Source organism: Gopherus evgoodei, chromosome 6 (assembly GCF_007399415.2).
Source record: "Gopherus evgoodei ecotype Sinaloan lineage chromosome 6, rGopEvg1_v1.p, whole genome shotgun sequence".
NCBI classification, from domain to species: Eukaryota; Metazoa; Chordata; order Testudines; family Testudinidae; genus Gopherus; species Gopherus evgoodei.
Genome location: NC_044327.1, coordinates 19,618,726 through 19,690,814, shown reverse-complemented (window position 1 = coordinate 19,690,814; position 72,089 = coordinate 19,618,726).

Here is a 72,089-nt window from a genome sequence, read left to right as displayed (position 1 = left end):
TTTTTAGAATTAGTTTTATTTTACCCACTTGGTTATTTGTAAACCTTGTATTAGCTGCAATCTGGTGACATCACACAAAAACCCAAAACAGGGACACTGGGAGTAAAACTATAACAAAATACCATGCAGGCTGAGGATCTCAAAGGACTTAACTTTAGTTAAGTGCCACATTACTATGAGATGAGGAAATATCCCCATTTTGCTGATGAGGAAACTAAGGCACAGAGGGGGTTAGCAGACTCGTTTTCAGAGGTGTTGAGTGCTTGTGGCTCTCACGGTCAGTGAGAGGAACAGGTGCTTGTCCCCTCTGAAAAGAAAAATCAGACCATAAGTTACTCAACCAAAGTAAACATAAAGCAAGTCAGTGGGAATAGCTGGGAACAGACCACAGCATGCCCAGTCAGCTCCTTAGTCCCTACATTAGGCTCCACTCCCATTTAAGAACATGGGGATTGTCCTGTTTCACCCCCACCCCCCATGAATTTTTTTTCCCCTTCAGGCAAGGAGGGAAGGATAAAGTTAAAAGAGGGAAGCAGCAATATATTTTCACAGCAACGCTGTCAGCAACCAGAGTTTAGTTGGCAGTTTTATCTAGCCCTCATTTCCAATTCAGCAAAAAATGCAAGGATGTTGACTAATGACCTGAAACACAGTGGGTGACTGCATAAATCAAAAACCTTTTCAATTCTAATTTTAAAAGTTCTGAAGTATCTTTAGGTCAGGAATATCAAAACCTTGTTTTAACATTAAATAATACATGTCTCATAGCAAAATATAATCTTTGCAGGAATAAAAATATCAAAGGATAGCATGATTTTTATCTAAGTTAAGCCCTTTTTGAAAAGCACACGACTAAGTACTGCAACTTAAAACCTAGCTAAAGGAAAAAATCTTCATTCTGAGATAAGATGATATCGTAGTTTGATTTGCTCAAACACATTTAAGATGATTGTTGTTACATTAAGAGTAAATATTTACCTTTCCAGTCCCATTTTGTTTCAGTGCTTGCCAGTGTTCTCCCCTCCCTCCCCTCCCACCAAAAAAAAATTACAAGAGTCATTCCAAGAATGCAGAGAGAAGATACATTCAATTCATATGTGTCTGCAAAATCATCACTGTCCTCAATGGCAACTAGCTGCATAAAATGAAGACTATACCCAACTAGGACAAGGTATAGTGGAAACTTTGCCATTCCTTTCAATGGGAGCACATCTGTGGAGTGTAAGAGTGAAATTCACTTCTGTGCAGAGGGCCAGCACTAGCAGTGATTGGGAAATGTATTTTGTTTCCTGAGAGAAAACCTTGAATTGGGGGTGGGGGGACAACAAAAACCCCCACACTTAAAATTTTATAGGATTTTTTGCTGAACTTTTGGAGTTGTCACTGAAAAACTCCAAACCCTGACATTTTTCACTGGCAGTATTTTGGTTTTTCAATTTAAAAAAAAATCCACAAAAAATGTAGACTAAAATGAACATTTTTTATTTTCTCAGCTCATTTGTCAACAACCCCATGTGCTCCCCAATTTTTTTTTTTTGGGGGGGGGGGGGTGTGTGAAAAGCAAACATTTCCATTTTGACCTGGGGCGGGGAAGCAAAATGCTCAGTGAAAATTTCTCAACCAGCTCTAGCTAGCACAAGGCCTGGGTATAGTTTAAGGCCCACTTAAGTCTTATGGCCCAGATTCTCAAAGATATTTAAGTAGGTAACTGCCATTTATTTCAGTAGGAAACACCAACATACCTTTAAGGATCTGGGTCTATGCACTGACTCTCTGCAGAGCACTGAATTTTAGTCTAGGTGAAATAGAACCCTTCTGCCTCTTATCACTCATATGTTCAAGATGCAAGGCTATACATCATGAAGCTAGTGTATTTTGACCCTTCAAATCTGTCAAATGCTCGTGAAGTTATGAGTTGTATGTTTGCACTCTTCATAAACCAGCCTCACAAGGAAATCTCACAGGAAAAAATGGCCTGGTTAATCATTACTATTAAGTATTCGCATTGCGGTAGCATTAGAAGCCTCTGTCATGGACCACGACTCCATTGTACCAGCCCTGTACGCAAAGAGAACAAAATGTGGTCTCTGCCCCCAAGAGCTTACAGTCTAAATAGCCAGTTTGAAATTCTCTCATCACCATCGGGGATATTCTCCAACCAAACTCTTCACTGGAATGCAAGTGGAAGAAAAGACCTCCCAACAACACCTGAACCTGTTTTTTCCCTAAATGCATTTTTTTTGTAAGTCGAAGCTTCAAAATTAGACACTGAGCTTGTGCTTTCATAATATGAGTATTTGTGCTAAAACAGCTAATTCTGTGCAAATATATATATATTTATATTTCTCTCTACTGTTATGGTATGTTGTATTACACCCAAAACGTGTTTTTTACCCTCAATTATAGATTATGCAACATTAGCAAAAGTACGTGTGTCTAATGTCCATAACCATTTTGCATACAAAAAATGTACACTTTACATGCACAAAAAACCTATTTGTGCATGCATCTACCTTATTGAAAGAATTCAGGCATCTAGTTTTGATAATTTATCCCTATGGGGCAAGGAAACAAAAAAAATACCAGATGTGCAAGATGGCACATTTTTAGCTCCTCATAATCCCAATGACCATGACAGCCATTTCTGACAGCAGATTGTGTTCTTACCAAGAAACAAAAGCAAATAGTTGTCCTATTATATTTTACATAAATGCATTTCGATGTTTTATTTTGTCACTATTTGCTCTACTTTTTTTATGATGGAAAACCAAGCCACTTGTATGTAGATGCCTAAATATGAATGTAGCTGACTATCTTTAGGTACCAAAAATTGCAAATATTGGCATCAGATTTTAAGGTCATATCTGAAAGCTCTGTATTCTAACAGAAGGAGAAATGGTGTCGGAAGAAGGAAAGAAAGTTACCATGCTTTAGAGAGAGTGGATACTTTTCCAAGGATACTGCTAAACCATACATTAAGGATGAATTTAATCTTTGACTTGTAAAATCACTTCAAAGAATTTTTCTCATGATTTTTTGCATCTTTGCAACACACTAGATTATATTTCAAAATACCCACACAAAAGTATGACAGGTCTCTGCATAATGACTTGAGCCCCTCGCCACATTATTATTTATATTTCAGTAGCATCTAGATGCCCCTCTCATGCTTTGTTATCTTTGGAAAAATGTCTCCATTCAGACACTGCAAAAGATCCCCACATAATGAACTGGAACTGAAACCAGTGACTCCAAATAATATAGTCTTGCTGTTTAGATCACAGTTTAGGGATAAAGGGGTGAAATCCTTGCCCCACGGAAGTAAAGGCCAAACACCTTTACTTCAATGGAACGAGACTTTCACCCCAGAAGTCCTTTAGTAGTGACATACATACCAATAATATTTTAAAGCATTTTAGAATAGCTAGATGCTAGACTAAACCAGTTCATTATTTTGGTTAGTGCTTAATATATATTTTAAAATTTGTGGTTACAGAAAGGCATGTTCAGCAAAATGTGGAAACATTCACAGCACATTAATGGAAGCCCTTTTTAAACCTCTATCTTGTGAGTTTTAAAGACATCAGACATGATTACAAAAGGCTAGTCATCACAGGTCATCTCCCCCGCAGAAAAAAAAAATCCTTTTAGCTTTATGAGCAAGAAATGGCTCTATCCCACTTGCATGAGCAGAGACTACAGAAATGAGTAATGGATGCAGGATCAGGTCAAAGGAAGACAGCAAGTTTCTCAGTGTTGTTGCCTGATGTTTGTGTAAAATGATTGTCAGCATAAGACTTTCCATGTTATAACTGAGTTGAGATTTTTATATATAATTTTTAAATTCCTGAAACTTACTTAATAAAATCAGCTTCTAAACAAATTCAATATCATAAGATTTTTTTTAATGAGTTGGCACAAATTCAAGTAGTAAATCATTTTCGGATACTCTTACTATTCTACAATAGGAGTCTGAATGCCATTAAAAATGGTAATGGATTTTTAAAAGGCTTGGCACAGAGCCTTCCATCATATTACAGAATATTTACAGTCGTATCCCGAAGAATAATTATGAGTTAGAGAAAATTTGCAATTACCAAAAGTCATGGGGAACTCTTGTACAGACCTGTTTTCTTCATAACTATGATTAGCAAGGCGTTTGTGGTACCAAGGTGGGCCCTTCAAAAGTGCTTCAGTGACTTAGGAGCCCAGGTCCCATTAAACATCATTGAGATTTGTGCTTTTGAATTACTTAGTCTTTAGAATTTTCCAGAGTACCTATTACAGATTTTTGTTGGGAGTAACTCTTGGAGATTGGTTGATGAAGCTCAGAAATAGTGTATTATTCTGAGTAGGTCTGTGGATGTTGCATAGATCCATTGTTTCATCTGTTGGGCCAGATTCAGGGGTATACCGCTTTGTGTGGCTCTGGTGATACAAAGCAGCCACAAACCTGGCCTCAAGGACCAGATAAACTGGCGATATGGCTACTTGGCTTTCCCAAAGTGGTTCAAAACTGCCAGGGGGTCCTAGAGAAACTAGCCCATCTTTTCTAAAGTCAAGAAATGACAATCCTATTTTCTCAGAATTAAAATGTGGTCTTATGAACAATGCATCAGGCTCTTTTAAAGTTTGCTCATGGTAATAAAAATAGCTATGTAAGACCACCACCCTCTTATTCAACAGATCCGTTCCCAGTTTGCATTCCATATCCAGTCTCCTTACTTTACTGACAAAATTAATATTTAATTATTTTTCAAACATTTTTGTTTACCCCTATTAGCACTGAAAAGCTAATACAGCTGGGTTTGGGAGACAAACACAGTAGAAAATCACCTCTCTAGGATATCTGGCTACAGTTTGGCACCTGGTGCAAGCTAAAACAGCTTCAGAACCATTCCAACTTGGCCAAAGGGGCCGATACACTGGATGAGACTGTCAGAACACATTGCTCTTTTGCCATACCCCCACCCATTCCCTATAGCTTCTTTTTACAGGTTTTCTGGCCCCTTTGTGCTGTAGGACTGGCACAAAGAGGCCGGATTAGTAGCATGGTTCCCTGTATTTAGGCAGGTCAATTTACAGTATTTTATTGTGATGCAGTCCTATATTTGGCTTGCAAGAAGGCACAATCTGTAAAACTAGCTAGGTGTATAGTTAGTTCTAGAAGTTCCAGTATCTGTACCAAACATCTTGGGGTCCAGGGATGTAGGTTTTATACATATACACTCACACCCTTTTATTTCTTATTTCTTCAATACTTTGCCAGCTTTTATACATTGGGACATGCTTGGTAGTAATTCCCAGCAGCATATGAGTAATAAACCTTTGAAAATTATACTTTCCATTACATTTTGCAGAGAGAAACACATTGTCTAACCTATTAATATTAGATCTGGTCAAATTTTTTTTAGTTTTCAAAATTTCAACCAATATTTTGATGAAAACTTTTCACCATTTTTGACCACTGATTTCTGTGCTCAATATAAGTCTCGCTCATGTTAGTCCATAATTAAATTTAATTTAATTTCCTTCTAGATAATAGTGAAATCTCTAAAACACATTTATCTTCTAATTTAGGTATTGGTTTGAGGGGGAAGTGTTGATTGACAGCTATCGGTCTCTTTCTTGGAGCAGGTGGAGGATGAGGTGGGGAGGAGAACAGTTCAGAAGACATTCATATTTTTAATTGCTCCCCCCCGAAAATCTCTTATATACTATCACATAGCTGGATGTATCGGTAACAGGTATTTGATTATTGCCATTTATAATCAGCTTACTCGAAAGTAAAGAATTTCCTCTGTTTTCAAAATACACCAGTAATTAAAAACAGACATGTCTAGGTATGATTCCCCAATCTTCTCCGCTAATTTGTTGTCTCTTTGAGAATCTCCATGTTAACATGCTGCAATCCAGATGGATGACTAGTCAGCAATCCCTTTGAACGCAAGGACTTCATTTCAAGTATTCCAATTTTTTTTTTTAAGATTAATTTTAAGTGTTGGTGCTTATAGAAGTGAGAGAGTAGCTAGAACTCCAAAGTGAGTGAACAAGTTGTAAGACCCTTTGTTTCTTCCCCACTAGGTTTGGCAGCTTGCTACTGGGGAGGTTCCAGTGGGATACAGCCTTAAAAAAAAACCAACCCAAGTCTACCATCATTACTTAGCTCTTACTCAGACACAAATACCACAGCTATTCAAAAAATGTTTTGTTTATATCTTGAAAACACCTCTTTAATAATGTAGTAGGAAGAGAACCTGAGACATAAGCCCTTGTATTAGAGGCCTGTTATGAGGCAGGACCTGCTTACAGAACTTGGCAAGAACAGGGCTGATATTGCAGATAAAACAGATTTTTAAGAAGTGCTAGTCACAGAGTACTTATGCAAACACATTCCAATATTAAGGATGGTACAAAAACTTTTCCCCAGGGATAACAGGAACACATTGACGCCTCCTAAAAGGTAAGGTCATGTTGAAGATGGTGTTGTGGGGGAAGAGAGTGTATGACATAATGGAGCATACGAACCTGTGAAAAGCCTAGTGGGCAACTGACCTCTTGACTGATATTTAGTTTTAAATCAGGAGCGTCACTTGCTAAAACAGAGGCAGAATAATGTAACACAAATGGTGCAGCAAGAAGAGCCAACGTATGAAGCAAGGTAAAAGGAGAAGTTATTCTGAAACAGCTGAATAAGAACAGTTTACATACTAAAACTTCTGTGCACAAAGGAGGTTGGGGAACCAAACTAAAGAACTAGAAGTGAAATATGATCTAGTGACACTCTCCAAGTTTGCAGTTCCAAGATTCTTACAATGTCAAGTCAACATGGATGACTAATAAAATCAATAGGCCCAGTTCTGCTCAGATGTACCCACTTACAAAGCTTAATTTCATTCATAATTCAAAAGCATTAAAAAGAGTATAGGAACTACTCCAAAACATGCTTTAATAAGTGTTTCAGGTTGTAAGTTGGTTTAATTGAAGGACTTCAAGTAAACACCTAATTCCCCCTCAACATGCACACAATATGTATAGAATTAAAAAAAAACAAAAACAAAAAAAAACAGGAAAGCAGCTTTTTTAATCTTCTGCATCCACCACAGAAGCTTTCATGGCAACAGGAGAAATATATTGTATGTAGTAATAATAGTACTTCATACTCTTAGTCCTGGGAAATAATGCTAAGCAGCTACAAATGCTCATTTCAAGCTGTCTTTTCTCTGTTGCTGTAGTTGTACACTGTCCTCATGTCTGGTGAAATGTATTTATGTGCAAGAGAAAAGAGAACAGAAACAAAAAAGTGCATATCTACATTTGGAGAGGGGTGCATGTGTGCATTTTGGAATGAAAATAGCTGTACAATATTGCTATATTATAGTGCCTTTTCCAATTCAAAATTGCTTTACAAAACTATACTGCACGTCATGTCATCTGTCATTGATTTCACCTGTCAATACATCCATAGGGAAGCTACGGGGAATATTGCAGTGGGCATAATAAGGACAATGAGGATGGTTACCACCCTTGACTTTTCAGAATCTCAAAAACGTATGCATAATTTTTTGTGAAAAAATGTTTTTTAAACTGATGTATAGGTTTGGTTGAAATTTTTCAAAAATTTGGAATTTCAATTTTTTTTTCCATGAAAAGAATCTCAAATGTCATGAACATTTCTCTACATGTTTTGATCAGCTCTAATGCAGAACAATTTTAGAGACAGGAAATGTAATAGAATCTTATAGAAAGATGACAATGATCAGTAATTCTCTATATTCACTGAGGGCAAGACAAAAAGTAATGAGCTTAATCAGCAGCAAAGGAGATCCAGGTTAGATGTTAGGGCAGTTCTAATTATAAAGGATAGTTAAGTAGTGGAGCTGTTATCACAGGAGGTTATAGAATCCCCATCACTGGAGATTTTTAAGTACAGGTTAGAAGCACACCTGCCAGGGATGATCTACAAATTTACCCCTGTTGGGAGTTCAGATATAAGTAGTAGTGAAAGTTAATGAAATGTCACAAATAATTTATAACTACAAAAGTTGATGGGAAAAGCTGGAAAGGGGAGACAGACAGACACACTGATATAATCCAAACAAAAAAGGTTTAAAATGATATAACTCAAGAATGGTGTTAAAATCATGCCTGGCAAAAAAGAAGAAAAAAAAAAAGTGTGGAACCAGAAATCAATGAACCAAAATTGGTATGTCAGAAATTAGGCCTAATTGGTCAACAAAACAACAAGGGGGATGAACACTTCTGCCCAGCAATCCCATTTGGGCACCTTAGCAAATAAAAGATGTTGGCTGTCTGACAACTGCTGCCTGGAAGGACTAAGGTTCACTACCATGGCTGCCACATTCACCATCTCCTGTGACCCTGGGATCCACCATGACGTTGTTGGGCCTACATTGTCCTGAGCCTGAAAGGTGTCTTGACCACATCAGGCCAAACAAGGACCCAGATGAGACTGCCACCTGCACTGGCTTAGGCTAAATACTGAACACCATCTGGGATATAACTCTTGGGGCTGGTCTACTACGGGGGAAAATCGATCTTAGATACACAACTTCAGCTACGTGAATAACGTAGCTGAAGTCGAAATATCTAAGACTGAATTACTCACAGTCCTCATGTCGCGGGATCGATGTCCGCGGTTCCCCCTGTCGATTCCGCAACTCCGTTCGGGTTGGTGGAGTTCCGGAATCGATATAAGCGTGTTCGGGGATCGATATATCGCGTCCAGATGAGACGCAATATATCGATCCCCGAGCAATCGATTGCTACCCGCCGATACGGTGGGTAGTGAAGACGTACCCTTGGTCTCCCTCCCTGCTCTGTTAGTCTCTTTTTCTACTTTCTCTCCTTCTTTCTTATCTTTCTCCTTTTTTTCTTTCTGTTTAAAGAAGATCAGGCTTAGCTAACCAAGACTATATATTTTGCAACACTGTTGTGAGTCTGTGAGCAGAGAGGCAGCAAAAACAGTGTTCTAAGCAGTCCGATGTGGGTATAGGTTTGCCCGATCTCAGAGTGACTGATAAGACCGTGAGCCATGTCTGTGTTTCTACAGCAGTGAAGTTGCAAGTAGGAGTCAACACCAACTCAAGAAGAGCAGGTGCAGGGACTAGAACAGTGGGGAATTTTTTCCTCTTCCTCTCCTTGAAGACTGAGGATGGAGAGGGCCTTCAGTGGTCATGGACGAAACAGCTCAAGAATATTGGTAAGAACCCTTAGCTCTTATCTGTTGTCAGATATTTGGGATGAGTGACTATTTAAAAAAAAAATCTATGGGCGATAGCTCAATGTTAATCATATTATAATTAAAAAGACCATGGGACATGTGCTCCTAAAATCCCTTAGGCTTTTTTGAAGAGCTCCCCCTCAGTCTTTATGATGTTGATACTTCATCCGGGGGGCTCCAAAATCCTAAAACCGATACACATGACTGTATATTGTTACAGAGTGGCATTGGAGTATCGGTGTTCTGTGCTCAGGGAAGAAATAACTTGCATTTTGTGTGTATTGGAAAATGGAGGCAATATGAATCTTTTTATGCCTGTGTATTTTAGAAAAGCACGCCAGCATCTGAAGCACCATCGTTTTGGTACGTGACATTCTTTGATTATGTTAACTTACATAAATTGGCCACTTGCAAGTTATACTTGTTAGAATTTCAAATAAGTACCATGCAAATGCTTACTTAGTTTCAGCATTTTTTTCTCCACGACGCATCATCTGAAGTCCAAGAAACTGCAACTGACCTCAGCATTCCCCCTCATTCCAGTTATTTTAATAGATTCCCCAACAGAATACTACAACTTCCCCATTTTTCATGGCTCGCTGCAGGCATAAGTGTAGTCAGCTATCCATTTGAAGATTTCTGACTCCAAGCCAGGACTTACGAAGTGTGTTAGACTTTCGGGTATCACAAACTGTATTCCTCAGTCTTCAACCTAAAGAGCAGCAGAGCTATAGAGTTTGTGTCTCCAGCATCCTAAATAAATAATCCTGTGTGTTTATTACAACTGATTCCTGTCTCTTTTCTATCTTGAAGAACAGAAACATGGCTTTTGCCACAAATTCTTCTTGGGCAGCAGCCCAGGCGCTAACTGGACTCTCTATATGCAAGTGCTAGGACTTGTTGGCATGGTTAGTACAGCTTGTCAGTTATAGGAGGCAAACAGCATATGTTAAACCAAACATCAGCAAGAACTGATAGGTTCTGGATATCACTACCACTCTGAATGGGAGGAATCAGCTGATGGGGCAACTGATGGTGATAGAAATTTTAACCAGTTCATTATTTTAAAACAGGGAGAATGTTACAGGCCAGGTCCCCAGTTGATGAAATCAGCATGGCTCCATATAGGTCACAGGAACTATGCTAATTTACACCCACTGACCCTAGTTTTGTAAGCAACTCACAAGCTGCTAAAATAGTTGTTCCAAATCAGTATGGTTACTCCCCATCCATAAAAATAACTTTATGACTGTCTGCATTTGACAGTCCAAGAGTGTCAAACAAATAGCCAGCAAAATTATGATTTAAACTTCATACTATCCTCATACTGTCAGCACTATTCTTCTTTAAGAGGGAATAACCACCTCTGACCTCCCCCACACACAATAAAGTGCCAACTGAATTTAAATAAATACTGCCAAGTGTATTTAAATAAATACTGCATGAAGACAGAATTTCTGAGCAGTCTAATTTCTGCAATACATTTCCAAGTCAATCTCAACATCTACTTGCACACAGCACAATACTACTGAAAGCAAACACAGATTATAAGTGAACAGGTCCATTTTAGCCTCTACACAACAGAAAACACTGTTTGATATCCAAACAGTAATGCATTTTTGTAATGTGAATTTTTGTGTAATTATTAGTTTTCATTCTGTTCATCTTGTATTAGGAAATTTTCAAAAGCAAAAACTAAGTGTCCAATTTTGTCCTTTTTTGTTTCATTGGCGTAAGTTTGGTCTTCTTTTAGAGATGTGATCTGCTGTTTACTTTGCGGTAGTTCTGAGGAAAGTGGACAAAAAGTCCAACTATGTTCCAAACAAGCACTAATCACTGAAATTTCAATGGAAAGATATTCTGTCAGAATATACGCTTCTGACTAAATCAAAACCCTTTGCAAAAATGGGTTTATTTGATTGGAATTTTGTTTTGGAAGGAAACCAGACAGTCTAAAAAGTGAACATTTCTGGAAAGAAAAGTTCTGATTTTTCATTTTGAAATGACTGTTCCAATTTATTATGAGTTATATCTCATTTCAATTTTGACTTAATTTGTGATGTAACATTTCGATTCAGCTGCAACAATTTCTTCAGAATTTTCTTGCATAGAGTTTTGAAATGTTTGTTTTTTGTTCCAATTCAGAACAAAAGCCAAAATTTCAAAATACTTTGCACAATGGAACTTCTATTCTCCACATTCTCCCAGTACAGGGTGTCTTTGACTCCCTCTGGTGGCTGATCCAAAGGGGACATTGACACGTCTGCTACAACTACAGTCATTAAATTCAAGACAAAAGAGGCTTATACTTTTAAACACTGAAGGTCCCAATTTCAAACTCCACACTCAGCTCAAGCAAGAGTAGTTTCATGTGCATTTCCCCCTGGAACAGGCTTTGATCCCCATTCATTTACCAAATCAGCCACATAGTGATTGGAAAGCTGTTTCTATCATAGGTGGCCATAAAAAGACCTGAGATTTCCCCCTCCCCTGCCCCACAGCAATTATCTTACTGGAAATCACATGTCAGAAATTGGCCTCCATTTTAAACACTCAAATCAGCTACTTGGATATCCAACTAGCCTAAATTGTAGGTTCAAATGATTGTAGGCCTTATCTCCAGATAATATAAATTGGAACAATGCCACTGACTTGTAGGGAGTTGAACCAGTTTACTCCCGCTGAGTATCTGGCCCAGTGCCTATAATTATGTTATTTCAGTTCATGTGTATAGTTGGAGACTCAGTGCTGGCAGGGATGGATGATCATTTATCCCTACATCCACATTTTGTATTCTTTTAAAAAACAAAGCCTTTCTACAGACCTTAACTGTTCAATATTTTCTATCACTGGGGGGAGAAGAGAGGATGTGGTTAAGCTTTACTTTCATAATGTATTTGGGTTTTGCCATTTAAATCTTCCAGTTGAAATGCTTGGGATGAAACAAACAGCAAAACCAAAGCAATTATACAAATTGTCAAATACATATAGTCAATTCTCTTTCTAATTTTATATTGTGAGAACTGAAAAAATGAAAAGCTCCAGACTTTGCTTTGGCTGTCTACTGAATTAAAACCTGTGGAATTTGTTGCCACAGGATGTTGTGAAGGCCAAATTTATAACTGGGCTCAAAAAAGAATTAGGTAAGTTCATGGAGGATAGGTCCATCAATGGCTATTAGCTAAGATGGTCAGGGATACAACCCCATATTGCAGATGTCCCCAAACCTCCAACTGTCCAGTTCTAGCTTCTGACAACAGGGAATAATTTCCCTATTCTGTTCATTCCCTCTGAAGTATCTGGCATTAGCCACTGTCAGACAGGATACTGGGCTAGATAGACCAAGTATAGCCATTTTTGTGTATGTTCTTAAAAAGGTATATTTGATACAGACCAGGACACAGGCTTCCAAGGGAGCCTATGACTGATAGTCAATTTATTACAGGCTTGTTGTGGATCTTCTTGCATAGTGGTGTTCAGCATATAGCTGTTGAAGCTCTAAATTGTTGCTATTTAATTTTTTTTAAGATACTCTAGGTTACTACTCCCAACCCCCTGAAAGTTTAAGCAAACTAATCTAGTAAAGACCCATGTGTGTTTGAAATAGATTTGGAATCAAGCTGCTACATACATACAGATCAGAATAAAATAACTTGACCTTTTAGTTTATTTCTTGTATTTAGGTCATATCCTGTACATTAAGAAAGTACCACTGAAGAGTGCCATTATTAGGAATCAGTACTGGAATCTGTTTATTGTGTAACTGTGTGTTCCCCTGCACCTGGTAGGTGAGAGCGCATTTCTAGTACAAACAGTCAATAGTCAGGCAAAAAAACACCCAAAAAACAGATAAAAAACCCAACCCTTCAACACTAAGTGGGCAAAGGAAGGTGGGACAGTTCAGTAATGTTTGTCTTTATAGTGCTTAGAGTCTCCACCCAAGATCTGTGTCTCACTGCACTACGTCGCTGAAAAAGTATACTGTATATTGCATAAAAACATCGTAAGCACCTTTGGGTTGAGACTCTTACCTCCTGAATAGCCGAGACAAACAAAGGAGAAGAAAGGCGTATTATCCCAGTTTTACATATGGAGAAATAAGGCACAGGCTGGATTCAGTGAGTAGCTCAAGGTACCAGAAGAGCAGAGAATAAGATTCCAAATCCCCTTCCGGGGCCTTAAAATCAAAGCCATTCTTAGACTGTTGACAGTGGCAGTAAATGACAATGTCATTTACTTTACATTACTAGAAATCCCACCTGAATGAGTTATTTCAGGTGCCTCTTGTCATACATATCTTGAGCTACTGAACAATATTGACAAATATATATCCTGGTTCTGACAGTTTCCTTCACCACTTCACACCCAGTTCTAAATTTTTCTATTCGGAAGTACAATAAAACTGTCTTCTCTCAGTTTCAGAAGGCAGTGCAGAAGTATAGAATCTCTAGGGACATGTCTGCTTAATAGTTAGTGTCTTGTTTGACAGAAGGAGAAGGTCCTTGAAATGCTGTGGGATAAGTATGTCATTGGTGCTAATTCCCTTGTTGCACAGGTACCAGCTCCTTGTTAGAGAGGTTTAATAAGTGTGTGATACCAGTTTCTTTTACAATGTTCTGGAATAAGGAATTTCATTTCTGTAACTGCAGATTATATGATTTAAATTATAGGGATAGAGCACGTTGCTGAGCTGAGTAATGGGTTGGACATGCAGAGAATTGGCAGTAATCACAACTTGGCCTTTAAAAAAAAAAAAAAAGACACCTCCCCAACACACACACACTTTCATCTCAATAAACAAGGGGCAATTGGCTAAATATCTGAGGTACTTATTACACACACAGAACTATGTTAAAATAACTTTATTAAGAGTGTGAAATCAAACACTGAAAAGTTAAGAATCATTAGGAAATGCATACTATTCAAATCATGCTCTGAAGATGAATAATTTCCTCATGGTGCCCATCACTATAATATCTGAGTGCTCCATAAATACAAGTGAATTTATTTTCACAACACCCCTGTGAGGTGAGGGGTATTTCTACTTCCATTTTACACATGGTAAACTGAGACAGAGACAGATTAAGACCAAAACTAATATCCACTAGTTTTGGTGCCCAATTTGACATACCTAGAAGCTGATATTTCAGAGTAGTGAACATTATATAGAACTTTATATGTTCAAAACACAGCTCCCATTGATTTCAGTTGCAGCTGTTAGTGCTTAAAGACTTCTGCAGATTAGATCACTGGATCTCAAGGTCAAGCAACCAGAAGAAGAGGAAAACACAATTAGCAACCACCAATGAAACATCTGGTGATTTGCCCAGCATCGCATAGGAACTTTGTGACAGCAGCAGTCTCCATCCCTGCCCCAGCTCCCTCCTGACTTCACCAGTTCCTAGTTTCAGTCTTCTTCCCCAGGCTTCTAGCCCCAGTATACTCCTTCAGCCCCTCCCCTCCAGGTCCAGCTGTTGTCCATTCTGCATTTGAATCAGCTCGCTTCCTCCTCCCTCCCTGGGTGCCAGCAGTAGGAGCAATGTGAATACAAGAAAGATTCCCTGTTCTCAGTTCCAGTGCCCAGCTCTGGCCCCAGGCCAGCTAGCAGCATCAATTGCAATTCCAGGGAAATACTGATTCTATCAGGGGGCAGAACAATCAGGGAATTTAGCTGCTAAAAACTAGAGTTTCTACTGAGCCCATGGGAACTGTGATTTTTCAAACACTTAGGAGTTGGCCAAATTTGGGTGGATTTTCACAGGTACAGCAAAAGGCCTGACGCAGATGCCATCCGCTCCCCACACGCGCACAAATTTCAAATCCCTGCTCCAAAGCATAGATCTTCTGGGGCTTTTTAAATACAGTGAAGAAAAACTCTATTTTCCCCTGGCTTCATTCATGAAAAACAGCTAAACCATTTTGGCGGAAATTTTCCACCAACATTCAGTCAGAGGCAGATATTCAGAACAGAAAATTTTGACCCAAACGCTTACAGTTTGGCAAAGTTATGAACAACTTGAAGACAGTTTTATAATGTTAAGTGTCAGTAATAGTAGGTGGTACTAGCAATCTCACCTATAAATTATATTTCCAATTAAATGATTTGCTTTCTGGAAGTGATGAAGGTCAACGAAATCTGTAGGCACCCAGCTGCTATGAAAATAAAACCAGTACAGATCACACACTTTATGGGCAGAGAAATAAGAACAATAGTCAAGAAAATATACTTCTATTTCATACATCTAAGGCCTCCTTAAAGCAACATTGACAAAAAGTGATCTACAGTCTTATTTCTCTGTAAAACTAAAAAGTGTTTATGCAGGGAATTCCCTTCAGTTTTAATTTTTGTTTGTTCATATTTGAAGCTAACCTGAAAGTGCCAGTTCAGAGTACTACAGGTCAGATTCTTAGCTAGTGTAAATTAGCATTTCTTCACTGACATCAACGGAGCTAAATGGATCTATGTCACTTCAGAACAAATGATGGATCTAGCCGATTTATTTTTTGTCTCCTTTGGACACAAATGGCAGACACCTTTGCCAGCCAGCATGCTTCATGCTGAATCAAAAACTCTGTTGAACAAAAGAGTAAAATTCTACTGGCACAAGAGTTTTCCGAACCAACACCTTTTGCAGAGATCTGTGGCATAGACAGAAGAGATTTCCAAGATCAGCATTTTGTAGTAAGCACTACATTTGACATTTCTATTTGATGAGTATTGGAAAATAAAAATGGAAGCACATGAAGGAAACAAATGCCTAAAATAAGAGGCTGAATGTGTGTGTTTTCACAATGTTAATGGCAAAACATTAGGAATCCTACAATACTGATCAGTGAAGTTTAATTTTTATTAGAGAAGATTATTATATAATAGTGTATACTTCCCTTGAAAATAATGCCATAAGTAGGTCAAAAAGCACTCAAGAGGTTTGCAACAATTAGATAGTCTAAGCAGAGAAAGGAATAACCTGCAGCCAGAGAAGTCTGTAGAGATCAGGGAGTGGAGTCTAACCAGATCTAGAAATGGGAGCTGCATGATAAAAGAGAAATGAGAGATTTGAAGATTGGGGAAGAGGTTGAACAGCTAGAAAAACTGCACTTTCCTATAACTATCTATTCTCAGACGCTAAATGTCCCCTTTTCTTTTGCATCAGTGGTGTGACCCAAAGCCCATTGAAGTCAATGGAGAGACTCTGATTGATTTAATGACTATTTAAATCAACAGAGGATATGTCTCAATGGCCTTTGTATCAGGCCTCCAGCTCCAATTCAGCAAAGCAATTAAGCACATGTTTAAGTCAGCTGCTGAATTGGGGCCTTGATTCTCAAATCCTTGCTGAGAAGAATTTGCCCCTTGGGTTTGGAGGTTAAATTATCATTTGCTAGTTATATTACAGCTTCCAGTCCGAAGTATGCCTCCCATTCCTTCCAGGAATTCACTAAGAAATGACTGAATACATTGAACTCTGGAGAATTTTACCTGTTTTTAATACATAAAAGTTGAATAAAGCACATTCATATGAGATGTGGATTTATGCTATATAGTAAACATAAACTCATCAGGGATGAGCTTTAAGATATAGTGCAACTTGTACTCAAGAGGCCATCAAGCATCTGCAGCCAAATGCTTGATTTGCCTATAGTTTGCACCAACCTATTCATCCTGTTACAGTGGTCATCACTGAAATATTTACTTTTAGCCTAATTAACATGATTGCACGATTTTCTGACTCAGGAAATATATCTTACATTCCCTATATCACCAAAAAACCTTACTTACAAACAACAACTGCTGCACACACAATAATTTTATAGCACTTACCACATATAGACATTCTAAGCAGGTCATATACTAACATTTTAAAATTTAATTACATACACTCTGCCTCCAACAAATTATGACTATAAAATTGTTAGTTTACCCCACTGGCCACAGGAACAAATGCATCAGTACCAAACTAGTACAGCAGGTCACTTCTTTTTTTTTTTTTGATGGAATTTGTTTGACAAAAGCATTCAAAAATCTGTGGTGAAAGATATCCACCACTTCCCAAACAAACACCTTAAGACACAACCTAGATCAGTATCTAAAACCAATACAAAAAAAAAGTTTAATAAATACTAAATAAATCAAAAATCAGTGAACCAAGTTCTTGGGAGGGGAGGCAAGTCTTACAGCCTCAACATCTTGGCCTCTAGCTTTAGAATTCACTGATCTTGGTGATGAGAAGCCCTTCCAGAAGACAGAGGCTGTGCCGCAACAGACAGCTGAACATAGAAGCTGCTGCCGAATTGCCGCTGCCACAAAAATGCGTGTGCCGCTCTAACGGTACATGGACTGCCCCCGCCATCCGCAGCGGCAATTCGGCACACTGCTTGGGGGCAACAACACACAGACTGCCACCCCTTGGAGACTGCTACCCCAAGCACCTGCTTAGAATGCTGGTGCTTGGAGCCAGCCCTGAGTACTGGCATGACATGCTCATAGAGGCCCACTCAGCTCAGGAGTGGCCATAAACATTCTGCCCCAGCCAAATCTTCTGTATAGTTTTCAGTGACAGCCCTGAACAAAAAGCACGCTATTGTGTGCTCTTAAGAGGGGTGCAAGGCTACTGTTCCTCAGAGTGCAGCAGTGGCAAACTCCTAAGTTGTGCACTACGTTAGCAAAAGGGGGATGTACAACCTCAACAACTCTTGCAGAGAATTCCTCAGCCTCCTCTTTTAGCTTCACTTTAGTCAACATTATCTTTCGCTCAAATTTAATCTGGATCTGATGATGAAAAAAGGACAGAGCGCAAAGCATCAGCAGCATGCTAATTAGAATACAACCAGAAATACCTCACCGCTTTTTCAGTAGCCTTATGTTAAATTGAACATGAAGAATGAGATGGAACTCTGCAGAACCCAATACAGGACATTCCTTGGGAAGGACCATAATTGCCCATCAGTGCTCTCTGAAAAAAATATTTTCTTCCAGCCCACTCTAAAGCAAATTATGATCAGTGATAGGTTTGCAGATTTCAAAAAGGTAATTTTACAACAGTAACCAGATAAAATAATTGTATAAAGAAACATGGAGCTTCATGCTTAGTAAGTAATATAAATACAACTATTACCTTACATTACAATTTATCCTTTCAAAAAGGAAAGCACAAAGCCTATGTTGGCAAATTAATCATCAATAACATTAGTAAATATTTTCCTGCAAAGAATTTATAATTTTGCCTTCTAAAAAATGCCCTGTAAAGCTATAGCTAAAAATCACATTGTCTTTTTGTGCCTGCCGCCAGTGGTGGTGGGGACATAGAAAAGAGATGAGGCACTTTGGAGAATTAGAGACTAGCAGCTATATGCTCTCTTATAACAATTAATATCTCAACTGCTAGCAAAAGGTTTTCCTTTTATAAATCAGACTGATCTTTGTATTACCTTCCATATATTCATACTGGATAACTTTAATTTGCACTAAGTCAGACTGAAAAATTCCTTGTCCTTCAAATAAGGGCAAAAATATCATGCATCATTTCGTCCAGTACTGTAATTCCAAAGGTAGAATTTAAAGGATATTCCATCTAAATCTGATGGAATTTAGCCACAGATATTTTTCAAAAATACCATTTTCAAATGAAAGACTTTAAATTAAAAAAAAAAAAAGAAAGACTACCTCGCTCCTTAATGATTCAAGATGCCACAGCAGTGTAATCTTTATTGCTGGCAATTACTGCCACCTGCCCTAGAGATTAACCCAAAGTGTATCACAATGTCAATATCACACAGTGAGTTGATGTAACAGAACCGCTGCCAATTCCTGGCAGAAGGAAGCCTTAGAACATTTCCAGTCTACAGGATGAAGAGATACTCCAGAGACTTTGCTTTTACTGGAAAACAAACCAATTCCATTTATGTGCAGCTATTAGACAACTGTTCTAGTATTCTTCACATAAACCAGGCACCAGCCAGGGTTGGAGCCTCAATGTGCCAAGTGCCACTATATTAAAACAAAAAAATAAAGTTAGCTGGGGAAAAGAAAAATCAATCACATTAAGAACTGTAAGTCCCTGCCCTCTGCAGAGAGCACTGTACAGGAGCAACTCCAGACAGGCATTCTCTCTCAAGGAGGGCACAGTATTCAGTATGGAAACAATGGCAGCCTTCCTTTTCCTCATTTTGGAAGGTCATTGCCATGGACAGCCCTACACTCCTGCACAGTCCTTGGGCTCTGAGTCTGCTTGGCTCTTCTTTTAAAAGGCACAGGGATGAAGGAAGACTTCTCGTATACTTCTGCTCATTCACTACATTCTGGGCACAATTGTGCAGTTCTTTTGCATGATTCACTTAACTAGGCTTAAGAGTCATGCAGGCTAGAATTGCAAGCTGGTAAATGCATGATATTGTTGCCCCTCTGCCAAGCCCTAGGAGATGCTTGGGTCTTGCAGGTCAGCTTCCTATTGAAGGAGAAGCCAGCGACCTACAAACAGAGTGTGTTCTTTGTGAAAATTGTTTATTTTACACTCTATGAACCAGTCCTGAAACAGAGATAGTGAGATACAGTCCAAACACATTCTCCACTTCAGGATTCTCAGCCCAGACACAAATGCCTGATTCCCAGGGAACCACACTGACTCTACAGAGTTAGAGGTAGAGCAAACTCCCTTGCTGTTTGCCACAGCTCCCACAAAGATTCTTAATCACAAAAAACTTACATCAGAGCAGAATTTCTTCAGAGAGCTCACATATAAGAAAAGGAACTTGTAAACTATAATATACAAAAATTTAGTGACTCCCACCATAAAAATACAAAGGTTTCATAGCACATCTTGGTCTTCATGCCCATATTACATTTGGAAACCAAACATTTCTGTTTAGTAACAAGTTCCTAACTGTCAGGGTAGTTAAACACTGGAATAGATTGCCTAGGGAAGTTGTGGAATCTCCATCGCTGGAGATATTTAAGAGTAGGTTAGATAAATGTCTATCAGGGATGGTCTAGACAGTATTTGGTCCTGCCATGAGGACAGGGGACTGGACTCGATGACCTCTCGAGGTCCCTTCCAGTCCTAGAGTCTATGAGTCTATAAGTTGTGTGCAGAATCACTATAATATTGTTTATAGTTCATGCATACAGTATTTAAGGATAGTTGGGCATTCACATTAGGGGAGAAGCTTTCAAATGTAGCAAGTTTAATGGAATACATTATACTTATCTTGCATTATTAAGCTACATGGTAATTACTGAAGAGCTTTGGGAGTTAATTTTCCCATTTCCTGGAGAATCAAGTAAAAAAAGAAGGCTTCTAGTCTATAATACTGCATTTGTGACATCAGAAAGTCTAATGTAAAACACAATATTATAATATTGCAGGAGAAAGCAGAAAGGAAACAACGAAGCTAACATTGATTACTCTCCTCTGTTAGTGGCAACTACAAGAAAACATCCCTGCTGGTATCCTAACACAGAGGCAAGTGTTTTGTTAGGAACTTAGACAACAGAATTGTGTGCTTACCCAAGCACAAGTGCAGCAAACATGAGAAAACAAATGCAGAAAGTGACTAGTCCACAACATTTCTTGTGTACACAAATACCATATATACTTGTTCATAAGCTGATTTTTTTTAGTAAAAAAGGTAAGCACCAGAGAAGGGGGTCGGCTTATGAATGTGTATAGAGAGGGAGAGGTGGGACACAGCCCCTCGTCCCAACAGAGGGAGCAAGGAGAGGCAGCAGAGACAGAAGGGAAGAGGTGGGGCCAAAGTTTTTCTGCTTCTTACCATGCTGCTCTTCCCCCCAGCCTCCGAAGCAGCTGCAGCTCCAGGGCTGGCAGGCCGTGTCACCCAGCCTGGCCTGCCGGAGCAGACTGCAGCTGCGCCGCCTAGCATGCTGGAGCAGCTCCAGTCAGGCCAGAGATATCCTGCCCTGGCCCTCCCCAGATAAAGTGGGAAGGGATGGATGGGGAGAGTGTGGAGATCACAGGGGTTACTCCCCTGACTCCCAGCTTCTCCCCCAAAAAAATTTCCCCACCAGTTGCTGTCGCAGCCCGTCAGGGTAAGCAGCTGGCACACCAGGACACTTTGTTTACCTCTGTTTACCTTTGTGCCTGTGGACACTCGAGGTAAACAAACCATCTCAGGCACCAGGGGCTAATCCTGATGGCCCAGGAGCCAAAGTTTGCTGACCCCTGAATTACAGGGTCATCTTATGAACAGGTTATAAAAATTTTCAATTTTTACTTATCCATCTTGGGGGCGGGGGAGTTGGCTTATAAATGCACCGGCTTATGATCAAGTATATACGGTTTGCACCTGTTGTGAAAGAATCTTTAAAAAAGGCATAGGACAATGGAAGAAAAGTAAAGTAATAGGTGAGAATTATAGTCCACTTGAAGTAAATCCAAGATTTCTACTCTATAACTGTAAATTACGCAGATGACTGTTTCAAAAAGATGTCTGTGTACGCGCGCACATGTGCGTAAAAAAAATACAGATACAATTGTGCACTTAATTTGCCTGCACTGTTTTCTCAGTTGTACATGAAAATTATATCTATAGACATAAGTCAATCTCCTAGCTGGGTAACTTCTCATTTGTGTGTGCAAATACACAGCTCTAGGGCAAAAACGTCAAAAGGGCCTAAGCTATTTAAGAACATCTTATCTGTCAATGGATCTTAGGTTCTTAAGTCAGTTAGGCCTTTTTAAATTTGTTTTTTTTTTAAATTATACTTTAAAGTAGGGCTGTTAAGTGATTAATAAATTAATTGTGATTAATCGTGCTATTAATAATAGAATACCATTTATTTAAATTTGTGAATATTTTTCTACATTTTAAAATATCAATTTCAGTTACAACACAGAAGTGTACAGTGCTCACTATTTTTTTATTACAAATATTTGCACCGTAAAAAAATAGTATATTTCAATTCACCTAAGTACTGAAGTACAATCTCTATCATTAAAGTTGAACTTACAAATGTAGAATTATGTACAAAAACAACCTGCATTCAAAAATAAAACAATGTAAAACTTTAGAGACTACAAGTCTAATCAGTCCTACTTCTTGTTCGGCCAGTCACTCAGACAGAAGAGTTTGTTTACACTGATAGAAGATAATGCTGCCCGCTTCTTGTTTACAATGTCACCCAAAAGTGAGAACAGGCATTTGCATGGCACTGTTGTAGCTGGCATCATAAGATATTTACATGCCAGATGCACAAAAGATTGTCCCTTGATGCTTCAGCCACCATTCCAGAGGACATGCATCCATACTGATGACGGCTTCTGCTCAATAATGATCCAAAGCAGAGCAGACCAATGCATGTTCATTTTCATCAGCTGAGTCAGATGCCACCAGCAGAAAGTGGATTTTCTATTTTGGTGGTTTGGGTTCTGTAATTTCCACATCAAAGTGTTGCTCCTAAAAGCATGCCCCACACCTCACCCTCTCAGATTCTGGAAGAGGCTTCAGATTCTTAAATCTTGGGTCAAATGCTGTAGCTATCTTTAGAAATTTCATATTGGTACCATATTTGCATTTTGTCAAATCTGCCGCGAAAGTGTTCTTAAAATGACTAACATGCTGGGTCATCATCCGAGGCTGCTATAACATGAAATATATGGCAGAATGCAAGTAAAACAGAGCAGGGGACATGCAATTCTCCCCTAATGAGTTAAGTCACAAATTTAATTAACACATGAATTTTTAAACAAGTGTCATCAGCATGGAAGCATGTCCTCTAGAACGATGGCTGAAGCACGAAGAGGCATATGAATTTTTAATGCATCTAGCATGTAAATATCTTTCAATGCCAGTTACAATACTGCTATGTGAACACCTGTTCTCACTTTCAAGTAACATTGTTATTAAGAAGTGGCCAACATTATCTCCCTCAAATGTAAACCTACTTGTTTCTCTTAGCAATTGAATTAACAAAAGGCAGGACTGAGTGGACTTGTAGGCTCTAAAGTTTTACATTGTTTTGTTTTGAGTGCAGTTATGTAACCAAAAATCTAAATTTTAAGTTGCACTTTCACAATGAAGAGATTGCACTACAGTATTTGTATGAAGTGAATTGAAAAATACTATTTATCATTTTTACAGTGTGAATATTTGTAAACAAAAATATAAAGTGAGCACTGTGCACTTTGTATTGTGTTGTGATTGAAATCTACAGATTTGAACATTTAGAAAAACAGCCACAAAAGATTTATTCAATTTCAGTTTGTATTCTATTGTTTAACAGTGCGATAATCACAATTAGTTTTTGAATTAATCATGTGAGTTAACTGATTGACAGACCTACTTTAAAGCACAATGAAGGCACACATTTGTGTTCATTTTGAATTGTAAACTTCATCTGAGGTCTTTAATATGTTTTACAACATACTAAATAACTGGTAAACTACTGTGCTTTCTCAATCATCAACAACCTGTGCAAAACCATGAGATGTACTAACTTTCCAGGAGCCAGATGGCAATATCTAATTTGCATATATAAATTTCATAAAATGTACACAGTGTTTGTTTGTTTTTTGAAAGTCTTTTACATGCACTGTATCCAGCACTTTAAAAAACACAGCAAAATAAAACATACTTTGAGGGCTCTGGGAAAAGGAATATAGATGAGAAAGCTCTTCAAAACTGACTTTGGGGTGTCTGGCTTTATCTGTGAGGTGGTTACATGCATTATGGAATGCAAGCTGGAGTCTGCTAGATGATGGCAATCTCTAATGTGTTCTGATTTATAAGGCAAACAGGTTGCACATAAATAAGTGCTTCCAATTGGGTGCATACAAATTTAGTTATATTTGCCTTAGATATCTCTGCAACATCGAGCACCACAGCATCTAATAACCCTCTTACATAACTCCAGATAGGTGTCACTTGGTAGGTATTTGCAAAAATGCAATGTTTCTTTCATGAAACTTTGATCAGAGCCTTGTCTCAATCAATAGCCAAATGTTTGCTTCATATTTGGGATTAGCTGAAAAGGAGATTATAAATAATTATAAATCTGTACCAATTGAATCCCAAAGCTTCCTGATCCACTTAAAAATAGAAATAAGACAAAAAACCTACCTCTGTACAAACATACTATGCAACATACCTCACTAGCTGTGCCATAACTTAATTTATATGTTGCTTTCTGCTTTCCTCCTGCCTCCTTGGTCAAACACGTGTGTTACATGCCTGAGCTGATGATAATGAAATAGACCATGACTCGACAAAAGTGGAGGGGTTCAGACACATACCAGTTATTTGCCTACCCTTATCTACAACTAATGAACTGAAACACAATAGATTTCCACTTTTTCAAGTTGTCTGTGAAATGTAGCATCCCTCACCAACATGTGCTAACCAACCAGCCATAACTGTTCAAGAAAAAACAAAACATGGCATTAATAAGATACCTGTTGTATATCACTTCCCAGTCCTATGCTGACAAAAATATTTTTGTCACTTCCCATGCCCCATTTGCCATTTATTAACATGCTAAGCTTTCCAAGGCAAGGACCTCGTGTTCTTATTCATCTATGAAGTGCCAACTACCCTTTGGGTGCTAAGTAAAGACATAAAATAAAATAATAATGCATAGTCTCAGGATATCCCAAATGCTAGCTGAAATAAACTGCACACATTTGTTTAATTTCACTCATAGTTAAGAGGGTGCTGTTCATTATCATGTAACTGGCACATTTTTCAGTGAGGTGTCACATGTCACTGTAAAATCCAGGAGTCAGGATCACAATGCAGATCTGTGATGCTCAAGGGCTTCAAATCTGTGCACCAAATCAAACGATCTCACTCACCTACATGTACGTTTTCTGCATCCTGGATTAACATAAGGTTAAGTGGATCCATAAATCAGATGACTTTATTGTGAATTTTACATGAATAAAGACTTCAGAATAGGGCTGTAAAGGATTAATTCTGATAGAATTTGCCTACATAATTTTGAATACTAAGCAGTATGCGTAATTCAACAGCCATCATTCTGCTAGGCTCTATTTTCAAATAACTCTTTCATCCCAAGAACTGACATAGCTGTGTGAACTACAAAAAAAAAACCCACCACCAATACTAGAAATGTTCTAGTTATGGCTACATTCTCTATACAGCAGTAGAAAAACAGAACCTTATCCATTTGTGATGGGTGCAAGTAACAGATAAAAGCACTCAAACAAAATAATCAAGTTAGCTAGAGAGACAGGGACAGATAGATCCTAACCTTCCATCGAGGCTCCTTTGGGCAAAGCTGCCTTAAAGCGAGTTTAACTGGCTGCATAACAATCTCCCCACAGTAGGGGAGAATCCTTGGGAAGTTCAGAACCAGTGTAGGGAGCATGTTGAATAAGGACTAGGGGCAACATAAGTACAGTGGAGTACTGCAACAGTCTGACTGGGATTGCTCTAGTGTGTTGGTAGTGTGGAAAGAAACCTGAGACAATTCACAATATTAAAAGCCCTTCTGAAATCTTTTAAAGTCTTCATCTCAAAAAATTAGTTTAGAAATTCAACAACTGAAATGTTTTCTGATGAAACAATTCCAATTCACTTGTGTATTTAAAATCTTAGAAATCCTCAAATTATGATTTAAAGGACTTCAAGTTACAGAGAATCCACCACTTTAAACCTGCAAGTGACCAATGCCTCATGCTGAAGAAGATGGTGAAAAAACTCCAGGTTCTCTGCTAATCTGACCCAGGGGAAATTCCTTCCTGACTCCAAATGTGGCAGTCAATTGGATGCTGAGCACTTTGGCAAGACTTACTAGCCACACACCTGGGAAAGAATCTTCTGAACTAACTCAGGGCCCTCTCCATCTCGTTCCCCCATCACCGGCTGTCAAAATTCCCTCCCCACTCTGAACTTTAGGGTACAGATATGGGGACCTGCATGGACACTTCACAGCTTAGATCTGGTATCGCTGCCACCATCCAGATCCTCCGTCTGGAACACCCCCTTTCCTCCCAAAACCTTCCTCTCCCACGGTAGCCTTGAGAGACTTTTTCACCAAGTTCCTGGTGAACACCGATCCAACCCCTTGGATCATAACACAAGGAGAATTTAACCATCCCCCCTCCTTTCCCCCACCAATTCATGGTGAGTCCAGATCCAATCCACAGAGGTTCCTCTGGGCAAAAACTTAGGTACACAAAAAATACCCAAATTTTGATAATTCCCTTAATGGTACCAAGACAAGTTACAAAGAAAATAAACCTAAACCTATTTATCCCTTTCTAAAACTTACTATACTGATAAGAGGCCAGCTGAAACTGAAACTCTAAAACAGAGGAAAATGTGCCTCCTTCCTTTTGAAACATCTTGTTCCCCCATTGGTTCCTCTGGTCAGGTGTTAGCTAGGCTAGGTGAACTTCTTAACCCTTTACAGGTAAAAGAGGCATTAACCCTTAACTATCTGTTTATGACAAGACATATTGGAGCATGAGCTTTCGTGGGTGAATATTCACTTCGTCGGATGCATAAAGTAGATTCTCTGACCATCCTAATAGTCCTCCTCTGCATCTGTTCAAGTTTCAGCTCATCTTACTTAAATGTGGGACACCAGAACTGCACACAGTATTGCAGATGAGGTTTCACCAGTGCCTTGTAGAACTGTACTAATGCCTCCCATTTCTACTGGAAATACCTCACCTGATGCATTCTAGGATAGCAACAGTCTTTTCCACAGCTGCATCACATTGGCAGCTGAGTCATCCAATGATCAACTAATACCTCCAGGTCTTTTTCCTCCTGTCACTTCCAACAGATACATCTCAAGCTTATAGCAAAAATTCTTGTTGTGAGTCCTTAAGTGAATGACCTTGCACTTTGCATTATTAAATTAAATTTCATCCCATTTTTATTACTCCAGTTTCCAAGGTCATCCAGATCTTGTATGATAGTCCTCCTCCATATTGGCAATACCTCCCAACTATGCATCATCCACAAAATGTTATTAGTGCACTCCCACTTTTTGTGCCAAGGTCATTAATGAAATGTTAATAAGATTGGTCCCCAAACCAATCCCTGAGGGACTCCATTAGTAACTTCCCTCCAGCCTGACAGTTTACCTTTCAGTATGACCCATAGTAGTGTCCTCTTTAATGAGTTCTTTATCCACTTGTCAATTCTCATATTAATCTCCATCTTCTCCAATTTAACTAATAATTTCCCAGGTGGAACTGTATCAGATGCCTTACTTGGATCCAGGTAGATTAGATCTACTGCATTTCCTTTGCCTGAAATATCAGTTATCTTCTCAAAGAAAGAGATCAGGTTGGTCTGACAATCTATCCTTTTGTAAAACCATGTTTTATTTTATCCCAATTACTGTTTGCCTCTATGTCCTTAACCACTTACTTTTTCAAAATTTGTTCCAAGACCTTGCTTACAATTGGAGGTCAATCACACCCCGCTTTCTTACAAACAGGTACTACATTAGCAATTCTCCAGTTATAGGGCATGACCCCCAAGTTTACAGATTCATTAAAAATCCATGCGATTTGGCTTGAAATTTCACATGTCAGTTCCTTTAGTATTCTTGGATGGTGATTATCCAGACCCCTTATGTAATCCCATTAAGCGGTTTAAGTTGCATTATTAGTAGCACTTTTCCTCCAGTCTCTATCTGGAAAGTTAAAGTCTCCCATAATCCCACAATTCCCAGTGGTATTTATTTCATTAAAAGAATTAGAAGTCCCTATCCATATCCAAATCAGATATGGTAGCATACCCCCAAGAACTATCCCAGGGGAGCCTGTGGTAGTGATCTTCCCCAAAGTGATTTTGGCCCAAAGCACTGTTTTATCCATTCCATCATTTGTAGTTTCTTTACTGTCTACCTCATCATTACTATACAATGCTACTCCACCACTTTTATCTGGTCTTTATTATGCAGTAGAGGGTCTTGGGAGCAGAGCATGGGCAGGGCCAAGCCAGGCTATTTGGGGAGCCACAGCCTTCCCCAGCCTATGATAGCCGCTGCCCATGTTCAGAAGCTTTTCAAATTTACCCCCCTCAGCCTCATCTAGATGCTCCTATCATATGCTCCTCTGATGCACTGTAATTTTTCCTTAATGATTTTTTATTTAGTTATTTACAAGTGTGACAAAGTTCCTCCTCTACCTTAGTGGATCCTGCGCTTATTGGCAGATTTGCTCACCTCAGTGATCTTCCCCACAGTCTGGGTCAACTCCTCCTGAGTCTGATCAGGAGTTGGGAGGTTTGGGGGAACCTGGGCCCGCCCTCTACTCCGGGTTCCAGCCCAGGGCCCTGTGGATTGCAGCTGTCTATAGTATCTCCTGTAACAGCTGCATGACAGTTACAACTCCCTGGGCTACTTCCCCATGGCCTCCCCCAAACGCCTTCTTTATCCTCACCACAGGACCTTCCTCCTGGTGTCTGATAACACTTGTTCTCCTTACTCATCCAGCTGCACGCCCTCTCACTCTCAGCTCTTTGGGCCTCTTGCTCCCAGCTCCTCACACGCACTTCCTCTCCTCTGGCTCCCCCCCACCTGACTTGAGTGAGCTCCTTTTTAAACCCAGGTGCCTTGATTAGCTTGCCTTGACTGGCTGCAGGTGTTCTAATCAGCCTGTCTGCCTTAACTGGTTCTAGCAGGTTCCTGATTACTCTAGTGCAGCCCCTGCCCTGGTCACTCAGGGAACAGAAAACTACTCATCCAGTGACCAGTATATTTGCCCTCTACCAGACTCCTGTACCCCACTGGCCTGGGTCTGTCACATATCCCTCCCCCCTGCTCAACACCAAGGGGTTGGGCAGCTTGGGAAGCCAGACAGTGCACACGTGACAAGCCATCGGCATTACTGTGACGGCTCCCTGCTCTGTGTTGCACACGGAACTGGAAAGATTGGAGGGATAAGAACCACTTGGCCAACCTTGTGTTGTTCTCCTTGTTCCGCTGCATCCATTGAAGAGGGGCATGGTCGGTCACGAGGACAAATCTGCACCCGAGCAAATAGTAGCGCAATGCTTCCATGGCCCATTTTACAGCGAGGCACTCTCTCTCCACCACTGCATATTTTTGTTCCCTCGAAAGGAGTTTCCTACTGAGGTAGAGAATTGCATGTTCCTCCTCCCCAACCATCTGTGATAGAACGGCTCCCAACCCTACTTGTGATGCATCTGTCTGCAGGATAAATTCCTTGGTGAAATCAGGGGCTATCAGTACAAGGTTACTGCATAGGGCAGTCCGTAGGTCCATGAATGTTTCCTCTGCTGCATCAGACCATCTCACCAGATCAGGTCCTCGGGCTTTCACTAGGTCTGTCAGGGGGCTTGCCCTTGTGGCAAAGTGGGGGATAAATCATCAGTAATACCCCACTACACCTAGGAATGCCCAGACTTGTTTCTTGCGACGTGGTCGGGGCCAATTTTGGATGGCCTCCAACTTGTTCACTTGGGGTTTTACCAGACCTTTTCCCACAATGTAGCCAATATATTTGGCCTCTGTAAACCCTACAGCACACTTAGCAGGGTTTGCTGTAAGGCCAGCTCACGTGAAGTTATCAAGGACTGCCTTCACCTTCTCTAGGTGGGTTTCCCAGTCTGGGGTATGAATGACCACGTAGGCAGCAGCATAACTGTTATGCAGGAGTAATAGCTTGTCCATGAGGCGTTGGAAAGTAGCCGGGGCCCCGTGTAGTCCAAAAGGGAGGACAGTATATTGGAAAAGACCCTCTGATATAGAGAAAACAGTCTTCTCCTTTGCATCTTCCACAAGGGGAATCTGCCAGTACCCCTTTGTCAAGTCTAGAGTAGTCAAATGCCGGGCATTACCCGGACGGTCCACTAGCTCATCTATGCGAGGTATGGGGTACGCGTCAAGCTGGAATACTTTGTTTAGTCGCCGGAAGTCGTTGCAAAACCTTGTGGTGCCATCAGGTTTGGGCACCAGCACAATTGGGCTGGACCACTGACTGGGATTCTTTGATGATCGTCAACTCCAGCATTTTTTTTTTTACTTCTGCTTTTATTTCCTGCCTTTTGGCCACTGGCAGCCGATAGGACCTCGTTGTTATTCTGGCCCCAGGGTTCGTGACGATGTGGTGATACGTCTTGGTTGTTCAACCCAGTTTTGTCGAGAATACATCTTGGTTCCGGAAGATCATCTCATGCACCTCATTCTTCTGGCCTGGTGTTAAATCAGGAGACACTCTCACCTGTTTGGAAGGTTTGTTTTCCTGGGTTAGGTCTTTTTTCACAGTTATGAATGCGTCTTGTGCATGCCAGGGTTTCAGAAGATTGATGTGATAAAACTGTTCTTGTTTTCAGCATCCTGGCTACCACACCTTGTAGGTTACTTCCCCCATGGGTTCAACCACCTCACAGGGCCCCTGCCATTGGGCCAGAAGCTTGCTTTCTGCCATGCGTACCAACACCATCACCCGATCCCCTGGTTGGAACTGTCGGTCTTTTGCCTGGCGATTGTAATGAGTTCTCTGGACCTCCTGTGCCTTTTCCAAATGTTCCCTTACAATAGGGGTGACCCGGGCTATCTGGTCTCTCATCTGTATTACATGTTCTATTATATTTCTCCCCTCATTGGGTTCCTCTTCCCAAATCTCTTTGGCGATATCTAGTATGCCATGGGGGTGACGCCCATATAATAACTCGAAGGGGAAAACCCAGTTGAGGCCTGAGGTACCTCCCGGATAGCGAACATAAGGTAGAGCAGTAGAGTGTCCCAATCCTTCCCATCCTAACTTACCACCTTCCTTATCATAGCCTTGAGGGTTCGGTTAAACCTTTCTACCAATCCATCAGTCTGTGGATGGTAGACTGAAGTTCTCAGGGTATGTATATGGAGCAGCGTAGAGAGGTCCTTCATTAGTTTTGACATAAATGGGGTTCCTTGGTCTGTTAAAATCTCCTTTGGTAGCCCTACTCGGGCAAGATCCCCACCAGCTCTTTGGCTATCATTTTAGAGGCTGTGTTCCGCAGGGGGACGGCTTCTGGGTAGCAAGTATATATTGGTGGCCCCGAGCTGTCTTCTCCAGGGGTCCCACTAGGTCCATGGCTATTCGCTCAAAGGTGACCTCTATGATGGGAAGGGCCCTCAGGTGGGGATGGTGACTGTGCAGCTGACACTCCGGGCAGGATGCACAGTACCTCCGCACTTCTTCATGTACTCCGGGACAGAAGAACTGTCGTAGGACTCATGCCAGGATTTTCTCTATCCCCAAGTGCCCCCCAAAAAGATGGCTATGAGCAAGACTTAATAGAGCATTCTGGTGTTTTTGAGGTACTAGGATCTGCTGTACCTTCTGCCCCTGTACTGGTGCAACCCGGTATAAGAGATTTTTCTTCATTATGAAGTAGGGTCCTGGTCCCTCGGTTTTTCTTTCCATGGGGACCCCATCTCGTTCAGTCACCTCTTTTCTAATGTTGTCGTACCTTGGGTCTTCAGCCTGGTCTCGTCCAAAATTTCCTCTTCCGGGGCTAATCTGCCCAAGATCTAGGGGCCCAGTCTCTATTGCCTCTGCTGGTTCAGAAGCGTTACGGTGGGGGTCAGACTTGGGTGCTTTTCCCTCCTGGGTGGCCTCCTTTTCAGCTGCTCGGTTCCACCTACCTATGAGAGCGACTCTCTGGCTTTGAATTAGTATTCGGGTTCCCAAGGCCTTAGCTGCCCTCCTTTCCCTTTTCGACTTTCTACCCTGTCTGGGAATGGAAAATAAATCTGGAGATATTTCAGAGAAGACTGGGGGTTGACAGTCTATCATGGATGCCTCACTAACTTCAGGGTTCCCCTCTTTCTCCATTTCTCCTACTGGAAGTAAGTCTCCAAACCCTGGGAAGTCCCTCTCTATGAGCACCGGGTATGGGAGTTTAGGGACTATACCTGCTGCTACCTCAGTAGTCTTCCCTTGATTCTCGATTTTTACTGGGATAGTGGGGTAATAACCAACTGTCTCATGGACGCATGTTATCCCCGTACGCTTAGCCCGCGGCAGCTGACTACACTTCATGAGCTTCCCTGAGACAAACGTGATAGCACTCCCCAAATCAATCAGTGCTGTGGTCTCTATCCCATTTAGCTTTACTGGTCTGGTGTACATATGTGGGGTTAGTGAGACTCCCATAAGGTGGATTAGGGAGCATGGGTCTGCCCAGTTCCCCAGGTTGCACTGCATAGGCTCCTCCACATTGGGACACTGTGCAGCTATATGTCCCCACTCCCCGCAGGCATAACATCTATATAGGGCCTTAGGCATTCCCCGGTCTCTTGGTTTGGGCAGTCTAACATCACGATCCTCTTCTCCCTCAGTACTCTGACTCTTTGTGGCTTCTGGTGGGCCTTCAGACCCTCTCTTTTTCCACCTGTGATCTGGTTACCCGAGCTCTAGGGCTTGGTGCTGCTAGTTTAACCCGGGGTGTCCCTTCCTTAACTGGTTGGGTCAGCTCCCTTGCTGTCCTTTGCCCCTCTACCAGTGCAACAACCTCATCATAGGTGGAGGGTTCGTTCTGGTTTACCCAAGCATGAAGGTCTTGCAGTAGTCCCCTCATGTATCGGTCGATGACCAGAACCATTAGTATCTCTTCCAGACTCCGGGACTCAGTTAGCAACCACTTTCGTGCGAGAAGGACGAGATCATACAATTGGGACCACGGGATTTTGCTTTCCTGGTACCTCCACTCGTGATACCGCTGGGCCCACACTGCAGTTGTTACCCCAGATCTGGCCAGGATCTCTGCTTTCAGTCGGTGGTAGTCTGCTGCAGCCTCTTCAGGCAGATCATAGTAGGCCTTCTGGGCCTCCCCACTCAGGAATGGGGCAAGGATGCCAGACCACTGATCTCGAGGCCAGGCCTCCCGTAGGGTTGTCCTCTCAAAGGCCAGAAGGTATGTCTCTACATCATCCTCCTGCGTCATTTTCTGCAGCCAATGGCTGGCCCGTACAATCTGCGTCCCATCATGGCCGCGGTTCAGCTCTGTAAGAGTCTTTACTTGGTTTACCAGTTCCCACAACATAGCTCGGACTTGAGAAGCCTGGTCCATCAGCAGGTGATTAGTCTCTTGCTGCAGCCGCACTGCCTCCTGTTGGGCGGCTGCCTAGACACGAGTAGCCTCCTGCTGGGCCGCCATAGCTTGTATCAATGCCTGTACTAAGTCATCCATTGTGGTGAAAAAAAAAACACCTCTCTCCTTTTTTTTTTTTTTTAAATCTCCCTCCTTCTTCCGCCGCGCTGTGCACATCAAATCCCACCCCTGACACCAGTTGTGACAAAGTTCCTCCTCTACCTTGGTGGGTCCTGCGCTTATTGGCACATTTGCTCACCTCAGTGATCTTCCCCACAGTCTGGGTCAACTCCTCCTGAGTCTGATCAGGAGTTGAGAGGTTTGGGGGGAACCCGGGCCCATCCTCTACTCCGGGTTCCAGCCCAGGGCCCTGTGGATTGCAGCTGTCTGTAGTGCCTCTTGTAACAGCTGCATGACAGTTACAACTCCCTGGGATACTTCCCCAAGGCCTCCTCCAAACACCTTCTTTATCCTCACCACAAGACCTTCCTCCTGGTGTCTGATAATGCTTGTACTCCTTAGTCGTCCAGCTGCACACCCTCTCACTCTCAGCTCTTTGGGCTTCTTGCTCCCAGCTCTTCACACACACTTCCTCTCCTCTGGCTCCCCCACGCCTGACTTGAGTGAGCTCCTTTTTAAACCCAGGTGCCTTGATTAGCCTGTCTTGATTGGTTGCAGGTGTTCTAATCAGCCTGTCTGCCTTAAATGGTTCTAGCAGATTCCTGATTACTCTAGTGCAACCCCTGCCCTGGTCACTCAGGCAACAGAAAACTACTCATCCAGTGACCAGTATATTTGCCCTCTACCAGACTCCTGTACCCTACTGGCTTGGGTCTGTCACCCAAGGTGCTGAAATAAAATATACACATTGGTAGTTCCTAGCCTCAACCTTAGCAGCTTTTTGGCAGATGGATACTCCGTTGGCCACCCTCAGGAATCGTCATCATTTTTAATGATGAATTATAGATTTTTATTAGTAGCTCAGCTACTTTGTTCTTCACTTCCTTTGGAATTTTTGGATGAAAGCCATTCAGTCTGTATGATTTATTGCAATTTAATTTCTCCAGTTGTTGCATCTCTATCTCTTTGCTACCTATACAGAGTAATTCTAGGATAATTATTTCCCCATCATCCTGCATGGGGGAAACAAAGATATTTTAGCTTCTCTGCAATGTACTTATCTCCTTTATAGCCTGGTTGTTTAGCAGATACATTGAGCTTCATTCTCATTTACACTAAGGTCCCTTTACATTGCTCTGGTAATGGACCTTAATGCAAATGAAAGTCAGGCCCATTGACTCTCTGTAGGCTGACTACTTTTGTCCTTAGTGAATGGTTTGCTCACTTTACACACTCAGATTCCCTCATAACTTGTCTAATACCATTTTCACATTTTCCCTGCCAAAGTTGAATAGGACTAAGAATGCAAAATTTGAGGCTGAAAAGGATTTTTCTGAATGTAGAGGATAGGGAAGGAAAGGTAAAAATCTGTCTTATATACTGTGGTACAACCTTCATCAGTCAGAACCATGGCTCTATAATAAGGGCAACCATATATCAAAGTTATCATAACCTTCCACTATTACTATATAGATAGTTTTACTTTTTCCTTCTGTCTCTAGTGTATTCACTTGATCTAAGCACTCATCATTACTTGCCAATTTCCCCCTTCTCCTAGTCTTAACATTTGCAACAAAATCAGTGTTTTGGTTTATTAAAAGTTGAAAGCTAATCATTTCTATTCTAAAAAAATGACAACCCTCCTTCCCATACCATCTTTTCATCTACAGACTCAGCATGGTTAATTGCCCTAGTCTGGCTGGTTGCACGTGGAGTTAACTATTTCCAAAGAACTGCTAACAGAGAACTTTGAATTAAATCCTGTTCCTAAAGATTGCTGTTCTCAATCTTCAAGCACTTCCTTGAGTCATTGGTAGATGAGTACCACAACCACAGAATCAGTTCCACTGCTCAGAATAAATTTTCCTCCATACCTCATGAGATTTGACATCCCCATCCTTTTAGGCAAATTACCTTGAGATACCCATATCCGCCACACATCTAATATTACAATCCCTACCTATACAGCCTATGTAGTACAATCACAAGTGGCTCCCCCTCTCACGAAACTGCTTATACAGTAAATGAGGAAAAACTTATCCTTTTCTACATATATTGGAAGAGCAGTACTACATGTGAAAATGTCCCTCTTCTCCTCATTGGTCTCTTTGCATCATGACACTAGCTTCCTTAGGGCACCGATTTATGAAGTATTCTGGTGAGCATCATTTCTATAAGTTTATTAACCTTGGATACAAGTGTTTTGTTTTTTTTTTAAATTTGAGTTTTAAAAGTCTCAAGTTCCTTGTATAGATATATCCCTCTCCAACACACATACAGATATATCTATCTCTAAGACACATGGGAAGTAGTTTTATATTCTCTACTCTTTACAATAAACTGGGTACAAGCTGGATAAACTCGCTGATGTCACTGCTCAGCCACCATCTCCTGTCCATCTGCTTCTACTGACCTCCCATCGCTCCACCCTGTGGACTGGTTTCTTGCATCACATTATTCAACACACCAAAAACACCAAGCTTACCAATTTTCAACTGTTTACATGCTCAGCGCTTACTCAGATGCTAGCAAGAGTTCAATCTGAATTAATTTAAGCAGAAAGTCAAAAAAAACCACATAACTGACCAAGAAAAGAAATAAGGGAGTTTTTTTCCATTAAGCTAAATATGATTTAAAAAAAAACATTTCTCAGGGCCACATTCTGGTACATAAGCATCGCCATACTGAATCAGACCCAAGATCCATCTAGTGCAGTATCCTGTCCGACAGTGGCCCGTACCAGATGCTTCAAGGGAGGGCGTACGAACACTGCAATAGGCGGAAGAGTACGATTCTCCCCCAGCCCCCTTCCCATACACACACAAGTCTCACTATCTCCAATAATGAGACTGGTTTAAGACTTGAAGCATGGAAATTTAATGTCCTTCCAAATTAGTTATGATCTATTATGACAACTCTGGTCTCAGACCCATATAAATCTGGAGTGACTCTAGTAGTGTCAGTGATATTCCAAATTTACTCCTTTCTGGAAGCAGAATTAGGTCTATAATTTAGAAATAATTCTTAACTGTGAGTCAAAGCCTGTGTCTTCATAGAGTTTTCACTTTTCTCTACAAGGTTATAGTCCTTACAGAAAGTGAGGACTCTGAAAGAATGACTGTAAGCAGCTTCAGTTAGAACAATTGCCAAAAAGTCTGACGACGATGACAACAACATTTTTGAAGAGAAATGACAGTAAAGTGGATATAAATACTTGAATTACAAATCCCTGTAATATGGATGATTGGGAAACAATGAACCTAAAGCCATGAGCGATGGTCTAAAATCCTGAAACTCCCCCCAACCGATAATGTTAAAAAGGCTGAGTTTTCAAAACAGTCACTATGCCTTTCAAAAATTCAGATCTGTAAGGTTCTCTTGATAGTTATAATGCATGTTCTTGTAAGAGGAAGACACAGCCTCTAAGTTAGTTATGACATGTTTATAGACAAATGGTTCCCCAAATCTAATGGCGAGAACAACTGCCTCCAACCACTGAAGTCAGAAGACCACCAATGTGCCCATGCATTTCCCATCAGATGGGCACAAAAGCAAGTGTGAATATACAAAAGCTAGATACATCCACTGCAAAAACTTCTTTTAAAAATAGCACCAGCATCAACATTTCAAAAGTTGTGTTCAAAACACACTGGGCTAAATTCTCAACCCTCCTTCATGAGCATGCATCCTAAATCTATAATAAAGTATACATGCATTAGATAGTTGTTTTAACACAGCATGTATCAGAAAGTGACAAGGAATAGAGAGCAGGTCACTGGGCTCCAAAGATGACAGAGTTCCCTAAGGCCAGATGAGAGAGGTGGGGGTTCAGTGGGAGCAATAGAATCTCTCCCCCCTCCTCCCCCCTCGCCACACTTCTCTGTTGAAACCAAAGAGTTTGTTTTACTTCAAACAAATCAGCAGCAGTGGGGCTGGGGAGTTGCTATGCTTCACTTCCAATTTCAGGTCAGGGGATGAGACAAGGATATCCTTGAAAAAGAGGGGGGAAGCCTGGGGACAGGAGTCACTCCTTTTCAGATTGGATTCAGCATGAGGCACCTCTTGACGAAGGCTTTAAAAAGGGAGGTCCAGTGAAGTTTGAAGGCAACAGGTAAATTCAAAAGGATATTCATATTTAGGGATGGGGAAGTCATCCTTCATTGCCATAACCACATATTAGGATCAGTTTTGAGTTTAACTACTAACAGCTAGACTTTCCCAAAGAAAGAAAGCCTAGTCTACTTCTCCATTGCTTGTTTATGCTTGTGTGGCATCTTCTCATCACTGTGCTAACACACAGTTCTTTACATTAGCGTAACTGTGGTTCTTGCAGATGTTTTGTCCATGCGGGAGTCGAGGAAGAACCAAAGCCTTTCTGTTTTGCTGGCAGTGGAAATTTTGGAAAGTGGAGGACTGCAGTAGTGGTACTAAATTTTTCCTGACTGCGATTCACTCTTGGAACAGCCTGAAGAAAGCAAGGTCTATCTCCCAGAATGGCCACCATGGTAATGCATGGCCACCATGTATTTCTATCTCACCAGGACTTCATCAAGTCTCCAATTCAAAATGTGTCAGAACAACTGCAACTGTAAACACCATTCACTGTGATGCTATGCCATTTCCTCAGGAATAAGAGACAAGGAAAAAGTACAGTAGGGGAATGATATAATAGGAATAAAGTAATTAGCAGCTAGAGCAGGAGATGCAGCAAACAGACGCAAAATGGCAGATGAAGGTCATCCCACCAAAACAAAGGGGACATCAATGAGCACAAGAACAATGGGGAACATTTCTATGAGTGTGGTCCCACAATGAAGATTCAGTCATGACAGGGCAGCCAGAGAAGGCACTGATAGGGAAAGGGCTGAAGTGAATTTCCACTTTCTTCTGAGAGGCAGGGATTTGGGCCCTGAACTAACCACTATTGTACTCAATGTGAGCCTTTGCATGGACTTCAATGGGTGTTAGATTGGACTCTTGCCTGTGATGTATTTCAAGCTTTTCAAAGCTGTAGCCTGGTGTTTTTGAAATAAGTGTCTTTGTTTTCCATTGCTATTATATTTCTATAACCAAAAATGAGCCATTTCTTGGACACCAGCTAGGGTGGTGACCAGATGTCCTAATTTTCTCAGGACAGTCCTGATTTTGGGTCTTTTTTCTTATACAGGTTCCTATTACCCCCCTCACCCTGTCCCAATTTTCACACTTGCTGTCTGGTCACCCTAACACCAGCTGCTTTATGTGCTTAAAGCATACCATTGCAGCATTATGTGGACTATCTAGGCTCCTCAATATGTTAAACATAATCACAAGTGAGGCTAAGGAGAAATCAGATAATGTTTTGTAGGACGCTTATGATTCTGCTACGACCCCTTTGAAATATTTCAAAACCCAGATATCTTCAGCTAGAAGATGGGTTAAGAAACCCAAAGCTCAAAGTTTTAATATGTTTAAAAACAATGTATATGGAGAGTTGGCTTGTTTGTTTAGAAAGCATCATAACTTAATCTACTCCCTTGCTACACAGAAGCAATACAGTTTGTATACTAATTATACCTCTTCATCCTGGCTGTAAGACATCTATCTTGTAGTTAATCAGAGTAACATTATATTGAAATGAGATTGTGAAGACCACAACTCCTTTTGTTCCAGTTTAATTTAGACTATTTCAAATTCACTAGCATGGCTACAGAGGAGGAAAATTAAACTAGTGTTTTTACATAGATTTCTGTTACACTACGCATTGCTTTTGAGGTTTGAGGGCAAAAGTGTCTCCCTTTAGACAACTGAATATTATGTACATCAATTCTATAACTGAAAAGTAATTTACTTTCTTTCCTAGGAACCAGGCAATAAATAAGTGATATGGAAAAAACTAGATACTCATCTTATTCAGCCATTCATTTTGCTAGGGAAAATATAATTCACGTTATTAATCTAACGTCACCGGAAGTCTGGGAATATATGCCACTTAATGTCTCTTACATTCTACAGTAAACGGCTATTTTTCCTATATATAAGGAACAAGTATTTACAACAAAGAGCAACCTTAAACTTCTACACAATCAGAAGAAACAAAGATATTTTCATTATAAAAAGGTAAATTATTTTATTTCAATGTGCTATTTACATTTTTGTAAAATAGTTGTCTTTAAACTCAGCAAATCCCTTCCCAGCGTAAGGCCTATTCATCAAATAATTGTTTTGACACAAACAACTTTTATAAGAATTACTACAACGAAATAGCTAACAGCACATCCATACGTGAATGAAACCCTCTGCAATATACAGATAGTGACATCTATTTTAAGCATCAAAGGGAATTACAGATTAGCCCTTTCAAACAGTCATGCGAGATTATTTCAAATGCTGTTTCTTGAAAGAAAAAACACACAGACACTTGCATTCTACCAACAGAAAGTGGGTCACTGAAATGCCACTATACAGCACTGCTTACAGTTTGGTCTTCTGTGTCTTTTTTTTCATATTGACTGAATAGCTAAGAAAATAGGCATATCCTCAGGGATCAGAATGCATATGATGTTGTATGCAATCTAAATTAGGGTTCTTTAATTTTAAAACTACAAAGCATAGCTTTTTGAAAAAGAACTTCAGCATTCAGAAAGAATGTACTCTCATGAATAAAATCATCATGCAACATACAAGTTACATGAAACAAATCTTGAGAAGTGTCCATAGCATTAACTATTTCAGCTTCATTTGTACTGGAGTTCACCACAATTATTTTAATAGATTTTAAAATAGTCATTTGTCTAAGTGGTTCTTCCAGAAAAAAAGTGTACTTGTTTCTTCTGAATTAGAAAATAATAAAACTCCAAAGATTGATTCCAAATATCTGACCTGAAAAATGTATTGGAAAATAGTTAAAACAGTTACCATACCGTTTAGAATAGAAAAACAATCCATAAGAATTCATAATTAGACATAGGCCTAGATAAAAATCAGTCTAATAATGGCATGGAATGTCAATCCAAGATTAGCTAGCAGTTATGCACCAATTTTTTAAATGTCCTGAATATCAATTCAGATACAGTATGTGTAAGTGTGTTGAGAAACATATTTAATTTAATGTGATCTGTCTGTTAAAATCCCACTAAATTATAATTAGTGTCATAATGCAAATGACCTGTTGGGAAGAGGACTGTGTTATCAGTGGAGTATTAACAATGTGTCACTGCACTGAAACAGATCCACTTCTTTTGCCCAAATCTGGATTATTTTTTTAAATTTTGGCAGCAAAGTTACAAGATATTGCACCTGCTCACTGAGGACTAGTTTATCACACAACATACGGCCTGATACCAAGCCTACTGAAGTCAATAGGCTTAGGCTTAGTCTTCTAGACAGCCTCAAGGAATAAAAATCAAGTGACAACGTCAAAAACAAATATCCTACTAGCACACATTATCAATGAAAAGCAACATTCACTAGATTTTTAGGTCCACACACTATAACCAGATGCCATGTTTCTATTATTCTGATTTATAAATAAATAAATAAATAAATAAATAACCAAAGTACCAACATGCACAGAGTTGAATTCCTAAAATATATCATCAGGTCTCTGAGCCCATTCCTCCCCATCCATCTGTTGATTTTAGAAGAGGAGAATAATTTCACAAAGTATGAAAATCAAAATTAATTGGCTCTAAATTTTCACTGTATCACATTAAAATGTACAGTATTATTCATAACTACAGGTTACCATTATGAATTTAGAGTTTACAGATAGCTATCTGGCACAGACAATTTCATCACCTCCCCTTCCTACTGCACAGGAAAACATTTCCACCTAGAGCCCTTTTATAGAATGTCTAAGAAAAAATGCAGCACAATATCTGCTGTCATATCAAAACACACAGCTCACATGTGGCCCTATCACACATTGCTACGTCTTCATGTTTGTTAGTCCTAATGAGTGACCAGATCTCAAAAGAAGTTAAATATAGTGTTCGGTTTCCTCTGTTCATTTCATATTAGAGAGACATAACAGACCTGCACAGTTTAGCCAATTTCAGAAGGGTTAGCTTTTAAATAAGTAAGAAGTTTAGTTGGTTGAGAATCATTTTTGAATTAATATTTAACGACCAGTAAGAATCAGGACATTCATAGACATATCACCTACACATACTGTCTATCAGAGTAGCCCACGCAGCAGTCACTCATTGACAGGGATGCCCATTCCTGGTATGGGTGTTGTCTCTAATATAATCCTGTGTTTTGATTTTGGGGAGCAGTCAGTTCCTTTTAAATTGTCTAAATTTATTGGCATATGATAGCTTTGCAAAATATTTACTTCTTTCTGCTCCAACTTTGCTATGGTGTTTTTTGTCTGTGCACAACCACTGAGTACCACCACATCTAGTGTACATGTAGTGCACATAACATACAGTTACCACATAACGGTTACCCTGTTAAAAATATTTCACACTGTGGTTCTCTACATCTGTGGAGCAGAGTTGTACAAAGCAGGGTGAGGCTTAAGCACTACAGTATATATGTGTTGTACAAGTCCTGGTTTACTTTTCTCAATGACTAAGTGATTTTCATGTTTGTAGCTTGGTATTGTAGTTTCAGCATAATGAACCATGCACAGCTTTTTAGTTTGCGTGTCAAAGCCACAAACCTCTACTGTACCTCCCTCCCCCCAATTTACAATTGTATGTATTTTTAAAAGATTTGACTTTTTACCTTTTAAAAAAATAAAATAAAATTTTGATAGACAATGATTTAGAATAGTATGGCAAATATGACAGTCACATATGATAATGGTGAGAGCACACGGATTCCTCTGTCCTGTCCTATATAAAGCTAGGGAAAGAAATGTTTAAGATCATTTGATGTGTATTATTACTCCAGACAGTGTTTCGCAAATGTTGACATTTAAAGTTTGCACTCAGCAAGACTAAATAGATGGTATAATGGCTCCTGGGTTGGTTATTTGCTTGTCTTATTAACATCCTGTTTCATGCAAGATCTAGGCTCCAGCACTTCTATTTGGAGAGGTCCTCCTTAAAATACCACACATGCAAAATCTGCAGTGTTGTGTCAGATCACCACAGGCTCTCAGAAGTGATTAAACATGCAGACTCGGAGAGGCACATTTCCCAGCATACTTGGCACAGGTGTGGCAGCCCCTCTATGCCAGTTACAAAAGAAATTAACAAACCAAAACACACCTGTATCAGATCAAAGTCCAAGCAGGGGACTGGCTCCCGCTCCCATGGAAATAGGAATGGGATCCAGCTCGAACGGGACCCTGCCTTAGTTATTCCTACAGTATTTTGTCCTTTAATTCCTTTCTGCCTCCCCACAATGGGTGGGGGTTACCCGTTCACATTCCTTTCAACCTGCACCACCCACTAGCCTCCAGGATGGAGTGCCTAGGTGGTTTTTGGCAATAATACCTGGCAATGGAGGTTTCCTCAGGCCCAGGTTACAACCCACGACCCCATCTACCCTTCCTCACCTCCAGACACCTGCATCCTGTCAGGCAAAGGGCAGGGCTCCCTCCTCCTCATTACAGCACAGGACAATCCTTGCTATGGGCCACACAGAAGCTAAGACTAGGGGAATGTCTGAAGGGGGCGAGGGGGGACAGGATAGGAAGGAGAATAGAGCGCGGGGGCAGGGAATGAAGCCTCAGCCCTGACTATGCTGTCCTGGAGGCAGAGCAGAGGGCTGAGGTGCTCTCCCGGGCAGCGCCAGGTTCCCAAGTGCGGAGGGGGGCGGGAAGCAGCATCTCCACGGTCCCAGCGAGCGGAGCCCGGGAGCGCGGACCCCGCGGCACAGTCTGACCGCACGGCAGGAGATGGGAACCCGGCCGCGCCTTCCCCGCCCCAGCAGCAGGTGCCGGTGGCTGCAGACCCCGGTGCGCTCCGCAATGTCTCGGGTCTGTTCAGTCTCCCCATGGACACAGCGCTCCCCAAGAGCCTCTAGCGGCAGAAAGGAGCAGAGCAACCCGGCGATCTCCGGAGCTGAATCCCTCCGGACAGCTCTCGCGGCGCTGGCTGCCGAGTGGATGAGTGCAGGTGCAACCCCTGTGCTCTTTGGGTTCTCCCCTTCCCCACCCCCCGGCCCTTTGCAGGGCTGCTCGACGCGCATTGGTGCCTAAGAGCAGTAAGGACAGGGGGCTCATTTCTGCTGAGAGCCAAATACGCAGAAGTGGGAGGGATGGGGCAGGGGCAATCCTGGTATTAAGATTTCACTGTTGTCATTCAGCACCCAAAAGTGCAACGACAAGACACTTCCCCATCTCCATCCCTCGTCGCCACCTGCAACATCCTTTCTAATTAGGATGACAATAACTTTGATTGCAGGAGCACAGAGAAATCTGCCAACAGCCGGAGAGTGGATGAGAGCGTGGAGGGGCGATTTCATTTGATTGCATTTATTTCTTCTCTAAAAGACAAAAAAAGGACCCCCCACCCCTTCCTTCACTTACCTTGAGGCTGTCCTAATTATCCTTAATGTCCCTAAAACACACGAGGCGGGACGCAGTGGCAGCGAGACCGCAGACTTGCTTCTGAGTCCACAGTTCCCTTCTTTAGGTGAAAGAAAACAGGACCAAAACCAGCTGAGAAATCTTGGCAGGTCCGAGTGCTCCCAGGGCTGCGCCAACCCACAGCACCGACGGGTCCTTCTCGCCTCCTTCACAACTTGCCTTGCATTTAAAATTCTCGTCTTTCCCTTCGCAGAAAATCAAGAGCAACTGCCTAGATCAGACAGGACGGAATGGAGGGGGACCACCCCCAGCCTTGCCTTCTTCTCTCCTTTAATTAAGAAATTCTCTCTTCCTGCCTCTCTGCCCAGCCCCTGTGTGGCGAGGGGGGCCCGGCGGTCCCCAGGCGGGGGGCTCTCCCAGTGCCCTTTCAGGGGAGCCCTTCCACGGAGGAAACTTTCCGGTGCTGCCGAAGCAGGAGCAGCAATAACAGAGGCAGCGCCAGCCCGAGGTGAGGCTGGGAGGGGAATGAGAGGGAGAGCTGCTCCTTCCAGGGCTGTAGCGTGCACACCGGCAAGTCCCGCAGCAGCAAGGACGGGGGGGGGGGGGGGGGAAATAAATGAAAAATAAAATAAACGCACCGCAAAAAAAGCCAGCAAGCAGCCAAGGACTCTTCGGGAATTAGCAGACTCTGCAACAAGGCACCCGAAGTCCTTCCCCCGCGAGCCCCGCTGGCTTCTCTCAGGCTGCTGCCTGGTCTGGCAATTACCGCCCGCTACACTGGAGGACGGCAGGCAGCTATTAACCCCTTCCGCCCCACCCTACCCACTTCTGCGGGAAGGAACCGCGGCGCCGGCTGCTGCCGCTGCTTCTCCTCCTGCGGCAGGTGCAGTTTGCATTGAAGTCCAAGGCAACCCCGCATCCCTTAGAATAGCGGCGCCAAAGCATCCCCAGCTTGGCCTCCAGCAGGTTCTCCCTGTTTAAAGGCAGCTAAGAAACATCTGCCTTTGCCTTCGCCCGCCGTGCCGTGTAAAGTCTGTTGGGATTGGTATGTGGCAAGCCGCCTGCATGTTCCTAACTTTTTACATGCGGTTCTATAGCGGATTAGATGGTAGCAGGTGGAACGCTCAGCTGGTAAAGAGGAGGGGTGAGGCGAGGGAAAGACCCAGCCACTTTAGCAGCCATTTCCAAGCTGGGCACGGGGCAGAGCTGCCGGGCGCAGAGGAGCTCATGGCTTGCACCTCCCTAAGTTCATCCTCTCCTCCCTGCCACCACGCCTCGAGCGCTGCTGGGAGGAGGGGAGCGGTTTAGCCGGCCGGAGGAAGCAGAGGAGCGATTGCTAAGTGACACCGCACATAGCTTCTTTGCATTCCCGGGCCACAGCTGGGGTGCGGTCCAGTTGGCCTGTGTAGAGAGTCTCAGGGAATGGGGACCCCCCGCCCCCCAAGTGAAGGTTGCAAGGTTCGGCGTGCAGTGATTGGGGTAAAACTTCTGGTGACTGTTGCACAGGGAGAGAGGGGAATGTGTGTATGGACAGCGCGTGTCCTTGCAATGTGATGGCCCTAGCGCTGGAAGCTGAATGGAGTGAATAGCTTTAGAAGGCCCACCCGCCAGGCTCCGCTCTGCCCCCCTTCCTTCCCTGGGAGCCGGGAGGGCTTTCCCAGCCCCATCGCGTTCACGTGCCTTGCAGAGAGCTGACAGCGCCGCCGGCCAGAGGGATAGGAGAGGCGGATCGCGCTGCCCTCTAGTCCCCCTGTGTCTAACTCCGCCAGGAAGTCAGAGGAACTGGGGCTGCTTTGGAAGCAAGAGGAGGAGGATAAAGAACCTCGTCTTTGCTCAGGTGGTAATGAACGTGCCAAGGGAAGCCACCAGGCAGGGTACGACAGGCAGAGGAGCTGCAGCCGGGGGAGCAGTAGAAAAGCTGCTCTCCAAGGTGGGGAAGGATGCTCGCATGTGGGGGGAAGGATGCTGTCACGGGCATGGAGTCAAGCCCGCAACGAGGGGGCCAGGTGGGTGGGCAAGGCAAACAAGCGGTGCTAGCAGGAAGCGCAATTGATGGTGATTGCGTTGGTTCCCTATCTGAGTTCCTATTAGCAGCGCAGGGCAGGGAATTGTGTGCGCAAGATATGACGCCAGCGTCTGTCTCTTTCCAACATCATCCAGAACATTTTGAACAAAGACCTGGGCAAGCACAAGCCAGCCCTTGATGAGCGAATGCTGTCAGATACAGCCTCCAACGAGCGAGGGAAAATCTGGAACTCTCTCAGGCTTAGCTGAGAAAGTCAGAATCAAGCATCAAGTTTCTTTGCGGCTTCTTAAAATCCTGGATAGCTGCTCGTGAAGAACTCAAGTGAAAACATTTGGAAGTTGACTTTTTCCAAGGTCCAGAACTGGACTGGGGTCATTCTACCAACATAGGGTTCATAGGAGTGTCCTGAACCTGGGTCTGGTCATTTTTAAACAGCCCTGCCCCATCTCCCTTTTGAATAGGGAAATGCTTACAAAAATGTTTGATGTTAATAAGTTATACGCATATCACAACCTAAAAAACTGTAGATAAGATAATATTTTAAGATTTTCCACTGCTGTCAACACCCAGCGGCCCATTGTGAGCCCTGGGAACGGTTACCAGACAGATTATTCCTCCCTGGGAAGTGAACTGGGACATCACTTCTATCGTCAAGATCCAGCGGGGACCACTTCCTCCTCTGACACTTGTGACAAAATAAGAGGCACTCCTTGTGGAATTTTCATTTGCAAAACTGTTTAGGTTTTTGTTTGAGTTGCAAGACTACAATAGTGTGTTTCTGCCACTTCCTCTTGTGCAGATTCTAACATAATACTTACAATCTACATTTACATAAACATTTCTCTAAAGGGAACTAGAGCAATAATGTTATTCCTTCATGAGAAGGACTAAACAACTGCTCTTCTTGGAAGTGCACACTTAAAATTATATGCTGAATGATTAGGACTGCATATCTAGCACTTTTACAGCTATTTCTAGGAAAGATTCTTCAACCATTAGTGAAAGGGACAGGTTTCCCTTTTAAACTGGGGTACACACAAAGGACCACAGACAGTGGCAGACTATATCTTTAGGAAAAAGAGGTACATTTCAGGAGTTTTCTACTCAGTAACAGGAACATTGAGTGTACTGTATATCCTTTACACACACAGATCCAGTAGTTGAGTAATATAGGTCAACTACTCTCTCCTACTCTACCTGGAGTCTTAAAAAGAAAAAAAAGCAGCACTCCTGCTTCCCCCACCTGCCCCCCAAACCATTCATGACACATCATGGGCCCTTTGATATAACAGTGTTTCATAGCTGCCTACAGCTCTGAAAGTTGGATGGAAGGTGCATCTGTGTCTTTCAACACAACACACCAGTACAATAGGCTTCTCTGAAAAGCAACACAACACATTTTTATACGTTATATAAATTAGTCTAGTTAAACCAGTGAAAGTGATGTATAACAATTATACAAGTTAAAGATGTAGTGGAACAATCAAAAAAGGTTTATTGCTGTTCAGAAGCCAATGGCTGTTTTAGTGAAAAAAAAAAGCAACAATACTATTGTGAGCTATAGTTTCCTTCACCAGCAGAGGTAAATAGTAGTTCTTTCTTCTTGTAGTGAAAAGTTTTTGCAAGGTAAGTAGTAATTATCAATTAGTAATAAGGGCAACTTCAGTGACAAGAAACCACATTTCCTTTCCTTGCAACAGAAGCTCCTCCTTCACCTGCTAGAGTCAACACCACTGACAGTACTATATCTGACGTCTCCTATCTCAACTTTTGGGTGTGAGTGACCCCATATTTCTCATCTGTATATAATTGTGATATTGCATATAAAGCATGCCATGTGAGATATCGGGAAAAGGTTATGATCAGCTGAAAAATCTCTGCTCTATCTAAATATACATCTTTAGTGCATATGAACTTAGATAGTGACAACCATACAACACAAAAATATGCTACAAGTTGAGGAATCAGCCAGATATTAGCTTCCCAGAAGCAACAGGAATGAAAGTAACCAATGCCCAGGTAGGGTGTCAAACAATCCATCAACAGCCATTGGCCAGCAAGGGAGCTACAATTCAATAACTCACCTGCATGAGGCAACACCAGGGAAATTGCTCAAGCTTGCCTGGAGACTCAGCAATGCTCCCCAGATATGCCTGGACTTTTGTTCCCCAAGCACATGGAACTGAGGGTATAAAACAGAACAGAGCAGGCCCATGCTTTGCCTTTCTCCTGCCCCCATCCAGGCTGCAAGCAACAAGGACACTGAGAAGACTTAAAGCAGAGGAGGCTGGCCCGATTTCCACAGTGAAATCTTTGTACTATGAACTGCAATAACCACTCAGGAGAAAAACTGCTTAGTCTAGTTGTTGCCCAGTCTAATAGGGTTGAGAGTTTAGCCTGCATGCTTATATTTTCCCTCTTTTGGTAACTGACTTTTTTCCTATCACTTAGTCACTTAAAAATCTATTTTTTGTAGTCAATAAATGTGTTTAACTGTTTATCTTTTCCAGTGAGTTTGAATGAAGTGGGGGGCAAATCTGCTCAGGTTTTGCAAAGTCTGGTGTATATCCACTTCCCATTGATGAAGTGGTGAACCAATTAATAAATCTGGATTGCTCCTCTTGAGCAGTGCCAGGTGACATATTCCTGAGGTGCAAGGCTGGGAGCTGGGGGGATTGGGCTGGTGCCTTTCTCTGTGTGATTCATGAGTGGCTCTGGGAGCTATTTAGCTGGGTATGGGCAGCCACATGTTGTGCTGAGTGATAACAGCACCTGGAGGGGTTTGCTGCTGGTCATGAGCAAGGCATTCTGAGAGGGAGAGCCCAGGCTGGAGAGAGTTCAGGGGGCACAATGTTCCCATAGTCCCAGGCTGCAGCCTGAGGATCCTGTCACAGTGAGGCCTCAGACTAAGGTTTCCAACACAACCAATAATTGTTGGCATGTGATAAACAAGTAGTCAAAGGCCTGGCTTTGACTCTGGCTCCAGCTGTCTGTGCTTTCTTTTATAGATTACAGCAAAGCTAATCCCAAAAGCAAATGTCTATACAATTTGTCCACATATAAGAACAAAGCTTTTAAATGGCTTGGAATTTGAGAACACAATGAGACTACACATTTATAATAAAAACCCTGAAGACTCATGTTACAAACTCAGCAAAAGAAAAAAAGCCAGGAATTCTACCAACATTTAATGGTGGTTGGTAGAATATTATTTGCAAAAAGGAAGATTTTACTTGGCCTCCTACATCTTGTGGGCCTACGTTTACAAGAGTGACTTGTAAATTTAGGTACCACAATTTTTGGCTGCCCCATTTGAAATGCTTTAATGGGCCCTGATGTTCAAAGAGTGCTAAACATGCATCTTCTGAAATTAAGGTCCTTTTCAAGGTATATCAAGTTGGGCACCTAAAATCATTAGTCAGTTTTGAAAATTATGGGCACAGTTCCTACGTTTATAATTTCTAGTTAAAGGAAATGCCTAAAAAAACTTGCTGCAGTTTTAGTCCAGTCCTGATAACTGAGAGTTTACTGTTCTAAAGGATTGTACTGATGTTTTCAGACTGGCTGGAAATTGAGTAGTGGATGTGGGGGTGTGTACAATTTGCCAGTAAAATAATTTTTCTGAAGCTTTACAAACAGCAAGACAAAGTACTCCTCCTACTCCAAGAAGTGCACTGACAACAAGATAAATGGAAGCCTCTTCTAGAGGCTGCCACCTCATGAATGTTCCTCTAAGCGGGAGATAAAGCAACATAACAATAGACTGAGTTACCCAGTGCTAAAACAGAAATAGCAGAGTTATAACTAAGGCTATCATTTTCCCCAACAGGGTTTATTCTCTAAAGGAAACAAGTAGTGCATTTGAGATTTTAAAAATAAATCTTTAAACTTTGCATTCACGTAGAGATTTCAAACAAAATCAAACCAGAAGTTGAAGGTTTAACCAAAGAAAACTGAATAATTTGTGTTATAAAGGAGTAGAAAAGCTGAAGCTTGCTTTACAGCTCTATTACATCTGATTAGCCAACACCTATAGATATATATAAAAACATAAAATCTGATTTATTTCACAGAACACAAGATGCATTATATATATTCCACAGATCATGAAAGAAGTTTTTGCAGTGCAGTACTACATGCCAAAACTTGAAATGTTTGGATTTCTTTATCAGTAGATGTTTGGCTTTCAAAGGAAGTGGGGCATTTGAAGAACAGCTGGTGTATGATCACTGCTCAATTTATTCATGCGGGTCTTGATGTAAAACCCATTACAGTCAATGGGATTCTCTCCATTCACTTCATGGGGCTTTGGATCAGCCCTTCTGACACTATTTTGAAAGGGCCCATCAGGCCCATTAGTGGAGGAGTTTCATTGCACCAATACACACATTGAAAGTAAAGTCCATTATGAGGAAACCCCCCTATACAGAGTTTCAGTTCAAACTACGGAAGTGCAGCTCCTTATAGAAATATAAGAGGGCCTATTTTGCATTTATCATTAAAAGCACACAAACCAATTTTCCCCTGGGATCAGACTGGCAGAGACCCTGGGAATTTTTGCCTTCCCCTGCAATATTGGTCACTTGTAGGTTTTAAGTAATGTGAACGGTGGATTTTCTGTAACTTGATGTCTTTACATCATGCTTTGGGGACTTCAGTAACTCACTCAGAAGTTATGGATCTATTACAGGAATGGGTGAGGTTCTATGGCCTGCAATGTGCAGGATATCAGACTAGATGAACATGATGGTCCCTTCTGGCCTTTAAATCTGAGTCAAACACAGGAAGTTAGGAAGTGATCCTTAAAACGCCATTCAATTACAAAGAAACTTTCATTTAGTGCATTCGAAGCATATCTACATTAGATATACTTATTTTCCCATCTGTCTCTTATGGGTACCTTCCCCTTCACTCTCCATTCCTGCAGAGTGAGGCTATCCATACAGGTACTCAGAATTTTCACTTCTATTTCCCCCCATCCTTCAATACAAATCCTTTGAATTTCTACAATGCATAGTTTTATGTGACCTTTAAGGTGCAGGCTGCACACACAGTTCCTTTGTTTGCTTTCCACCAAACTGTCTGGGGGACAAAATACATTTTTTTTGGTAGCTAGGAAGTATCAACATTAAACTGAACCACAATCTGAAAGAAACTTACTTTTTTTATTTATCTATTATTTTTTAAAACAGCTACATGCAAAATTAATGCTAAAATTGTATGTAGTATATACATAAGAGGGGATTTTAAAAGTTACTTTTTTTGGAAAAAATAAAGTTTCAACTTGTCAATAAATTTTGGTCAGCTATGCAAGTTGATTGAAAAAAATGTCAGCTTAGCAAACCCCTCTTAAAATTTATGAAAAATGTGCCAAGAATTTAAAAAAATGTGCATCAATTCTAGACTTTAGAACTATTTCTTGCCACATATATTAACTGAAATGGAAGTTAGAGATCAGGGCTCATTTGTCCAGATAGTATTTGACACTACTACTAATTTAGATTAGGAGTCCAATCTTCTCTTTACTCTTGGGTCACTATTTGAGTCATGTACTAAACCAATCAGATTAATTGGAAAGGGATTGGGAAGCAAGCAAAGGGCAGCACCTGTGACTTGTGTTTGAGTTAAGATAGTCAGTACTTTCTCTCAGATGAAGTCTATTCAATTTGGATGAAAATACACTCCACCCACATAGATCCCCACTATTATGCAAATAGACTCCTCAAACCCAGGGCCATGATGCAGCACAGACTGGAATAGCCATTATAAATAAGAGCTTGTCCTCCCTACCAGAGATGAAGCCCTGCTTCAACTGATGGTCTAATCAATATAAGGTGAAGGGGCACAAACAGTAAACAGTGTGGCTGCTGGCATATTTGCTGTAGAAACAGGGTGTGTGAAAGCATGCACACACAGACGCTGACCTGAATGGCAGCAAGATAAATGTTATTTACCTCAGACCACTACATTAGATCATGATGCTCAGCAAGGAAATTATCATACTACACTATGTGTCGTTATGTAGATTCTGAAAATCACCTATCGGAAATAGGAGGAAGTCTATTCGTTAGGGTCATATGTTTAAGTGGAACAGTTAAACAATGAAAACTGCCATTATAAAGGGAATGGAAAGGTAGATTTCATGAAAAGGAAAAAAGCCATCCAACTCCCTGTTACTGAACTCAAGAAAAGGTATTTGTTTATATGATCTAACGTGAACCTTACAACACACTTTCACTTGGATCACCTAAGAGTTAAAACAGAAGTATATCCGTTATTTTCTTTAGTGCAAAAATGAAGTTTTGTTTGTCTGCTTGTTTTGGTTATGTTAGATTTTAACTGGAAACAAATAAAATGATTCTTTCCTAGAATTTTAAACAATCACCTAGAAAGAAGGGCTAATGAAATAACTTCTGTTCATGTATTAATCAATTTGAATTTATTATATAGAAGGATTAATCCAATTACCTAGGTTTTCAAAGCATCTCTTGATGCGCATCTGTCATAAACAGATAGTTTAGGGTTAATGTCTCTTTTACCTGTAAAGGGTTAAGAAGCTCAGTAAACCTGGCTGACACCGGACCAAAGGACCAAGGAGGACAAGATACTTTCAAATCTTGGTGGGGGGAAGTCTTTGTTGTGTTTTTTTTTGTTCATTGTTCGCTCTTGGGAAAAAACGGGACCAGATGTACAACCAGACTCTCCAAATCTTTCTGAATCAGTCTTTCATGTTTCAAACTTGTAAGTAGCCAGGCAAGGCGGATTAGTTATTTTGTTTTCTTTCAACTAGTGAATGTTTTTCCTTTTGCTGGAAGGATTTTACCTCTGTTTGCTGTAACTTTAAATCAAGGCTGGGGCGGGGGGAGGTCCCTCTAGTCTATATGAATCTGAGTACCCTGTAAGCATTTCCATCCTGATTATACAGAGATAATTTTTACTTTTTCTTTCTTTAATTAAAAGCTCTCTATTTTAAGAGCCTGATTGATTTTTTCTTTTGTTTTAAAATCCAAGGGATTGAGTCTGAACTCACCAGGATTGGTGGGGGGAAAGGAGGGGGTGGGAAGGTTAATTCCTCTTTGTTTTAAGATCCAAGGAGTTTGGATCAGTGTAGCCTCTCAGGGTAACCAAGGGAGGGGAAAGTCTGGGGGGAAAGGAGGGGAGATGGTTTATTTCTCCTTGTTTTAAGACCCAAGAGGTTTGGGTCTTGGGTTCCCCAGGGAAGGTTTTTGGGGGAACAGGAAGTGTGTCAAACACTATATTTTTGGCTGGTGGCAGCGTACCAAATGTAAGCTGGTAATTAAGCTTAAAAGTGATCATGCAGGTCCCCACTTTTTGGACACTAAAGTTCAAAGTGGGAGAAAACCTTGCAGCATCTTTTTCCCTTTTAAAAAGAGAAGATCTACCTATTTTTACATGCAGTTGGTTCACCAGCCTATGTGAATAAGTCATTTTCTCTGCCTTGTTTAATACTTAGGTGTTTATTTCTAGCCTTCTTTTTGATTTGACACCGAAAACCGACCATTTAAAAAATGAGATATGCCTATATTACTCTTATGGCTTTGGTCTAGAATATTCAAATACTGACCAGAGTTTATTATTTCATTCCCACAGGCCACATGGGTAAAAATCAATAAAAATCTGGACAGATTTTTCATCTGTCTTCAGAGGACAAACAAATTTGTGGCTTAGGTCATTATCTACATTCATTCCACTGGAGTGCAAACATAGATGGGTAGAAAATGGTCCTCTAGAGAGCACTCAGTTACTATAAGTGACAGATACAGTCCGAAATTTTAGCTGCAAGAAAGTGAACCTAATATTTTTAAATTAGCATTTTCAGGCTTGACTCACCACCTGCATTTCTCCAAATATATGCAGAATAACTCCACTGAAATCAAGTAGAGTCACTCCAGTGTAAAATGGAAGTAAGTTTTTCCAATTAGGTTTTCTCCCCTATGATTACAGATTGTTTGCACTATCCTAAATCACAGTATGTAAAATCACTACGGGATTCAAAGTTGATATAGTTTACAACTAATTTTGGAACAAAATGTATTAAACTTCTTATAGTGCATCTAAACAATTAGTATTTTTTACAGATTAAAGGAACAGCAAGTTATCCTCCCCACAAGTAATATACCCATTATTTGAAGAGCGGTTTAAGGCTAAGAAACAGCATGGACTAATATCGGAGTGAAGATAGGATGGATGTTTGAGATGGGCACCGAGAGTCAAAACCTGGAGTGTTTCCACTGGAATCAGCACTTGTATTCCCATTGCTCTACTAACTTGCTACATGACCTTGGGAAAAAAATAATGGTTTAGCTTCTCTGTGCCTTGGTTTACCAACCTGTAAAAGGGAAGAATCCCAACTATCTCACAAGGTAAGGGAAACATGAAGCTTAATTATACACTTACAGCCTTCTACGAACACTGATTTATAGTCAGAAGAAATAGTTTTAATAATTAGAAAACGCTATGACAAAAAAACCAATTACTGATCTTCACTGATGGCTTACTACCTGAACTTATATTCAATTATTTAAGATATTCCATAGAACTGTAAACTAAGACATCTATACAATATTCTCTTTCCAACTTAGAATGTAATCTATTGAAATTCATGACATAGGCTTTGTGCTGAACTATTCATATGAAAGCATCTGCATCAAGTCTTCCACAGAGACACAAAAGGGTGGAAAGTACGCTGAAGGCCAAAATTATGGAACACGGGCAATGGAAGACAATATGTGGATTTATACCTAATATTTCAGAGTGGCAACATCCCACAACTACAAAACTACTTGAGTTACAGAATCCCCATCCTGTGAATCCCCTTGATAGGATAGAATCATTAACCAAATTTGACAGTCACTCTGTTTCTACCAGGAGATAAGAGAAAATAGTTTTGATTTTTGCAGTTCCTTAAGTAGAAGCCAGATAGTGTTACTAAGGCTGATAAAAGATGAATGACAACATATCCCTGCCCCTATGCTGCTTCCAATATTTCCAGCTATTGCTCTGGAAGTGAAAGCCCATCTGTTCACATACTACCCACCATATACAGTAGTAAGTTTTTTGGACACAAGTTTAATGAAAAACAGCAGCTGAAAATTGTTATCAAACGTGCATCTGCCAACAGTGATAAACACAACAATACACTTAGACAATGAGGGTCTGTAGTGCCAAATGTCAATGGCCACCCTGAACACCTGAAATAAAGCCATACAAAAAGCTCCACATGATTATTACTGATTTGCTGCGCCAGGTTAATTGTGGAGTAACCATGTAGCCACCAGCAGTCCATGGTGAGGTGGTGTCCCCCTCCTGACATCAAGTCCAATCTTCAGGGCTTGATATGCAGGGACTATATGACCAGAAAGCCAGTCAGTGACCATGATATAAACTTCACTCTGAGGCCAGTCTCAATAATACATCACTATTAGGGCTGTTGAATAATGTCAGTTAAAGGTGATTAATTTTTTTGAGTTAATCACCTTTAATCACACTGTTAAACAATAGAATACCAAATTGAAAATTTAATATTATGTATTTGGATTTTTTTTCTAGATTTTAAAATAGGATTTCATTTACAACAGAATACAATGTGTACAGTACTCACTTTATATTGTTATTTTTATGACAAAGATAGTATTTTCAGTTCACCTAATACAAGTACTGTAGTGCAATCTCTGTCACAAAAAGTTGACCCTACAAATGTAGAATTATGTACAAAAATAACTACACTCAAAAACAAAACAATGTAAAATGTTAGTACCTACCATTCCACTCAGTCCTACTTCTCGTTCAGCCAATTGCTAAGAGAAACATGTTTGTTTATATTTATGGAGAGAAAGGCGGCTCACTTCTTATTTACAATGTCATAAGAAAGTGAGAACAGACATTTATTATGGCACTGTATGTACCTGGCACTGCAAGATATTTATGTGCGAGATGCGCTAACATTCATATGCCTCTTTATGCTTTGGCCACCATTCCGGAGGACATGCTTCTATGCTGATACTTGTTAAAAAATATTATGCGGTAATGAACTGTGACTGAATTCCTTGGGGAAGAATTGTATGTCCCCTGCTCTGTTTACCCATATTCTGCCATATATTTCATGTTACAGCAGTCTCAGATGATGAAACAGCACATGCGTCATTTTAAGAACACTTTTCACTGCAGATTTCACAAAATGCAAAGAAGGTACCAATGTGAGATTTTTAAAGATAGCTACAGCACTCGATCCATGATTTAAGAATCTGAAGTGCCTTCCAAAATTCTGAGAGGGACAAGGTGTGGAGCATGCTTTCAGAAGTCTTAGAAGAGCAACTCTCTGATGCGGAAACTACAGAACCTGAACCATCAAAAATGAAAATCAAACTTCTGCTGGCAGCATCTGACTCAGATGATGAAAAAGAACATACAGCCGTCTGCTCTGCTTTGGATTCTTTTTGAACAGAAAATCATCGTCAGCATGGACACGCGAGTCCTCTGGAATGAAGGTTGATGCATGAAGGGACATATAAATCTTTAGCACATCTGGCACGTAAATATCTTGTGATTCTGGCTACAACAGTGGCATGTGAATGCCTGCTCCTCACTTTCAGGTGACATTATGAACCAGAAAAGGGCAGCATTATCTCCTGCAAATGTAAAGAAACTTGTTCAGCCAATCACTCAAACAAGAGGTAGGACTGAGTGGACTTTTAGGTGCTAACAATTTATATTGTTTTGGTTTTGAGTGCAGTTATTTTTGTACATAATTCTACATTTGTAAGTTCAACTTTCATGACAGATTGCACTACAGTACTTGTATTAGGTGAACTGAAAAACACACTTTAAAGTGCTCACTTTTTTATTCTAGAAATTTGCACTGTACACTTGGTATTCTGTGTTGTAATTGAAATCAGTGTATTTGCAAATGTAGAAAACATCCAAAAATATGTATATAAATAGTATTCTATTATTGTTCAGCAGCACAATTAAATCGATAGTTTTTTTTAATCGCTTGACAGCCCTAATCCCAATTACTCGTAAAAAAAACGAAAACAAAAAACAAAAGTATGCCTCTAGCCTCCACATGTCTTGTTTAAACAATGTCTAGATTTCAGACAGATTAGAAGTACACAGGTCTGATACATCTGTGCTTTGGTATCTATTTCACCTTCTTTTGGTTCCAAACTATACAGGTTCTGCATGGCTAAGGCTGCTAAACCAATCCTCTTTAGTAATTGTCATCCAATAGGTGCAGCTAGCCCGACAAACCATCTAGATAGTCAGTCATGTACTACAGCCTTGGTTTGTCCAGCAGCACAGATGTCTTGTACCATCATTTTTTGCGCCAAACACTTTGTATTTTTTTTTGCTCAAGAAACGGTAGCCCACGGGCAGCTGTCACATGCTGGAAGCTCCCTGGTGAGTCTATAAAGTCATTTGCATCCCAGTTGAAGAGGATGAAATCATCTACATAATCCAGGTTGGTGAAAAGTTGGACCAATACTTTTACCAGTATTTGAGGAGATAGGACCTTATTTAGGGTTAATACATTCCAGAAGTCAAAACTGGTGGATTCTCACAAATCAGTAATGGATGCCATTGGGACTACGGCATTCAGCCTAAAGAGTGTACCCTGTTTTATTGGATGACCCTTGATTCATGCTCTCTCACTGGGACAGGGGAGATGTAGCGTGTTCATTTGTTTTGGGAACATCAGCCCTTTCCCCAGAATCACTAAAGCAAATGGTTCAGAGGTTGTAGCTCCTCCACCACCATTTGGAGAATATTTTTTCTTTTCCACTAAGTCCCCGCTGGCCTTTGCTCATAGCCCTCGTCCCACAGAACATGTGCACACCCAATCTTATTAATGAACTAATAATATTTAAAACCCATGATCTTTATCCTCCTTTTTGGATCTTACCAACATTAAATAACTTTTGAAGTCCTATTATTATTCAGAAGTAACATATCTGACCTCTGGTTGATGAAAAATAAAACTGCTAGAGCAATTTTGGGAATTAGCACACCATCATGCCTTCAGATAAATGTAATACATTATAATACTATAGAATGCAGTGATAAGTTATTTCTAACCCAAATGTCTTCCAAGATGCCTCATACAACATTGATTTGCCCTTCAATTTGAACAAAAACAGAACACACATTTCTGAATTATCCCAGTTCAAAGAAAATATCTGAAAGATCTCTTATCTGGTACAAGCATTATTTTGAATTTAAAATCAATTTCTAAATATATAAATCACAGATGGAAGCCATCATTTTGTGGTTAGATCACTTATTGTCAAGACCTCGTGTCCAGCTTTCTAAGAACATTTACCTTTGGGAGCTGACTGCACAAGGAAGAAAAAATTATCCTCACATGTAATTACCGACTACCTTGAACTTCCTCCATGAGAAGCACACTGGTTCTATAGATATTGTATACCATGCACACCTTCTCATTTCTCTGTTATCTCTTGTTCTGTATAGATTAATGGATGATTTCTCAGTTAGATCATAAGACTGATATTTACTAATTAAGTTGGGACTTTAAATAGTTAGCATTCAATAAAACATAATAGTTAACCTGCGGTGGAGAAGAGTCAATTTCATGTTTCATAAGGTAAAGCAGCATTCTCAAAGAGTTATGAAAGACAATCAATAATACTGTATGTGGACTACACAAGATCAGTTTTTAGGTCTACATATCTAAGCTACATTTGAAAATAGAATTTAAGTGCTTTTGAAACCATTACCCTAAGTGACTTGCCCAGCACTGTTCAGGAACCCTTTGAACAGGAAATTGAACCCAGATCTCCTGAGTCTTATGGAAGCACATTAGTCACTGGACCATCCTCCCTCCAGGTTGAACATGGAAGGAAGGGAAAATTTCTTTGCACATGTGTCATTAGGTAAATATTGAAATATGGCAGGGGAGAAAATGAGAAGCCGGTATAAAACAGCACAAGGATACCTATATTAATTTAACAAATTTTGCTGTATAACAGGAAGAGAGACAGAGAGAGTATTTGTTCTGTCAACAATTAAAGCTCATAGACAATTCAGGAATAAAACAGAAAAAGAATGAGGGAGGGAGAAAGATGAGTTCTGTAGTAGCGTCTATCTCTGTTCACAAGTCTTTCATTTTGTAACCATTATACACATTATATTCTGTCAATAGTATCTGCTGGTATTTAAGATACTTGAAACTGGATATGGAAACTTTAAAGCAGGGTTAAATAGGGTTGAGAGACTTGCGAAGAAGGAACCTAATTCTCAACTCAAAAGCACAGTCAGAAGTGGAGTAACAGCTTGGACCACCAGTTTACAGCCAAGGAAAATGCAAGTTCATCCCCCAGAAGTAATGCTTCAGATAGACTAGAAAAGGCCAACAGGGGGAGAACCATAAGATCAGAAGAGGACTAAGTTTGATTATAGATGTCCATTAGTTAGGATTAACTTTCAATTACAATTTAATCAAATACTAGTACCGAGAGACACGAGGAGATCTTAGCACTACAGTGATAGCAAGTCCATAGGGCCTAAGCATTATCAGAGAACCACGCGTTATCATTATTAGAGGACCATGCAGCCTGAACTCCAATACAGGAGTCGATTTCACTTACAGTAGGATATTAAAACAGCAAGCGAGTCTTTCTGTCTTCAGTAGTAGATTACTGTTACACGATACCTCAAAACACCCTGAAACTCCAATATTTACCATGGTGATATCTTTAGAATATGTTTTGGACAAAGTATACCTTGTAAAGTATCATTCTAAAAGTCTTGATCGGTTGAATATTAATATCCTGTTGGATTGTATATGTTGTCATTGAATGGGAAGTTATGAAGTTTGCTATGGGTGTTACTGAAATATGTTGTGAGGCTGGGAAAACCCACAACCAGCCTTTCAAGTATGACAGTGGTCTATTAAAGGGAATACACCCCCACCCAACACTGGCACTGTATACAATGGAGACTTCTCAGGGAGTCCACACAGACAATGGTGACTGCTCGACTCACATCATAGCAAAAGACCTTTCACTAAGCTGGAAGAACCTTTGAAGGAAGAGAAGTGACATCATTTGTCCAGTATCAGAGGGGTAGCCGTGTTAGTCTGGATCTGTAAAAGCAGCAAAGAATCCTGTGGCACCTTATAGACTAAACAGACGTTTTAGAGCATGAGCTTTCGTGGGCGAATACTCACTTCGTCAGATGCATGTGGTGGAAATTTCCAGGGGCAGGTATATACATGCAGGCAAGCTAGAGATAATGAGGTAGTTCAATCAGGGATAAGGCCTCTAGCTTGCCTGCATATATATACCTGCCCCTGTAAATTTCCACCACATGCATCTGACGAAGTGGGTATTCGCCCACGAAAGCTCATGCTCTAAAACGTTTGTTAGTCTATAAGGTGCCACAGGATTCATTGCTGCTTTTATCATTTGTCCACACTCCCTTCAACTTAACACCTGGAAACATGTCTGGAGAACAAAGACTTGGAACAGGGAAGGTAGTCCAGGCTGAAAAGAGCAAGCCCAGCCTATGTATGAAGGAACCAAACCATAAAGGTAAGACACTGCTTGATTCAAATCCTGTCTAGTTTATAGAACGCAGATTGCGATTTTACTCTTATTTCTTAGGTAACCAACTTTCATCTGTACACTTACTACTTATAATTACTTAAAATCTACCTTTCTGTAGCTGATAAATCTGAAACAGATTTTACCTAAAAACTGTGCATCTTGCTTGAACTGCTTAGGAACAAGAGTTGGTGCATGTCCTCTCCACGTTGAGGGAGGAGTGGACTGGGTAATAACAGTTGTCAGGCTTCTGACCAGGGCAGACTACTCTGGGGTCCTAGGCAGGGGAATGGTTCATGAATATAGGCAGGAGAATTGGCTGGAGCCTCTCTATTGTTGGTTCATGAGTGGCTGGCAAAAGCATTCATGTAATTCAGTTGGGTGTCCCCATGCCTGTGGATGTCTGTACAAGTGCAGTACCTGGAGGAGTTTGCAGCTTGCCACAGCATCACAGTACGAGAGGGAGCCCAGGTGGCTAAGACAGAGGGCTCAGCAGTACCCCAGTTCCAGGTTGCACCCCAGGGAATCTGTCACCATTACCACATTCGTTATGCTCACTTTTCCTGAATTTACACAATTTTCAGTTTTAGCTAGGTACTGGAGACTGGCCATGTGGATTTGAGAGAAACATCTGAAAGGTGGGTGCAGGTAATGATCTATTTGTCCTTTGCCAGACCTGTAGAAAGAGGGACAGTCCAGTGGGAATCCAGTTATCCATGTAAAAGATTGAAGAGTATTGTACCGAGATGATAATCGAATGTTTAACACTGGTGGAGAGAACTAGGATCCAGATCTTCAAAGATATTTAGATACTTCATTGCCATTGAACTCTATGATAGGCCCCTAAATACCTTTGAGGATCTGGCCCTCTGTGCTCGTAATGTGTGCTCCTTACTTCATCTATGCCCAGTGCTCTAGAAAAAGAGACTCTCCCCTTCTTCCCCCAAGGTCATGCCAGTGTTGTACCGCTGTTGGAGGCCAGGATGTTCCTGTGACTCAGGACATTGTGGAATCACCACCCTTGTGACATCCACAGAAGTTTTGAAATGATCCTCAAGTATGATGCTTGCATCAAGTCTGGCAATTACAGTATTTGCTACAAAGCACATGAGCCATGAGAGACATGTCATCTAATAGACTGCAACCCACCCTCTCACCAAGCACTTTGTTTCACAAGAATGAAACAGCATCAATAATGTTAATATTAGACAGAAATGACACATGAATTCATATTGACAAGTCCATGGTTAGGGCAAAGGAAGACATTTTCCCCAAATGAATTACCACTTAGTGACACTGACTAATGTAATCTAATGAGTCTGTTAGTACTCATTTTCCAATTACTCATACTTCCCCGTCTCTTCTCAATAGGATATGGTTGCAAATCCTTATGAATGATGTCAGCAGAAAGCAAGCCACAATTTTTTTTTTGACACCTACATTGTGGTTGTTTACAAAGAAGCTCACCTGCGTCAAACAAATATAGTTTTTTCAGAGCCCCTTTGGGGGAAAATGGGGGGTCTTAGATCAGTACATTTTTGTGCCTTTGATCTCATTTCCAGTATAATGTGGTCAAGTGATATTTGTGACAGATCTACAAGTTCATCATGATCAGGTGTTTGAATTTCAATATCTGACAGCCAGTCATAGGTTGGATAGAATAATGGTAAATGGACAGGTGAGATAAGCTAGAGTATTCAAGCTATTGATACTTCTAAAAGAATAGGAGTGTACATAAGGGAAAAAGGCATTTTTGGTGATACAATTTACATCAATCAGGAAACTCTGGTGTCAGTAAAAAGACTAAAGTACAAGTATAATGATTGAGAAACACTAATATTGCTGCTGAGGCAAAAAGAATGAGTTATGGAGAAAATGTGATCATTTCCGCACATTTAATAGTCTTTACATGGATGAAATTTTTAAATGGTCTAGTACTTGACCCAAACTATTTTCTGATACTGTCTTACTAGAACTGCAAAATACAAACAGTATTAAACATGGGACTGGACTTCATTCAAGATCTATTCCTGAGAAATCATTGAACACAGCAGTTAGTGATACACAGCAGAAGAAAATCTATTAACACGTTGAAGAGAACAATGGTGAATGGATTCTACTAATTGACAAGTCATAGTTAAGGTAAAGAATGAAAGCTATTTATCACTTCAATCAGTCTCATTATCAAAACAGAAAGAAGCCTGCTACTGTATACATTTTTAGATCTAATTAAAGTTGAGAGAGAAATAAATCAATACTTCAACAACTACTTGAGTACTCCAGCGTTGTGTGTTTCATGACCCATACATGAAAGAAAGTCATATCCTGTTCATGAATATAGCTAACGTTGTGCTCCATTACACTTGGCTGAACAAAACAGGTATTGGTCAATGTCTATAGATGTACCCAAACATAATCTGTACTTTCTAAATCAACGTTAGCAGCTGATGAATTAATATTGAAAACAATTGTAGTCAAATTACTTGCATGGATAAAATTGTAGTTGATTTACAATCGCTCTCTGCTAAATCTACACCAGTTCTGGATGTGCACTGAAAAAAACTCAGAGGAATTGATGATATTTTGCACCCATGATGGATGCAACGAGCAACAACAACAGATGATCATTTCATAGCGCACTGTACAGCAGATTCTTAAAACAATTGTTAAAGCAATTTCTGCTGGACCTTGCAGCTATGTACACCACTTTGTAAGCCAACGTTAAGTTCAGAAATGCTTCAGTGAAAAGCTACAGCTATTGTTCATGTTGACAACTCATTCATCACTTTCACATTTATTGAGAAAATGTGAGAGTGGCCTGGAAAAAACCCCACACATAAAAAAACCCACACATGAGCGGTTAAGTTACTTCAGCACTCATAAGTACTGCAGCCTTCTGAAACTCAAAAAGCACAAAGTTCAACAGAACAATGTACCACTCCACCAGGTATTCTCTTTTACATATATGGATTAATTGTTCAAAAAAAGGAACTAGTGATTTGAGGCTCCTCAATTTTGGAGGATGGCCTTGAAACACCTTAAAGAGACCTTATTTACACTAACTGAACACCAGGCCTCTGAAAACAATATGTCCTGTTGAAAATTGTCTTTTGGGCACCCAACTTGAGACAAGTAACCCAAGATCATAGCCAATTTTCAAATGTTGACCATACATGTTATATGTGGTGGGAATTGTGTCACAGGAAATACATGGCATGGAACACAAGATTTATCATCTCAATAGTCACACTACTACAGGTGTCAGCATTGCAAATTATACAAAAATCATCCCAAGCACACGATGCTGAAGCCTCAATTTCACACCACATCATTAGGCATTCTATAAATGTCATTTATATTACAGGAAAAATAGACTACTGGGGAATTTACGAATTTCACCTAGACTATTTCTTGTCTCTCTCTACCTGTAAAACCAATTTTACAAGGAAGAATGATTAGAATATACTTAAAAAGGAAGCTGAAATTAACCTTTACTTATCTACTTGTTCTAAATGATGAGGGGCAGGACAGAAGCACTAATCACAAGGGACCCACCAACTGGTTCTACCACACTGGAAAAAAACCTCAAAACAACCTGTTGTGATCAACTGCTTTGAGCAGGGAGTTGGACTAGATGACCTCCTGAAGTCTCTTCCAACCCTAATCTTCCATGGTTCTAAGACAAACATAGGTATGACTATATCCTTCCCTGAGAATAATAAGCAAAACCTAACTACCTACAGCAATGGAGACAAAAAAAATAAGGATCAGTTAATAGATTTAAAAAAAAACAAAACATTTCTGCATGATAATATTCATGTTTTAATCAAATCAGATCGCATGTCAGTCCATGTTTATTCTATTAAAAAAAACTCCTTTACTATAACTTCCCATTAGATCAGCAATATATGGACACTATTTCTGGAGTGTGGACAGTGTCACAGTCCCCTCTCACCTTCAATAGTTGAGGCCTATTCCTGGTAACAATATCAAAAGATGAAAATATGGTTCTTTGCTGTGGTGCAGTGCATGGAAATATTGAAGTCTGCTGGGTAAGAATAGGTTTCTGGTACACGGATTTTCCTATGGGAGCTACCAAAATAATCTGTCTGATGTTCTGGCTTGCAGATTTCCCAGGAAGGACACACTGAATGATAGAAGGCAGACCTAGTTATTCCTGGGCTGTAGATCTATTGTAGGGAGGCAATCATAGGCTGGGGGAGGTTGTGCCGCCTTAAACAGCCTGGCATGGCCCCGCTCACATGCTGACCTGCCCCCAACTCCCTCCTGCAGTTCCCCATGCTTTGCCCTAGCCCAGGCTGACTGGGAGTGGCCAACCTGCCACGAGGACTCAGGGCCGTGCTGCAGGACTGGTGCTTGGACTGCACCTCCAAGCTGCTTGGTGCTATGGGGCTGCTGCAGCCAAGCCACCCTGGCTGGGGCCCACAATGGGGGTGCTCTGCAGAGGATGAGGGGCAGAAGGGGAGGAGCAGGGGGGGCAGCTAGCCTCTCCCAATGATCGGGCCACCGGCCACCCATGGAGACAACACTAGTACAATCAAGGGCGAATTATGAATACTAGGTATCATTTAGGCTGTTTCTCAATAAAAAAAGGTGGGAAGAAAGGGACAGCAAAACCACTGCTTAATTGTTCACTAAAGAGCATCAGTAGAAGAAAGGGAGGTTAATTAGATCATGGCAAAGGAGATTCAGCCCCTTCCATACATACCCACTGTGCAACCACATTTTATAAAAAAATAAAATGAACTCAAGTGTAATTGTGTCACTTGCAGTCTCACTTTATGAGAGATGGAAAATCACATGTAAAAATTCATTAGCAGTTCAATGTTCAACAGAAACTGAAAATGCAGTTAATTTAGCCAATTAAAATGTTTTGGATCACAATCCATGGGCTTAAGTCCGCCCTCCCCCTCCAAACTTCAGCTTGCTGACTTACTCTTACAAAGCCTGACCATTTTATAGTGCAATTGTACAGAATGCTATTGTCTTTAGTCTTTACACTAACTTCCCACTGAACTTTAATGAGCGTTCTGCCTGAGTAAAGATTGGAGGATCTGGCCCTCATAAAACCTCACAAGTTTTCAAGAAAACTCATTAAGACCCCAGTTCTACAAAATGATCTACCTGGCAAATAGTCTCAGTGACTAATTGATGTCAGTGAGACTTTGCATTGATATGAAGGCACGGACAGGCAGACCCCTTTGCAGTATCAAGACATCCCTATTTCAGATCAAGGTTTTCTCCATATAGTCAGAAGAGCTAGAAATTGATTAGAACATGCTGCTGTTACCAAACAGGAGTACAACTGAAGTCCAGATTTAGCTAACTGTATACACAGCAAATACCCAGACTTATACTGTGAGAGATTCCCTCTGCACAGCAAATCGTGATGCAGATTTCCACCACCCCGCCCCCGCTCTCAAATGACTATAGTGGCTAGCTGTAGCTTCCCCTTTAAATAGCCTTTAGGTCAGCTGTTATTATATAAACAGTAACTGAGAGATGAAAAACCACAGTAAGCCTAGTGTGAAGGTCAGATCAAAAGGACCAACTCCTTGAAGCTAACTGCTGAATTTCTTTCTGACAAACTGAAGCTTTCCTCTTACAGTACTCTCCATACCTTTTGTTCAAATAAAAGGAAGGTTATACTTCTGTAACTGGGCGTTTATCATCTTTGCAGAACAACGTTTTGGAATCATTCACTCAGCACATGCTACGAGCACAGGAACCATCTAGAAAACTGTTGCTGTTGGTACTGTTCCCAATCCGTCTTGCAGATCCAGAAGTTCAGTAAGAGGTTTCTATAAGGGGCTGAAATTCAAACTGCCCTTAGCTCCTTCTTGCTATTCAAAGTGTCCTTTTCAGGTTCTGAGGACATGGAGAAGAGAGAAATTTAAGTATATATTACCTCTGCAGATACACATGGTCATTGCCAGTTACAGTTAACTGTTCTTTCACTATTAAGCATCTCGGCAGATCCCAACTCTTGATTAATAACCTCCTGACAGAGGACTGAAGAACATTATAGCAGAGATAGTAGCACTGCCTAGCATTGAGCAGCCTTAAGTATAAGGCCCTGTATTTATTTGCTTATAGCTTCAGACTAATAGCTTGGGCTGAAAATTTCCATGCTGGGTGTCTGCTTCAGGTTGATCAGTTGAAGAATTTCACCAAAAAAATTTGACCCATTTCAGAAAATGAGAACTTGAGTGTTTGCCTTCAAAGCTTAGTGTCCTGGTGCCTTTAATTTAAAAAACAAAAACAAAAAACAAACAACTTTCTGGGTGGAGAAAAGTGAGATGGTGTGCCAGTGCCACAGATATGAGAGAAAAAGCAACAGAAAAGGAACTAGACTTTTACTGGCTGACTAGGAGGGAGTTGCAACCTGCAGCAGTCAGAAGCAAAGTGGGGGATTTAGTACTGAAGCTGGTTCTTGTTTCCAGGTTCAAAAAGGGACAAATACAGAGACAATAAAGATTAAGCACAAATTCCAGAGTTCAGTGATCACCAGGCAGTCTAGAAGTAGGTAGCTATTAGAAAAAAGGAACCTACATTTTTCCTATAGCCTCTGTCTGTGTAGCTGGAGATGGTATAGGAGCCTAGCATTCTAAATAATTGAACTAGATCTAGATTCAGGTTCCAAAGCCAGAAGGGATTATTGTGTTCACCTTGTCTCACTTCCTGTGAGAGAGGCCACAGAACTTCCCCAGAATAATTCCTTTTGAACTACATCTTTTTGAAAAGCCCAATCTTGATTTAAAGATAACCAGAGAGAGAATCAACCAGAATACTTGGCAATTTTTTTCAGGGGTTAATTGTCCTCACAGTGAAAAAAATTACACCTTATTTCCAGCATGAATTTGTCTAACTTCAACTTCTGGGCACTGGATCTTGTTTATATATCTATGTCTGTTAGATGGAACAGCTCATCAAATATTTGTCCCCTAAGTAGGTACATATAGACTGATCAAGTCATCCCTTAACTTTCTCTTTAGAAAAATGAATGTGTCCCCCTATGTTATGAACTCACAGTCATCTAAGAAATAGCTAATTCACTTTTGGCCATCAGCTACTTCCTCAGCTGAAGATTTATCATAAGTAGTGTTGAGCAAAACACTATTCAGAAGTTTCACATACTTGAAGAAAAATATTCATCTTTGAACATGTTATAGCTGTAACCTTAGATTAGTAGCATTGGCCCCAAGGCTGTTATGAGGCACTTGTTTGTTTGTAATAGGATTGAACACAGTCTAATCTATTTAGAAAAATCTTTAAATAGACACTAGTTCCCACTATCACTGTCTATTCTACTATTGGTTTCTCTTCAGCACCTCCTCTGTCTTCAGACTAAAGAGACCAGGCTTTTCCAGCAAGTTGTCCTGAAACTCTTCAGCTAGGCTGGAGGTCCAAAGCCATAATGAGCTTTAGGCACAGTACCTACAGAATGTCAGGATGCACAGAGGACCTTGAAGACATTCCATTCTTCCTCTGGAAAGATTTAGCATCTCCAAATTCCTTATACTCATTTGGGTGGTGGAAAATTGCACCAGACATGGGACCTCTAGATCATGGAAACAGAAGCTAATAAATTGTTAAATCCAGCTCTTTCTGTGCTGAAGACTGGAAGAGCCTGCCAACATTGTATCCGTCATTGTCCAGCGTACCAACTAGAGTCCTCAGTGCAAGGCTGATTTAAAAAAAAACCCAAAACAAAAAACACCCACAATAAATCCCTGCTGCAAAACAAAATAAAAGTGATGAGCCCTGTGTCATAGCAAAGGCTAGAACAGGAATGATCTAACTTAGAAATAATGTCAAATCTTTCAATCTTTACTTATCCCATACTTGTGGGAATTTCCCTCTGAATTCTTTTGCAGTAAACTCAATGGCCGTTTCCCATGAATAAGGAATGATCAAAGGTTTTTGGATTTGGCCCAATAGAATTCTGTACTTATCCTTATTACATTTGCAAAGAGAAAGGATTGTTAGATTACTCTTCAAAACAGTACATAAAATAGTCTCCACCAAGTTGCTCCTCAAAATAGTAAAGCATATACATTATGTTTTCCCTCCCCAAACCTAATCCAGTTACAAAAAAAAGGGCTCCTCAAATTTTGGGGGAAAAAAACAAGCAAAAAAAGACAAGTTACTGAGATTTTTTTTCCTTCCAAGTTGAAGTGTAGCAGGGCAGGTCTGTTCCTGCCTTCTTTCACCACTCAAGCCTGCTCAGACTCCATTAGGTGGGTATCCACACCATGCTGTTCATCTGTGTTCTCCCCATCAACACCTTTACAGCATTACAAAAAAAAAAAAAAGAGCTCTGAGCAGCATCCTCAGCTCTTCTCCCAGAGCCCAAGAAGAGAAGAGTTCTCCTGTCCTGGAGAGGTCAGAGGCTTGGTCTAGAAAATTAGGTTGGCATAACTAAATCACCCAGGGAGATGGAAAATTCATACTAAGCAGCATAGTCAAGCCAAGCAGCATAGTCAAGCCAATCTAAGTCCTTTATAAACAGCACTAGGTTGGAGGAAGAATTTTTCCAATCAGCATAGCTACCACTTCCTAGAGAGGTGAATTGCCTGTGCCAATGAGAGGACTCATCCCATCAGCTTCGGTAGGGTCTACACTGAAGTGCTGCTGTAGTATTTTATAGAAGCTTTGACTCCGGGCTGAGCTAGCCCTGCTCTTCTCCTTTGCACTTCCTTCCTGTACCTTTTAATTAGTCCTCAGCTGATGGGTAATTCATCCGTTAGCTCACCTAGCCTGCTATCCAAGTTAATTAACGGCAGTTACCCATCTAACTGGTGGCAGAGTGATCAGAGTGCAGGTTCACTTAGCTCCCTGCACTCCGTCAGAAGAAGGTTGTCTTTGCATCACTCAGTCTTCAGGTATGCCTGATCCATTCATTGTGGTGGTGTCCCAAAATGTAGTTCAAAGCCTATCAGATTTTTCCACTAAAATCCCAATATTCAGTGGTTTGTAACTGGGCTATTTCAAACCTCTGTCATTCCCAAAAGTACGAACTCCTAAAATGGCTGAGAGCTTAGTAATATTTTGTTTGTTTTCAATTAAGATTATTCTCTGTTATGTTCCCTGCTGCTGAATTCTCACCAACTACAGTGCTTTACGTGAACAACTTCAGCAATCAACTCCAGACAATTACACACATCTAAAACAGCAAGAGCCCTCGTTCAAAGCTTTTTAAAAAACAAGTTATTTCTGTTTTACAATTTTTATCTTTGTTACTTGTCACTGAAGGCAGCCAGTTGACTGGAAAGGACCAAAAAGAAAAGTATGGATTTCCATTTTCTATCTCAAACTGAAGCATAAATGCCATTGTAAATGCAGTTATACTCTCGTGTTTTGTGGAAAATGCAGGAAGTTTGCACGTTTTAATAGAAGAGAGTATGAAAGTTATTATGAAGTATGCGTTAGAGCTATATGCTTGTGCAGTGTTTAAATAAAATAAAAGGTAAGCTATTACCACATTAAATAAAAACATCCTATAACAACTAAAGCCCATCGCATATTGTTAATCAATCATTCATTAAATATTAGGTTCCTTTTTTAGGTCGCTACTGCACAAAACAATTTCATAGAATCCAAGGCCAGAAGAGACCAACCATTGTGATCATGTAGTCTGACTTCTTATATAACAGGCCATAAGCCTTCTTCAAAATAGTTTTTAGAGCACTTCTTGCTTTAAAATTGCAATGGTGATGTAGAATCCACCATGACACTTAGCAAATTGTTCCACTGGTTAATTACTCTCATTATTAAAAATGTACACCTTATTTCCCATCTGATTTTGTCTAGCTACAACTTCCAGCCATTGGGTTGGTCTAGACTTCTCTGCTAGATTGAAAGCCTATTATTAAATATTTGTTTGTCTATAATAGAGTTACCTTTTAATCTTTTATTAAAATAACTAGATTGAGCTCAATGAGCCCATCACAATAAGGCATGTGTTCTAATCCTTTAATCATGCTTGTGGCTCTTCTCTCAACCCTCTCCAATTTACCAACATCCTTTTTGAATTGTTGGCACCAGAACGGGACATAGTATTCAGCAGCCCTCACACCAGTGTCAATCAAATGCGACACAGAACTCTGTGCCCCCTCTGATAAAGGGGCGTACCCCTGATAGTTATCATGCTTTTGGTTAGTCAGAACGGTGGCATGTCTGGCCTTTGCCCCCCCCCCAATGTGACATGCAAGTTTGAAGTACAGTGTAACCACAGTTACGGAAGTGATCATTTTCTGGAGAATTGGGAGGCTACATTAGCACCTGAGCTATGCAAGTGCAAGCACACCATCATCTCCAGTATGTGAAATGTGTCACTACCATACTTTAAGCCATCTGATAGCAAGAATATTCAACACCAGAGTAAGGACAGATTTAAAAAAAAAAAAACAAAAAAAAACAAAAAACCATTCCGTTGAACACATTAGTAACGTTTTCAGAAAGTTGTGGACGTTGTTGTGATGAAAAGTTGCCTAACAACTATGCACATAGGCCTAAAAGCTGTGACCTCACTCTAAGAAATTCAAGTGGGCAATGGACAAACATGCAGGGAGAGAGATCCTTCCCCACAGGAAGGGGAATGCAGACGATCTGCTGCTGTAACATCAGCCCAAAGGACAGAGAAGGATATGACGCTCTAATACCCCTTCTCTCTATTGTGTAAACAAGGGTGACTGGCAGTGGTGGATCTGCCAGCCCAGCCAACAAAGAGCCATTATGGATGACCATACTGAGAGCCCCCCAAGAGCGAGTAAGGATACTTGCATGGGCTTCTGCCATCACTTTGGGTGGGGGACACCATAACGGTGCTGCTGTGTCAGAACTCCTCCATACATGAAAAAGGGTCACCTACAGAGGGCTGGATTTTTAGGGGTCCTGAGCACCCAAAACTCCAGCTGGAACCAATAGGAACTGTGGGTGCTCATCACCTAAGAAAAAAATTAGGCAAGAGATCTATTGTACACCTATTATGTGGATGACAAGAGCATGACAACTTATTTAGGTGTCTTCTCATCCCAAAGCATCTTTACAGACACCCAGCGGTTTCCCTGTAGGTGCTCAGACCAGCTAAGCTGTACCACCACTCCTGTATTACTGCGGCTACCCTGCTGTTTCTACTTGCATGAAGTTGATGAGAGTTAGCATGAGAATATGTATGTGAGCTGGGAATCACACCTAGCTTGTAGTATAGATTTCTTATAGGAATGCCATGCCATAGCCTGCTGGCCTTCTAAGAAGAGATATTAGAGGTCTCATCCAAGTCCATTTACCTGCCCAGGCTAATAAGCTTGGATAACTCTGATTTCAAATCAGAGTTTTCCTTTTCCTAAGCAAACTTGCCTGATAAGGCTGAGTGAGCCTGGTCTGCCCCTGTTTGAAATCAGAGTTTCTCTTCTCCCACATACATTTATGTCAAGGCTCCTTATTCGGTTATATTTGGTGCAAGCCTTCTGGGTTTCCTGAGAACAGGCTACCCCTATCCACCAGTCAGGGGCACACACCTCTACACCATTATATTCCAGCCTGTTTGAGTATACAGTTATCTTTTTGGCATATAGTAATGCTGGTTGC